The sequence below is a fragment of the Ostrea edulis genome, chromosome 6 (assembly GCF_947568905.1).
Source record: "Ostrea edulis chromosome 6, xbOstEdul1.1, whole genome shotgun sequence".
NCBI classification, from domain to species: Eukaryota; Metazoa; Mollusca; class Bivalvia; order Ostreida; family Ostreidae; genus Ostrea; species Ostrea edulis.
This window is the reverse complement of record NC_079169.1, coordinates 57,263,700-57,316,027: the sequence shown is the minus strand read 5'-3', so window position 1 is coordinate 57,316,027 and position 52,328 is coordinate 57,263,700. Positions and strand designations below refer to the sequence as shown.

The 52,328-nt window shown below is 34.7% G+C and overlaps 2 protein-coding genes, 2 long non-coding RNA genes and 1 pseudogene across 6 annotated transcripts in view; 1 reads left to right on the top strand and 4 right to left on the bottom strand.

Moving 5' to 3' along the window:
- The window catches only part of LOC130046868 (uncharacterized), a 10,012-nt gene extending 18 nt beyond the window's left edge, over positions 1–9,994 (bottom strand). The window contains exons 1-4 of the long non-coding RNA XR_008795905.1: positions 9,937–9,994; positions 3,644–3,756; positions 2,103–2,328; positions 1–980 (exon numbers count right to left, since the gene is read on the bottom strand). The exon at positions 1–980 is cut by the window's left edge and continues 18 nt beyond it. This is a non-coding gene — a long non-coding RNA (uncharacterized LOC130046868). The remainder of the gene's footprint in view (positions 981–2,102; positions 2,329–3,643; positions 3,757–9,936) is intronic.
- A 16,663-nt stretch (positions 9,995–26,657) lies between these two features.
- LOC125662222 (coiled-coil domain-containing glutamate-rich protein 1-like) lies at positions 26,658–27,970 on the bottom strand. The gene is made up of 2 exons (XM_056140191.1): positions 27,740–27,970; positions 26,658–27,431 (listed from the first exon to the last, which is right to left on the bottom strand). Exons 1-2 carry the CDS (start codon positions 27,857–27,859, stop codon positions 27,261–27,263), a joined length of 291 nt encoding a protein of 96 aa, XP_055996166.1. The 5' UTR covers positions 27,860–27,970; the 3' UTR covers positions 26,658–27,260.
- Positions 27,971–28,149: 179 nt separating this feature from the next.
- Positions 28,150–37,136, bottom strand: LOC130046867 (uncharacterized). Of its 3 annotated transcripts, none has more exons than XM_056140189.1 (4): positions 36,976–37,136; positions 28,870–28,962; positions 28,332–28,513; positions 28,150–28,227 (listed from the first exon to the last, which is right to left on the bottom strand). In XM_056140189.1, exons 2-4 carry the CDS (start codon positions 28,960–28,962, stop codon positions 28,179–28,181), a joined length of 324 nt encoding a protein of 107 aa, XP_055996164.1. In that variant the 5' UTR covers positions 36,976–37,136; the 3' UTR covers positions 28,150–28,178. The 3 variants fall into 3 exon arrangements, with proteins under 3 accessions (XP_055996164.1, XP_055996162.1, XP_055996163.1); XM_056140187.1 differs by having other exon boundaries at positions 36,980–37,136; XM_056140188.1 differs by lacking the exon at positions 36,976–37,136 and adding an exon at positions 31,465–31,602.
- LOC125655202 (uncharacterized) lies at positions 31,580–35,000 on the top strand. The gene is made up of 3 exons (XR_008795904.1): positions 31,580–31,675; positions 32,536–33,675; positions 34,550–35,000. It is a non-coding gene; the product is annotated as an uncharacterized LOC125655202 (long non-coding RNA).
- Positions 37,137–44,119: 6,983 nt separating the features above from the next.
- On the bottom strand, positions 44,120–45,306 carry LOC130047290 (uncharacterized; annotated as a pseudogene).
- Between the last annotated feature and the right edge of the window lie 7,022 nt (positions 45,307–52,328).

Genomic DNA, 52,328 nt, shown 5'->3' with positions numbered 1-52,328 from the left:
GAGAACATGTGCGCACAAACGTGCATGTTCTCAAACCACACTACTTGCAATTCTTACACCTAGAACACGTTCTCGTGATGTGTACTCGGCGTTCGGAATCGGCAGGAATTTGACAATGTGTGCACGTTCGAAGAACGGCGGTCTTGAACGTACTCCATGTGTTTGGAAGATCAGGATGTCATAGTCATGCAAACACTTGACCATGCAGGTAATCAACCATAAGTTCAAACATCTAAGAGACTCAGACAAATCTTCCTAAAAATCTTTACCACATTGAAGATTGATTTCCGGATTTTCACTAGTCCGTACGGACTAGTGCTATAGAGAGTTCACTAGTCCGACACGTTTTTTTACTAGTCTCGGACTTACGGACATGAGTTAATTTCGAACCCTGAACTTATTTCAATAAGGAATTTGCCCTAAAAATTGCTTTGTCTATAATATCACATCTTTAATAATGACTTTGACATCCTACTTTTACCTAATAAGTAAATGTAGGCCAAAATAAGAGAGGGGAGTGAGAGGAAATAAATTTGCCAAGGACAATAACTCTATAAAAAAAAAAACAAAAAAAACAAAACAAAACAAAAAACAGAGCAAGCATCCCAATCAATGATGACATCATAACTGTCTATTGTGACGTCATAATTGAGCTAGTTTGTGTAGATGAAATACTGGGAAACAGTGATGAGTGAGTTAATGAATCCTACCGCAAAACGAAGGGAAGGAAGAGGAAACATTTTAACTTTGATTTAAATAACACCTTTTGGAAGAATAGAAAAACAAATCATTCCCTTTCCATCAGCGAAGTCGGAGGTAGTAATCCAATTGTACTCCCCTCACACTCCCTCCATCAGGGAATCAACTTCAATGGAGGGGAAACAAACATTGCTGCCCCAATGCTTCTGCGGCCGGCTGGTCCATCCAGCCAGAGGACATCTGAAGATCCATCGAATTTCCAAGAAAACCACATCATCAATCTGAAAAAAAACGAATATCTGTTTCAAATTTTTTTAGACAATCATGACTTTGGAATTTGTAAAAAAACGAAAATGAAATTAGAAATCTCACAGACATCCAACTTGGGGACATCTGCTTAAACTGTAAATATTAGACTGATATGGCGAGCCTTTATGACAAAGGCAAAAACCATAAATGTCTCATGCACTCTGCTCTGGCACTGCCAATGCTAAAAACGAAAATGGGCCCATCTGATGTTCAGTTCCTCCTGGCTTGTTTAAACGTGAAGCCGCCATTATTGAAAACTTCAAACAGAGTTTTAAGTGAAGCAGCTGACATAGCGAAGGAGGAAAACAAGAAATCGATGCTGAAAATCAAGATTACATAAGAAGAGTTCAGGAGTTCAAAGGCCAAGGCAATAAAGTGGACCTACAAATGGACACTTCCTACAACAACCGGATACAGTCTGGGATGGAAGCTGGAACAATGTCCATTACTCCTGTAGCCGAATGTTGCACAAGCCGCAAACTTGTTGTAGCATTGAACATTTGCAACAAGACATGCACCAGGAGGGGCAAATGTGATCATCAGGGCTGTTCAAAAAATTACGCCACTGATAAATCTATTGCCTCTTCTGAAGGCTATTCGGCCAAAGTCAATCTGAACTCATATCAAAATGAAAATATTTTGTCAATCAGGTCAGTGACCAATGTGGTAAAATCTCACATTTCCACTGCCTGATTCATAAATTAAGAAATTTGCAAAAAAAAATTGCAAACTTAAAATTAAAATCATTCATTGATGGGCTGGACAGTGACACATTTTGCAGACATGTCTCCCGAGCAATAAGGTCACGGCTTTACTTTGAAATTATTCGTTGGAAGAAATCAATTTCAACACCAGGCCGCTTCCTCCAGAAAATAAAGCAAGCAGCTATAAACATTGTACCGTGTTTCACTGGAAATCACCAACTATGCTCAACGGTTTCGGTATTTTGTCGTGTGTCTACATTGCAGAAAGTGTTAAGAAGTCTCCCTCGGCATCAATATCTCGTACTGACACCAAACGATGAGAGAGAAGTTAATATCACAACTTACCCGCTTCGCCGATTTAACTAGCATGAGCAAATTTAAGCAACTTACTAATACCAATAAAGTGGAATCTATTCACCACCGTTGCTTCACAATGGCTCCAAAGAACACTAATTGGCCCAAGAACTTCGAAGGACTATGTCATTCGGCCATTCATTCCGACACAAAATGTACAGGAAGGTCGACCTCCATTCTGGCTAAACGGCTGGGTATCAGGTATGGCTCGAAACACCCTTTACAGTCTCCACATGTCCCGTCTCGACTGCCTTGCCAAGTACTATAAAGAAAGGCAAAGTAGGAAGAAAGTCAAACAGAGACAATTTCATGCCAGAATGCGAAGGACATACCGAAAAGTTTTTGAAAAATCAGTGTTCTCCAATGGTACAGTGGATCACACATACTGGAGGAATCCTTATGCAACATGAAATGAATTTAGTTAATAAAAATGAATAAAAATTGAAACATTTTGGAGCTTTTTCATTTCTTGTTTCTTTTTTGACAGACAGACACACACACACACAGACACAATGCTGTGTAGTGCAAGGAGAAATGATACAAGTTAGTAGTGTAAACAAACAAAACAGAATACTGAATTCAGAAATAATCACAGCAATTGGAAAGTGTAATTTACCATAACTCGAACATGCAACCACCTAAAATCTGCAATTCTCATATCGGAATGACCCAAACATGTGTTGCGTCGAACACAAGATGTCCTAGATAAATTTATAGGAGCAGGTTCTAGAGACAGGTGGTCCACATTGACACACAATTTATTGTGACACAAGCATGTGTGGATTGAGCCTGGGTAACCCTTGCCTAATAAAATAAGACAGCCGGTGTGCGACAAGTTTCCGCCTCTTACCACGCAACACAATTTGTAGATAACCATACCCGTCACGAGACACTGATCCAGTCCATAGATGACACAGATCATCATCAGCATGATGAAAAACTTTTGCAGAAAATTTACTACTGAGAAAAAATTTCTCGCGTTGAGTCAAGACCAATGCTGAAAATATTTCAGACATAGTATACTTACTAAACGATGACCTTCAATTTCAAAATGATCGATAATATTGAGTATTAACTTCATATTTAAAGCATAAACATCATATTTATAGACAAAAAACCCCAATATTCTTTGGAGAAATCCAAGGTTCATGGTGACTTGTGCTTAAGGCCAAACTACCAGAAAATGGAGGAAAATTCGCCTCCATGAGACCATTTTTTTTATTTCATATTTTGTTACCATGGCAACCAATTTTTTCACATAATGTATATGCATCTTGAAAGTACACATATGAAAGATTTTGAAGGTCCATGATGACACCTGCTGCTAGCCTGGTAATGGGTTGAAATACACTCAAGCACCTGTCATCCTGAGAGTAAAATGTCACCAAAAATGACGATAATCGACCCATTTTCAAACCCTCGTGATTCCCCAAAAAAAAATTGCACAGTATATTAACAGGTTTCAACTTTTAGCAAAAATCCTAACATTTCCAACAAGGCCAAATTTGCAATAGGGGTCCTTGATTCCTTTTCGAGATATTTTGCATCAAAGATGTATCATGCTGTTTTCAACTTACCATTTAAAGTGAAAGTAGAAGTACCCATCTTCAAGTCAAACTCTCCTACATCTCACAGTCACAGTTTCGAATCCCATTAAAAGGCACCAGATCAATGTACAATGGTCACCTCCCTATATTAATACAGATGTCAATAACAATGAAACTATTTAAATTCTATAAAATACTCTTTTAACATATTTACATTTTAACCCTGGTCACTTTAGCTTCGTATTGGCAATTCGCCAGGTATATTGAGACTTAATGCTTTAGTAATAGTTCAACTTTACGTTCTTTTAAGCGCAAGTATGACTTAGATTTCCTCAGTGTCTAATCAAACAGTAAAAAGTTATCTGATTGGATAATACCGTTAAATTGCAATTTCAATGCGCACGGACTGGAGATGCCACGGAAAAAAATTCTTAAGCCTGACAAAGGGCAAACTTACATTAATTTTCGCCTTAATGATCAGCCAATACTGGCAGTAGACAATGCAGGAGCAGAAGGAGACGATGACGTGGACAATCACGATGAGAATCCTTACTTTAGGCCAAAATTAAAAATAGCTTTGTTTCCCGCACCCCACCGACTGTGTGAAAACGTTGCGACCGAATTTTTTTTTCCGGTCATTGGACGTTCTTTTTTTTTTTTAAACCGGATCTTGACCGGAATCGTTCTGTATATTATTTTGAGCCTTGGAGTTATTTCCCTTGTACAGAATTCTGTGGATAACCGGAACTACTCGGCTATTTCCAACACACAAAGTATGGACAAAAGCGGAGTTGCTCCGAAAGAGAAATTTTTACGACCAAACAGTCATAATTTGAAAACATGGCGAAGTTCGCCGTGTTTTCTGTCACAATTTTTAGGGACGACCGTGAGATCGTAACCAAAACTATTCGAAAGATAGATCTGAGCAATACATCGGAAAACGTCCTTTCATCGTTTAAATGTTTATACGAAATCCGTTTAACATTATAAATTTATACGCAATCTTTATAGCACTGTAACGTTAACAAATATTTACTACCATAACTAAAAGTTTCTTATCGTATATGCTTACAAACCCTTACAACATCTAAACTTACAACATATAAATTTACAAACATTAATAATTATTATATTAAACTTAATTTTACAGCATTCTAATGAACTTTTGGCATTAAATAACGTATGGACTCCGTGGCCGAGTGGTTAGAGCGTTGAGCTCAAGATCACACGGCCCACCATCTATATGTGCGCGGTTACGAATCCTGCTTACGCCCCCCCAAAAATTCTTTCTTTCTTTCTTTCCCTCCTTTCTCTTTATATGAATACGGATATGTCCATATGTATGGATTACAATTATTATTATATTATGTGTATATATCTGTGCATATGTAAATGTGTGTTTATATGTAAATTATTATGCTGTAATATCACGGGTATACATTAATTTTAAAATCAATTATTATAGCCATTAATATAGTCATTAATTAGTCTATGTCATACTAATTTGTTATATGAACTAACTCATTAACTTTTTTTACTTTATTATTTTATTACAATATACATCTTTAGTTTACATACATAATACATACTATCGAATAAGAGTTAGGGAACCATGTTGTGCTATATTAGCTGGATCTAGCTACAGAAACATGGTACAGGGTATGAGGTGTAGCACCTGATGATGACCTCAAAATTCTTGCCTAATGACGATCTCAAAATTGTTGTATGGCATAATTTATGATTAATAACTAACAACTAGTAGCACTCTATTATCAAAATTTTCTTTGGCGACCCTACCCTAATTCTTTTCTGTATATATTTTAGTTATTTCATATGTATATACATACCTACATCCCTATTTACTATTTCCTGTTACTAATATTACTAATTATTACCTTCTATTAAAATCCAAATAAATATTAAATATTCTGTTATTTATAAAAAAAATATAATATATTAAACATAAATTATTAAATAAATCAAATAAAAATTATTATAATAAATTTTCTTTATCAATTTTATTACTCATTTATAAGTTACTTCTTTATTTAATTATGATTTATGACATATGACCACATGTATGTGTCCGGCCATCAAAAGACAGTACCACAGTCATTAGTCGTGTTGGTACACGATGGTCCTTATTTATTTATATTTATTTATTTTTAAACCATGCGACAACCCATACGTCCCATACGGAACATATGTATGTTACTACAAGACACTTCCAACTTCACTATGTTGATGCATTTGGGAGGTGTTGGAGGGTGAGGCTGGATCTCAATGAGATGGATAGTATTATGGCAGATAATACAGTCACCAATCGGTTAACGATATATAGTTAACCAATCCTACGAATATCAAACAAACTACACTGTCATGAAACCATATGAATGCTTTGGACAGACATTCAATTAGGAAAAAAAAATCTACCGACCGACCGACCCATGTTGAAAATGGCGGGTCGGGTGCGGGAAACGAAGATATTTTTAAGGATGGCCTTAACAAAACGTAAATTTAACACAAATAATAAATCTAAAGTTATCCACAGCATTACAGTCTGTCAGTAGTGTTTAAATTATAATTTACTGGTCTCTCGGGCTTGTCATTTTAAAATGTCTCATAAAAATTTTAATTTGGCGCATTCATTTTTGAAATGTCACATTGACACTAGCTGGTAACGCGCCATTGTCACATTAAGCAATTTGCTTATCCCAATCATTGTACTTCCTCAACCACAATACTGTCCTCACCCCCTCGAACGCCTGGCATGCTAAACACTGGTGGTCTAAATGGAGTTACAAATCCAAAGAGCTGGTCCACCCTGTCAGGCTGAGAGCCCCCCCCCCCCCCCCCCCCCCCCCCAGGACACCCATTCCGCTCATGAGCCTGGGACTCCCCCTCCCCCGACCAAATGACCATTGCTTTTGACTCATACTGGTATTGTTCCTGCCTGACAACTTTGAACAAATGCAAATAAATAATGCTGTACTATGGGCCTAGCACAAGATCAGATCAACAGGAAAATGAATAAATGAAATTACATAAATTTGCGGCATTATCCTGTTATTCGCTCCGCGGAGCGAATAATATTTGACGTTGTTGACGTTATTTCTTAATTTGTTTTCGTACTAAATTTGTGCATTTTTAAAGTTTTATCAAAAGAAATGATCTTTAATTCGTTTTTTTCTTCTAAATCCCAATAACTTTTCCCTGTGATTTACAAAAAAATAAATAAATAAAAAATTCATATCTGCCCAATTTAATCTCCAAATAATGTCACGGAATAAACCGTATAGCGTTTATTCCGTGAATACACCCCCCCCCCCCCTCCAGGAAAGAGAATTAATGCTAACAGGCCAACTAAACTGCTCAATATCTAAAATAATATTACGGAATAAACCTTATCATAATGTATTTCAATTTTTATAATATTTGAAAAGTTTGAGTATAGCGTTTATTCCGTTACTTACAAAAAATTCAGAATACAAAATTAATGATAGCTATCCAAATTAATCTTTAGTAATGTTACGGAATAAATCGTCTAATAATTTGTTTCATTTTTTAAAAATCATTCATTTTGAATGCTTATGTACTTGTCGCTTGCATTAAATTTCGTCTTTGTTTTGTTAATACGGGTTAAAAAAAACTTTCTTAGTTCAATAATATCCTTTTTCTTGTATTACTGTATTGAAATACACATTTATTCCGTTTCTAAGTTTCGACTAACAATGACCTTCCTTTACAAACAATTGCATGAGTAGTGTTCAATTTTTCTCATTGTTTGCATTCAACAATTGCTTTCTATTCAAGTGAGGTACACAGGCGTTTTCAGATTGCGTGAGAAAGGGAAAAACCATGCAAAGTTCAAGTCCCGTATATTGGAAATCTTACTTTCAAGAGCGGTGGATCAAACAGTTTAAAAAATAAAGTCATTAATTTTTTTATTATTTAATTTAAAACCTTTGCAAAATAAGTAGAGATGGCCGAGTAAATGTTTAAATTATTTTCACTTTTCATGATTTTGTTTTAAAACATTTATTATGTAAATAAATATTTTTAAAAATCGTAAAATCTTTCATTGTGTGTGTATTTTTTACCAATAATTGCAGATTGTATGCTACTGTTTCCTTTTCACTTTCATAATAAAAATGTATGTTGTAAGTAAATGTACTGTGTCATTAGTTTACTTGGGAAATGAAACCTCGTCTGTATATATACTACTATTATTCGCACCGGTGCGAATAATCATGGCACTATATTCATTCATTAAATGTCATATTCATTGATATTAACCCCCCAAAAATTCCAAGCCCCATTTTTTATATGGTCTCCCCCAAAGAAACCCCTATCCCGGGAATTTCTTCCCTTTTTAGAGCGTTTTAGCTTGAAATTGGAAACCTCGTCTGTATATACTCCTGTTATTCGCACCGGTGCGAATAATTTTAGCACTATATTCATTCATTAAATGTCATATTCAATGAAATTCACCGGGAATTCTTCCCTTTTTAGAGCGTTTTAGCTTGAAATTGGAAACTTCGTCTGTATATACTCCTGTTATTCGCACCGGTGCGAATAATTTTCGCACTATTCATTCATTAAATGTCATATTCATTGAAATTCACCCCCAAAAATTCCAAGCCCCATTTTTTATATAGTCTCCCCTAAAGAAACCCTTTTCCCGGGAATTCTTCCCTTTTTAGCCGGAAATGGAAACTCGTCTGTATATATATACTCCTGTTATTCGCACCGGTGCGAATAATTTTAGCACTATTCATTCATTAAATGTCATATTCATTGAAATTCACCCCCAAAAATTCCAAGCCCCATTTTTTATATGGTCTCCCCCAAAGAAACCCCTTTCCCGGGAATTTCTTCCCTTTTTAGAGCGTTTTAGCTTGAAATGGAAACTTCGTCTGTATATATATACTCCTGTTATTCGCACCGGTGCGAATAATTTTAGCACTATATTCATTCATTAAATGTCATATTCAATGAAATTCACCGGAGATTCTTTCCTTTTTAGAGTGTTTTAGCTTGAAATTGGAAACTTCGTCTGTATATACTCCTGTTATTCGCACCGGTGCGAATAATTTTCGCACTATTCATTCATTAAATGTCATATTCATTGAAATTCACCCCCAAAAATTCCAAGCCCCTTTTTTATATAGTCTCCCCTAAAGAAACCCTTTTCCCGGGAATTCTTCCCTTTTTAGAGCGTTTTAGCCTGAAATGGAAACTTCGTCTGTATATATATATACTCCTGTTATTCGCACCGGTGCGAATAATTTTAGCACTATTCATTCATTAAATGTCATATTCATTGAAATTCACCCCCAAAAATTCCAAGCCCCATTTTTTATATGGTCTCCCCCCAAAGAAACCCCTTTCCCGGGAATTTCTTCCCTTTTTAGAGCGTTTTAGCTTGAAATGGAAACTTCGTCTGTATATATATACTCCTGTTATTCGCACCGGTGCGAATAATTTTAGCACTATATTCATTCATTAAATGTCATATTCAATGAAATTCACCGGAGATTCTTTCCTTTTTAGAGCGTTTTAGCTTGAAATTGGAAACTTCGTCTGTATATACTCCTGTTATTTGCACCGGTGCGAATAATTTTAGCACTATATTCATTCATTAAATGTCATATTCAATGAAATTCACCGGAGATTCTTTCCTTTATAGAGCGTTTTAGCTTGAAATTGGAAACTTCGTCTGTATATACTCCTGTTATTCGCACCGGTGCGAATAACAGAAGTATATACAATGTATATATAAGGATGATCTTTCAAAATATCATTCATAGATTTCTGAATAAATGTTATCTTTAAAATACACTACGAATACAAACGTTACAAATAAAATAAAACTTCAGATTTTCATGTTTATTACGAAGGTATATTCTCTCTATTTAGTTGCACATTCACCTATTTTTAACACTTGACCTTCTTCTCAAAATGGATGGTACTCAAGGTTTGCTTTTTGTTTCAGTTGCTATTTTTCCTCCATTGGCGGTTTTGGCGTAACGTCAACAACGTCAAATATTATTCGCTCCGCGGAGCGAATAACAGGATAATGCCAAATTTGCTCATACTAAATTCACAACGACTCATTTAATGCTTAAAAGATTAATTAAATCAAAATTGATTACATGTGGCCAAACCGCGCGGTGTCCCCTAGGCACCGCTTCGGTCTCAAAAGACCGCCAGATATCCTACCGGCGACGCCAATAAAGTGATTTCCCCAAACAGTAAAAACAACTAAATCACCTTAGGTAGGAATCATATATAATAGATCACTGATCCAACAATAAACTTACAATATACACAATACTCTGATATGCCGTCCAACTCGTGGGAACACGCGGGAAGAGAGAGAGATAAATGGGCATCCGAGCCCGAGCTTAAATATAAAATATTGGCAGTTGACTGTTGGCTGTCGTATATGGAATTCCATATTATGATTTTTCTTTTTTTATTATTATTATTATTATTGTAATTTAAATACTTCTGTAAGAATTTTTTTATATATATAAAACCAAGTATTTCATAATCTATGGAATTTTTCCTGTATGTTTCACATCGGAGACGGCTTGAGACAAGTTAACTACTATAAAGGTCGATAAAATATCACAACACACACACATACTTATACAAATATTTATTTATTTTATTTTAGAGGAACAATTAATGATTGTTTTCTCATTATCATTGTTTGCAAGCTTACATTGGCGTTTTGATATTTAGGAATGACACACTAATTAAATCATTGTGATCTTCTACCCACAAGAAAAACTGAGCAGGTAATTGTCTCCTCCTCGTTAAAGATAAAGAAAGCAATACCATCTGCTTGGATCAAACTCATTCTATTCTCACAATTAAAAATTAAAGGGGGATTTAATGAGGAGATGAACAATTTATACTTCTCAAAATTTTAAATATACAAGAAAAAGTCCATGAATTTAATATTAAATACTTGGTTTTATATCAAAACTTCTCATACAAATATTTCAATTACAATAATATGAAATGAAAAAATCGGGTATTTCGGTAGGTTAGGGGGTATTTCGGTGTTTTCTGGGGGTATTTCGGTATATCACGGGTATTTTGGTAATTCTAGTTACCCCTGTTTTGTATATTTTTATTCAACCAACCACAAAGGAGCATTATGATACACAAAGTCCAAACCCAGATAGCATGACTACGTTGGCCCAAAGTTGGCTAATGGTTGGACTGTTGGCGATGGTTGGCGTTGGTTAAACAACGTTGGCCCAACATCGGACCAATGTCAACATATCACGTTCATACTCTGATGCCGGGGTTAGTCGGGAATACAACATTGGGCCAACGTTGTAATATTGTGACGGAGTTTGTTGTCAACACAATGCTGGCCCAATATTGGGCCAATGTCATCTTATCACTTTCATACTCTGGTACAAGGGCTAGTTGGGAATACAATATTGGCCCAACATTGGGCCAACGTTGTAAGATCGTGATGAAATTATGACACACGCACACACAAATGCACATGACTCGCATGTTTTGAAGAAGAGGATGCTGAGTTAATTTAAATATTAAGATTAGTGTAGAATGTATAATTGATTTGAAATATTTATAATTTTTTATAAAATATATACACACATAATTGATTTATTTTATTTTTTTAAAAACATTTTTTAAAAAATAATATACATTCATGCAAATATCGTTAATGCAGGGATACAAATATTAACCTTGCATATCAAAAGAATGAACTCAAAAGAGAAAGCTTTAATACATTGCAAAGATTACATAACTGCAATAAAGTGTTGGATTTAGGAAGCAGATTCTAAGAGCACATTTACTGACCAAGCAATTAGGACGGAGTTTTTCACAGCTTGAGACTGGCCAGTTTCTATGGTAATCTTGATATCTGATATGTTGGGATGGTCAACCCTGCATCTATTTTACGCGTCCAGCATTCTTATCTCGGAGTTTTACTGAAGAATAACGTGATACAAGGAAAATTTATTCTGGGGAATCGTTTTTATTGTGGATTAAAGTAATACGACCCTCAAATGGTGAATTTTCTTTCTTTTCTTTTTTTTTTAAAAACAACTCTTCTATTAATATTATAAAGCGTTATGAGGAAGTTTATTTTCATATCTAAATGACCACTCGCTGTTGGCGTGGTCCGCTAAGTACTGTGCATTTATAACAATACTGTATTGACCCAATATTGGCAATTTTGAATTACAGGTAAATAATCTTTATCTTGTAATGGCCCAACGATGGGCCTACCGATACATTGCAATTTGCTATGTTGACCTAATGTTGGCCCAACGATTACATGCATGTGTTACTACGTTGGGCCAACATCGCCCCAACATGTTGGGCCAACATCGCCCCAACATGTTGGGCCAACAAAGGCCGTCTTTTGCACTTAGACATTGCGCCAACATTGTCCTCCCAACGTTGGGCCAACAAAGCCGGTTACATTGGACCAACGTTGTGCCAACATACGTATGCTATCTGGGAAATCACAGAAACATATATCACGAAGGAAAACAAAGACTGCATGATGAACAGAGAATTAACCATCAAAGCTATCATTTATACATTTTAACACGCACCGTAAACATGTTCATGTAGTACAAGCATAGTAACCATGTTGCCAAACAACTTTTAAAATGCATAGTTTTCTAATAGCTCTTAAGATGCTTCCTGTTATGTAGATTGATCCTCGTGTGATGGCATGGGTTTTATGAAAATCTTTATTTAATTAAACTTTTCGCATTGTAGAACAGTGTATATAGAACTAAGTGAAAATACTGGTATTGATACATATCTGTTCTACAATGCGCAAAGTTTATTAATACCAGTATATCGCTTAGTTCTATAGGATAAATAAAACGACACACTGATATAGATATATATTGACGATCAGGCCCATTGTCATCAAATACAAGTAGGAAATGCTCAGGATACAGGATTTTGTACAGTGACCATGCATTTATTCTGGAGCTTCGGGAGGGGGAGGGGAGATAAGCGGCTCCCGACCCCCCCCCCCCGGCCTATTGGGGGTAGTCTTTAAATCAGCTGTTCTTATTTCTTTGCAAATCAGGTCTGGGTATGGCGAAATTAACACAAGCATGTAAAAACTGCATGTAAATTAGTTTGCATCACATTCATTTTATTTATTTATTTTGGGGAAATTGATTTAATAATCTACATATTGAATAATAAATTTAATAATCTACATATTGAGTTTAGATAATCATGTTTCAAAGCCACTGTGTATGTGTATCAAAATTTAATTTCAGTCTCGATGAAGGCTAACAATAGAATCTTCTTGATAATCACTTCATTTCATTCCACAACTGATCTGATGCTAGTGTGTTTCCGTGAGATAGTAGAAAATGTCGGATTTAATTGCTTGCTAAACCAGTACGGATAACGAGGCGCAGATTTTTTTCCCCCGAGTAATTTTAGATTGGTTTTGTGTAGTAGATAACTGCACTTTCATAGAGCCTTACAGGTCGATTATTAAATGAAATTCAATGTGCACTCACTCATTATATGTAGAATATTATATTCTTATACAGGTTCACCCTATACCATTTCTTAAATCTTGAAGTTTTTGTAAAATAAAAAGAAAATAAATTGTTTTCCTAGCATCAATGAAAAAAACTAATCATTTGGGAGGTCAAATTTAAGATTACGGTTTCTTTAATGTGATTAATCTTAGCGTCTGTACGAAAAAAGGGGGTCGGGGTGGTGGTGGTGGTGGTGGTGGGGGGGGGGGGGGGGGGGTCAGCTGAGCCCATGCAAAGGAAATTCCACAATAGACTGTTTAATTGTTACTTTTTAACAAGAAGATTTTGACTAAGTCCTCAAAAGTTCTCAAAAATTCAGATTAAATAACTATTCATACATGTGCATCATATACAGATCATTTTATGTTAAACAAACTCTCCCATTAATCAGAACCTAGTATCTCCAAAGAGCAGATGCGTTTGTACGAAGTGGAAAATCCTGATTCATTAGAAAATATTTGTTAGAATTTATGTGACACATAGACGTGTTGAGCCGAATGTTCAGGTTATCTGACCTATTTTACGTTGGCCAAGTTAACGCACTACACATCTCTCGTGTATTACACAAGTAAACCTTTTCGCCATAGTAATTGTGAGAATTTCCACAAAGCAGTTCACTGGTATTAAAATCGAGGAAATGAAAATATGTAGTCCTTTTCGTCAAAAACAAATCTTATTCTTATGACAAAGATATAAACTGGAATTATTTTTGTTTGCTTTTTCTTTCTCCCCTACCTTTTTAAAAAGAAAATGTTTTATAATTGTGTTACTCTAAAACATGAATCACAATAAACTTATAATATCGATCATGGAAATAAAATATTCTTTGTTACATGTACCTAATAAAGGATTATTTACTTATCTTGGAAATTGTTTTTTTGATAAGAATATTTGGAAAGGTTCACCGGTTCTTTGAATATGCCTGTTGGTCATTCTATGAAACTGGAGAAAATGAAGAAGTCTCCCTTTAATATATATTTTCTTAGTATTAATGATGTAAAAAGATGTAAAATTGAATGTCTTAAAACTTTTAAAAAAGTTGCATAGATTATGCATCGAAATGGGACAAAGATGGGTGCATGTGACATAAATCGGAATAAATTACAGTATTCCATTTGTATCGGAATGCATGTTTTTAATTCTCACCATATGCAGAAATATTAAACTGTAATTTACTATAAAATCATTCATAAAATTCAATGTATTCATGACAAAAATATGAATTAAGATTTCGCCGTTTAAAATTAATTGTCATCAACATATTACTTCTAATCTACGAATTAACATTGAAAATCGAGTTGATTTTTAAAAAAGTCATTACATTTGTCCCATCTTTAATCACCAGTATGAAAGAATGAGCTCTCTACAGAAACTACTGGTGCAAATATAAAATTCCGTTAATTAATTGGTAATAAAACAAGAGGTCCATTAATCACAAGGCTCATCTAAGCCACTATGGCTATGTATGCTGTTTTTCACCAGCAGATTCTTTTTTCTATAATATTAATCCTATGTAAAAATCTGATCAGATATTCTGGCTCCACCCTACCCCGGGAGTCATGATTTGAACAAACTTTATCTTCACTATCTGAGGATGCTTGCATAGTAACAGAGGGCAAATCCCTCTCATGACCCGAAGGGCGAAGAATTGTATTGGTATTAGTATACACGATGAGAGAATTTAGAACGCATTGTGATGTGATGGCCCTATATGGGCAGTGAGAGCGGAACTAGGTTACGAAGGTAACACATATATACATGTTTAGAAGGAAAATATGGGAAACTATGGAAAAAATCAAACATATCTATGGAATTTGACAATTTTGGTCAAATTAGCATCGATTCGAATGCAAGCATGAGGGCATGTATTTCCTCTCTCGTCTACCCAAGATATGTTACATGAATTCCATATAAGCATGCATACTATATTTTCTCTATCATATAGACCTATTAACTTCTAGATTGTACCATGTCTCCTACGTTTATAGATTTGCTAAACACCGACGTTAAATATTACATCAATTGCGTTATAAATACTCTCATCATTGGTACTGATACCAATACCTTTTGCTTCACCCTCAAACACGATCACGTCGTTAGACATATGACTATTAAATCATGCATGTGCTGTTCTTGAGAAGATTATCTTTTTTTTATTTCGTGAAACTTTAATCTTCTATTTTTGCCCAATACCATTCCTTGGGGGTGGGGGTGGGTTGGGGTGTCACGATTCAAGGAAACTTGAATCTACATTTCCTGATGATGCTTCCACATGTATAGGAGTTATGAGCTTGATCATGCACTGTTCGTTATCTTCATCTTTCATCCATCTGACTAATCATGTCTTTGCTCTTCTTCAGACAATTACTAGTATATAGAGATTTTCTTATATACATGCAATCTATGCAAAATTTTGATCACATTGTGGACTAACTCCGCCCGAGGGGTCATGATTGGAACAAACTTGAATCTACACTACATCAGGGTGTTTACATATTAATATGACTAAACATTCCAACCTGTTATTGGTAAGAGAATTTTTTCTTTATATTCTTATGCAAAACACCTATTGCTTATTGTGGCCCACTCAACCCCAGGATTTAGATTTGAACAAATATGAATTTACACAATGTAAAGAAGCTTACACATAAGGCTCAACCTTGCAGACAAGATAGTGAAGAAAAACAAGGCTTAGAGAGTGTGATTCCAGCTTGAATTTCTTAAACGTAAAGTGCAACAATAAATATTTGTATAAGATTCAACTGATCTATGAATTAAGGGACAAAGTAGAGCATAGTTCATTAATATCAATCGTTGGCCAACCAAACTTTCAATTTCCTGATTAATTTTATTTTAAGGATAGAAATATTATGTACACGCAAAGTGGAAGTCAAGACGATGGGAACTCAATTTTTGACATCCTGAAACTGTATCTGAAGGGAACTGTTTGTTGACTTCATTGCTCTTTTTCACGGTACAGAAAACAGCTGTTATTCATAGAAATGGATGAATGCGTAATGTCAATCTCATTTCTTGACCAATGTGAGTAGTTGGATTTTGGCACAATTAATAGAATGGCATTCAACACTGAATTTTGTCATTCTGGAATTATTCATTCTGGAATTATTCTCGAAGACTGCCTGCTGCATATAAGACCTAAGGAAGTATGATTCGATCAGCATAGAGATAGAGTTCGCAAATGTAAGGTGCAATCAACAACTGTCTGTATGAGATTCAACCGACCTATGAATAAGAGGACAAAATGGAGCCTATTGCACCTCAATACGAATAGCAAATTGGCCAACGAGCAGCCTCCATTTTTCATTAGAATTATTTTCAGGATAGAAATATCCCGTACACACCATGTCAATACAATGAGAATTGTAATATTTTGATATCTTGAAACTGTGTGTTCTCTGGAAGGGTAATGCCTCTTAACTTTCTTGTTTTTCCCTGTGTTGAAAATGCCTCATAAGCATACGAATCCATGGCTGAATGTATAATGCCATTCTCATGTTCTGACCAATGTACATACATTGATGTAAGTAGTTAGATTTTGGCAGAATTGATAGACTGTCATTATATACTTTCTACATTCTTAAGTTCTGGACTGATATTTTCTCCAAAACTGCCTGCTTCACATGGGTGCAAAGACTGTGAAGGCAAATAAGGCCTAGGGAAGTTTGATTTTAGCATGGATTTCTCCAATGCAATTTATCAATATTAGTAGGGAATTTCACTGAAATTTTGATGAGAGCACAGATAGGAGAATATCATATCAATTCTAATGCTAAAGTGGTCAACCAACATCTTTCATTTCCCATCATTCGCACAGATGGCTGAATGTGTAGTGCCATTCTCATGGTTTGACCATTGCTCATTGATGTGAGAAGTTAGATTTTTGCAAAATTGATAGAATTTCATTCAACAATCTCAGTATTTGTTGAATTTTTTGTTTAAACTTGCCTGCTTCACAGAAGTGCAAAATTGTGAAGTGTGCATGATTCCAGCAGAGACTTCTCCCGTTTAAAGTGCAATCAACAATTATATGTACGGGATTCCACTGAAATAGGAACATTTATCATCACTTTTAATGCTATATGGTCAACCAACAGAAGAATCTTCACAACTGCCATCTTTAGATTCATTGATGTTGACGATACTTTTGATCAATAATTTTATTGTAAAATCGAAAGAAAAAGACTTTTGATTATAATATTTACACAAAACAAGATTTTCATTCGAATATAAAATTCATCTAAATTTCTCTGTTTAAGTTTTGTCATAGTGTTGATTTTGTTGTTCTTTTACCGTAGGTCAAGGAGGAGGTACCTTCATTGAGGTGATGGAGTACAAACTGTGAATTATTAGTAAGAAGGAAATGACAATAAATCGATTTTTTTCTCTCGATATTACCGTAAGAGAAAGTATTTCGCTTGTTTACAAAGGAACAGTTAATTGTTTTGAAATTCACACTTGACCCCCAAACCCCAGGCATAATGCAACCAATAGCTGGTCCCATGTGCTTAGTAATTTGTACCTCACATGTATGTTATCAATCTACCAAGAACTGATGGGCAAAATGACCCGGCTTGAAAGGCTGTGAAACACAGCTATTACACAAATTTTATATGATAATTGTTATAATAAATAAATGCAATATGTACAATATATATATTTAGGGGTATAATAGCATGATTAGGCGTTAGTCTGCATGACCATCTATTAGCTCACTTCTGTATGACTGACTTTATTTGTCTCATGGGATCTTCTAATGAAGTGAGCTCCAGATCATCAAGTTCTTGAAGGAAAGTTTGTGTTACATTCCTAACTTCAGAGACAACACAGGTGGCATGCATAATGCCATTACAGCACAAGTGTTCCAATAAACTTTTATCTGCTAAACCTGGGAAACAGGAAATAGGAGTGACTCAATTATAGAAGTCATGAAAGGTTAATAGAGTTTTGGGAGTAAAAAAGCTAATGCTGAATAAGATATCAATTTCAGTTAATGCATGAGTTGCAGGTATATTGTGATACAGAGATATATTATACGGCTTTGTTTCACCATACAGTGTTACACAGTGTTACAGTAACATACATGTCTATGTCATGTCTATTGTAAGAAAAGCTACTGTAAGTGTTTAGCAAGACCTTAACAGTAGGTTTTCACTGAAACTAAAACATTTGATTAAATATGAATTGATGCATTTGTGCATCCTGTGAAGTAATATGTGAACACATCAAATTAACAAAAAATAAATCTCAGATCTCCTTTTAATTAGAAAAAGCCATCACATAAAGTTTAGCAATATCAAATGCTGATATCACTTTGTAATGCTATTAATAAAGAAATGTTAATTCTCAAATAATATAATATAATTTACAAAATTATTAAATGCGAAATGAAATTTGACAAACTACCTGTTGCGACTAATGCGAATAAAGACTAATTTAATGTTTTCGGTCTCAATTCTACACAAATAAAATGTAAAGTGCTCGTCATTTCTGAATTGGAGAAAATGCAGTTCGTTCATGGGCTCTCATACTGTTGGAAAAGGAGACAAAATGTAAATTCTTAGAGAATTTGTATCAATTCAATGTACTGATTCTAAATCTGAATGAACATTCTTCCTGTGTATGTGCATACAAGCTGTGCTCTCCTGTAAACAAGAACTTAATTGAGCTGAAAATGGCAGTCCCAATAAGAACACTAATTTGGATTTTTCTTAGAGGATGTGCAGTTTTTGTGGGTGATTAAGGCGGAAATTGTCTCAATATATCTAAATAAACTAATATCTGAGGGGAAAAAAAAATTATCTTCGACAAAAATTAAGGCGATTATGTCTCTACATCATGTCGAAAACCCTTAATCGTCTTTATTTCAGTCGCAATCTGATTTTTCAACAAACTACCTGTTGTGACTGATGCGAATAAAGACTAATTTAATGTTTTCGGTCTCAGTTCTACACAAATAAAAAGTAAAGTGTTCGTCATTTCTGAATTGGAGAAAATGCAGTTCGTTCATGGGCTGCCATACTGTTACGAAAGGAGACAAAATGTAAATTCTTAGATAATTTGTATTAATTCAATGTACTGATTCTAAATCTGAATGAACATTCTTCCTGTGTATGTGCATACAAGCTGTGCTCTCCTGTAAACAAGAACTTGAGCTGAAAATGGCAGTCCCAATAAGAACACTAATTTGGATTTTTTTTAGAGGAAGTGCAGTTCTTGTGGGTGATATAAGGTGGAAATTGTCTCAATATATCTAAATACACTAATATCTGAGGGGGAGAAATTTTTTGATACACCTTCGACAAAAATTAAGACAATTATGTCTCTGCATCATGTCGAAAACCCTTATTCGGCTTTATTTCAGTCGCAATCTGATTTTTCAACAAACTACCTGTTGTGACTGATGCGAATAAAGACTAATTTAATGTTTTCGGTCTCAATTCTACACAAATAAAAAGTAAAGTGCTCGTCATTTCTGAATTGGAGAAAATGCAGTTCATTCATGGGCTGCCATACTGTTATGAAAGGAGACCAAATGTAAATTCTTAGAGAATTTGTATTAATTCAATGTACTGATTCTAAATCTGAATGAACATTCTTCCTGTGTATGTGCATACAAGCTGTGCTCTCCTGTAAACAAGAACTTGAGCTGAAAATGGCAGTCCCAATAAGAACACTAATTTGGATTTTTCTTAGAGGATGTGCAGTTTTTGTGGGTGATTAAGGTGGGAATTGTCTCAATATATCTAAATAATCTAATATCTGAGGGGAAAAAAAATTATGATACACCTTCGACAAAAATTAAGGCGATTATGTCTCTGCATCATGTCGAAAACACTTAATCGACTATATTTCATTCGCAATATGATTTTTCAACAAACTACCTGTTGTGACTGATGCGAATAAAGACTAATTTAATGTTTTCGGTCTCAATTCTACACAAATAAAAAGTAAAGTGTTCGTCATTTCTGAATTGGAGAAAATGCAGTTCGTTCATGGGCTCCCATACTGTTACGAAAGGAGACCAAATGTAAATTCTTAGATAATTTGTATTAATTCAATGTACTGATTCTAAATCTGAATGAACATTCTTCCTGTGTATGTGCATACAAGCTGTGCTCTCCTGTAAACAAGAACTTGAGCTGAAAATGGCAGTCCCAATAAGAACACTAATTTGGATTTTTTTTTTAGAGGAAGTGCAGTTCTTGTGGGTGATTAAGGTGGAAATTGTCTCAATATATCTAAATACACTAATATCTGAGGGGGAGAAATTTTTTGATACACCTTCAACAAAAATTAAGACAATTATGTCTCTGCATCATGTCGAAAACCCTTATTCGGCTTTATTTCAGTCGCAATCTGATTTTTCAACAAACTACCTGTTGTGACTGATGCGAATAAAGACTAATTTAATGTTTTCGGTCTCAATTCTACACAAATAAAAAGTAAAGTGCTTGTCATTTCTGAATTGGAGAAAATGCAGTTCATTCATGGGCTGCCATACTGTTATGAAAGGAGACCAAATGTAAATTCTTAGAGAATTTGTATTAATTCAATGTACTGATTCTAAATCTGAATGAACATTCTTCCTGTGTATGTGCATACAAGCTGTGCTCTCCTGTAAACAAGAACTTGAGCTGAAAATGGCAGTCCCAATAAGAACACTAATTTGGATTTTTCTTAGAGGATGTGCAGTTTTTGTGGGTGATTAAGGTGGGAATTGTCTCAATATATCTAAATAATCTAATATCTGAGGGGAAAAAAAATTATGATACACCTTCGACAAAAATTAAGGCGATTATGTCTCTGCATCATGTCGAAAACACTTAATCGACTATATTTCATTCGCAATATGATTTTTCAACAAACTACCTGTTGTGACTGATGCGAATAAAGACTAATTTAATGTTTTCGGTCTCAGTTCTACACAAATAAAATGTAAAGTGCTCGTCATTTCTGAATTGGAGAAAATGCAGTTCGTTCATGGGCTGCCATACTGTTACGAAAGGAGACCAAATGTAAATTCTTAGAGAATTTGTATTAATTCAATGTACTGATTCTAAATCTGAATGAACATTCTTCCTGTGTATGTGCATACAAGCTGTGCTCTCCTGTAAACAAGAACTTGAGCTGAAAATGGCAGTCCCAATAAGAACACTAATTTGGATTTTTCTTAGAGGATGTGCAGTTTTTGTGGGTGATTAAGGTGGGAATTGTCTCAATATATCTAAATAATCTAATATCTGAGGGGGAAAAAAATTATGATACACCTTCGACAAAAATTAAGGCGATTATGTCTCTGCATCATGTCGAAAACACTTAATCGACTATATTTCATTCGCAATATGATTTTTCAACAAACTACCTGTTGTGACTGATGCGAATAAAGACTAATTTAATGTTTTCGGTCTCAGTTCTACACAAATAAAAAGTAAAGTGTTCGTCATTTCTGAATTGGAGAAAATGCAGTTCGTTCATGGGCTGCCATACTGTTACGAAAGGAGACAAAATGTAAATTCTTAGATAATTTGTATTAATTCAATGTACTGATTCTAAATCTGAATGAACATTCTTCCTGTGTATGTGCATACAAGCTGTGCTCTCCTGTAAACAAGAACTTGAGCTGAAAATGGCAGTCCCAGTAAGAACACTAATTTGGATTTTTTTTTAGAGGAAGTGCAGTTCTTGTGGGTGATTAAGGTGGAAATTGTCTCAATATATCTAAATACACTAATATCTGAGGGGGAGAAATTTTTTGATACACCTTCGACAAAAATTAAGACAATTATGTCTCTGCATCATGTCGAAAACCCTTATTCGGCTTTATTTCAGTCGCAATCTGATTTTTCAACAAACTACCTGTTGTGACTGATGCGAATAAAGACTAATTTAATGTTTTCGGTCTCAATTCTACACAAATAAAAAGTAAAGTGCTCGTCATTTCTGAATTGGAGAAAATGCAGTTCATTCATGGGCTGCCATACTGTTATGAAAGGAGACCAAATGTAAATTCTTAGAGAATTTGTATTAATTCAATGTACTGATTCTAAATCTGAATGAACATTCTTCCTGTGTATGTGCATACAAGCTGTGCTCTCCTGTAAACAAGAACTTGAGCTGAAAATGGCAGTCCCAATAAGAACACTAATTTGGATTTTTCTTAAAGGATGTGCAGTTTTTGTGGGTGATTAAGGTGGAAATTGTCTCAATATATCTAAATAAACTAACATCTGAGGGGGAAAAAAATTATGATACACCTTCGACAAAAATTAAGGCGATTATGTCTCTGCATCATGTCGAAAACCCTTAATCGGCTTAATTTCAGTCGCAATCTGATTTTTCAACAAACTACCTGTTGTGACTGATGTGAATAAAGATTAATTTAATGTTTTTGGTCTCAATTCTACACAAATAAAAAGTAAAGTGCTCGTCATTTCTGAATTGGAGAAAATGCAGTTCGTTCATGGGCTGCCATACTGTTACGAAAGGAGACAAAATGTAAATTCTTAGATAATTTGTATTAATTCAATGTACTGATTCTAAATCTGAATGAACATTCTTCCTGTGTATGTGCATACAAGCTGTGCTCTCCTGTAAACAAGAACTTGAGCTGAAAATGGCAGTCCCAATAAGAACACTAATTTGGATTTTTCTTAGAGGATGTGCAGTTTTTGTGTGTGATTAAGGTGGATATTGTCTCAATATATCTAAATAAACTAATATCTGATGGGGAAAAAATTATGATACACCTTTGACAAAAATTAAGGCGATTATGCCTGTGCATCATGTGAAAATCCATTAATCGTCTTTATTTCAGTCACAACTTATTTTTTTGACAAACTATTACGTGGGAACAATGCGAATAAAGGCTTATTTGGTAACCTTATTTGGTTACCTAATATCTATAAATTGTCATGTTGTAAGAAATCGAAACATATTTATGATATATTGAACAATAACACTCTGAACCAATCTGTAAAACAAAATGGAACACTCTATTTGGAGTTGAAGAAAGTGAATGGAGAACTATTTATAAGTAACCATTTAAGTTAACAAAAAATTCAAAATTTCAATGATTCTAATAAAGACTTATTAATATAATTTTGGCTACAAACACTTTAATGCATAAAATTAAGAGGAAGGATATAAAAAGCTGTACATTTTGTAAATTGGAAGAAGAAACATTGGAACACCTCTTCTGGGAATGTGTAAATGTTCAATCCTTTTTAGATACTTTGGAAACATATGTTGAAGAAAATACAAATCTTCAGTTATCTATTACAAAAAGAATTTTTTTTACTAGGATTTCTTGATTCAAACAATTATATTCAAAACACATTTGTTGTTAAAGTAGTACATATATACAATGAGGTATACAGAAAAGACATTAAACATATATAGTAGTTAGCGATATCTCATTTGAAAAAGAATTATGAGACCTTGAAATACATCTTCTCTAAAAATGGTGAAAAAAACCCCCAAAATTTGATACAGCCTGGAATGGATGGAACTTTTCATTCAATTTAAACATCCTTTTGATATAGCTACTCTCTCTCTCTCTCTCTCTCTCTCTCTCTCTCTCATTGTTGCATATGTCACTTGTGTTCATATTGCAGAATAGAAAAATTACAACCCCATTTAACACATTGAAAAAGCCAAGCCTTGCGGGTTTTTGTTGTTGTTGGTATACATGTGTTCTTTTAAGTATTTTGAATGGTATTATCAGGTTTCCGGAAGAATTTACTCGTAAATCAATCCTTGACATTAGAAATGAGAAAAGTCCCCAAAAGTGTTATGTCTAACCCCGGGGTTAGAACGTTTTGCAAATATAGATTTTTTTTGCAGGGAATGCAGTTCTTGTGTGTGTTTAAGGTGAATATTGACTCAGTATAGCAAGATAAACTGATTCTTTTGCGATACACTTTCGACAAAAATTAGAGCGATTATGTTTCCGCAGCATTTAAAATCGCCTCTCATCCAGTCGCAATTTGTTTTTTCGACAAAGTAGACCGCTTCGTAAATTTATGAGAGCGAAAAAGGGAGCGTAAAATAACGATTTTTCCTAATCTGTTTTAAGCATTTTTCTTTTTCATTTTTTTTTTTTACTAACCATTGCGAACAATGAATTATTCTTTATTTGCATTTGCCCAAGATGGTAGTGCAAGCAGTCGCGATTTCTTTTTTCGACAAACTACCTGTTGCAACAAATGCGCATGCATAAAGAATAATTCACTGTTCGCAATGGTTACCCGTGGAAAATATGAGAAAAAATACTCATAACAGAGATTTAGGATGAATTGTCATTTAAGGCTCCCTTTTTCGCTCTCATATTTTTGAAGAGAGTTGCAATGAAACTTTTTTGAAAATATATCTTTAATAAAGGTACTGATCACAAATTTAAAAGAAATTAGGTCTTGTCTCCTTACAAGAGAGCATAGACTAGAACATGTATGTAGGTACCTGTATGTAGGTACCTATATATCTGGGTACCTGTATGTGAGTACCTGAATATAGTTACCTATATCTGGGTACCAGTATGTGAGTACCTGTATGTGGGTACCTGTATACACCTGCCTATATCTGGATACCTGTATGTGGCTACCTGTATCTGGGTACTTGTTTGTATAAAACTTTATCTGGATACCTATATGTGGGTACTTGTTTATGGGTACCTGTATGTAGGTACTTGTATATAGCTACCTATATCTGGGTACCTGTATGTGGGTACTTCTATGTGGGTACCTGTTTGTAGGTACCTCTATGTGGGTACCTGTGTGTAGATGCCTGTATGTGAGTACTTGTATATAGCTACCTATATGTGGGTACCTCTATGTGGGTACCTGTTTGTAGGAACTTCTATGTGGGTACCTATATGTGGGTATCGCTACTCTAAATGCTAACCCTAGGGTTAGACCATTTTGACTATGTGTAAAATTTTACAATTAAATTTTTTTTTTACATTCTTTTAGTCATAGTTATCTTTTTCAACAAAGTATCTGTTGCGACTAATGCGAATAAAGACTACTTTAATGTTTTCAGTCTCAATTCTGCTTAAATAAAAAAGTAAAGTGCTCATCATTTCTGAATTGGAGAAAATGCAGTTCGTTCATGGGCTGCCATACTGTTACGAAAGGAGAGGAAATGTAAACTCATACCCTGCAACATTAACTTCTCTGTCAGTAGCCTGCTTCTAACTTGTTTGTCAGTAGCCTGCTTCGACTTAAAATCTGGTCATATCTTGCAAATGGAATCTATATGTTGATGGATTTGTTATTATTTTTTTTACGAAACACAGTTTGCCGCAACTTTGTGGCACATTTCCGGCACTGTCTGCTCGAAATTAAGGGATCCTACATAAACTGTAGTTACAAAAACACAATAACAATTCAATTAATTTAATTTAAAAAACAATGACATAGCAAGTAATTTTTACCATATTCAAAAATACAAATTTAAAAAGTTGATTCAAGAACAGAAATGACCGGGTAGCTTTAAAATATGTTCAACAGCAGTAGAAAACATACTGGAAAATTACATATTAAATGTAGAATTTCTAAAAAATAAAAAATAACCAAAAAAAAAAAAAAAAACAGTAGCATTTTTAAAATGTCACATGTATATCGTCAATATTTTATAACATCAATAATGTACAGGGTCTGAACAATGTAAGTAAAAGCTGTGAGAGGAGTTGGTTACAAATAGTAAGTACCATGCTTAAGAAATGATGAAGTTCAACTACATCATGCACATGCAAATATTTCAAAGAATGTCTTATCACTTCCAAAAAGACACATGTACATCTACAATGCTTTCATAACAGCTGTAAAAGGTATGAAGGATGTCAAATAAATGTTGTAAGAGGAGTTGATTACAAAAATAGGTATCGTCTATTCAAGACATGCTTCAAAATGTAAAATAGGTACTCGTACTCTCTCTCTCTCTCTCTCTCTCTCTCTCCATAAAACCCGGAGCGGATCGTTCCTTATGGTGCCCGGAGCCAAATCCCCCGGGAATCCTCTAGCCACCTCTCCCGGATTTCCTGCAGGTTGGTCAGAGCCAGGAATGACGTAGGGTCGTTCAGAACCTGTGCAGCCTTGTGCACCTGCTGGCAATGCTGCCTTGCATCCTTCTCTGGCCTGTTCTTCTCAAAGGAACTCTGCCAGTCATAAAAGGCCTTCATGGGTTCACCTTAATATAAAAAACTACAGGTGAAGTAATCTGCAGTAGGATGTACAAAACCAGATTTGCAGATTTGATGTAATTGGAAATCTTACTGATCATCCAAGAAGGACCCTTTTCCTTTCTTGGAGTAGCGAACTGTGGCACTGAAATATGGATTATTACGTTGTTAAAATCAACCACTTTGAATAGTGCAGACATCAAACAGTGTATGCATTGCAAAGATCATGTACATAAGTACTTGTATGTGGGTACCTGTATGTAAGTACATGTATGTTGGTACATGCATGTGTGTACCTATTTGTGGGTATGTGAGTAGCTGTATTTGTTTACATCCCACCTCTGGTGTGTCCAGGGGTCCGTGTTTACCCAACTATCTATTTTGTATTGCTTGTAGGAGTTATGAGATTGATCACTGTTCGTTATCTTCACCTTACATGTACGTGGGTACTTGTATGTGGGTACCTGTATGTGGACATTTGTATGTGGGTACAAGTATATGGGTGCATGTATGTGGGGCCCTGTAAGTGAGTACCTTTTGTGTGGGTACGTCTCAGTGAGTACCTGTATGTGTGTTTATGGAAAGTAGAATTAAGTATCTAATGTCTTCTTAGGGCGTTTTGCCACGTTCATCAACTGAAACATGCCCATTCGAATTCGAATTAGGTGATAAATTCAATTTTTATGAGTAATGTTTAGCCTTAATAGCCACTACACTTTCGGGTTATGATATAGGTATATACCTGATCGTCCTCCTCCTCTCTATCTTCTTCCGCCTCCTCACCGTCATCCTCGAAAGAAGTGCCAGGTTTAGTTTTCGAAATCTGAAATAGGCCCTAATATTCTGTCTGGGTAGGATTTAGGTTATTTGTTCATATGTACATATTTACTGGTTCCTTCTCCTTTTCTTCCTCCTCTACCTCCTCCTTATTATCTTCCACGTAATCTGGATCATAATCCCACTCGGCCTCCTCTATGGCTATGGCCCATTCTTCCGGGATTTCTTCCTCCCCTTCCTTATTCTCCACCTCCTGATCTTCAATCTGAAATAACCTACTATGTTTTAGAATATATGGTAAGGGTTAGGAGGCCTCCAGCCACACACCAGAGTCCCAACGTTGTCACCATTTTTTTTTTAAAATTATTGACTTGATTTTCATACAACCGCTGCCACCATTCTGTAACACTCACAGTTGCTCAACTAGCGTGATCAGGAGAGACAGTCTACCACAGCACCAGAAAAGCTATTTAGGCAGTATACGTATCCTCTTACATTACTACACATATATGAGATATTCATCAAAGTGTTTCAGAGAGCATTTAAGGAGAACATGGTATCCTTAATATTTACCGTTGTTTCCTCCCCCTCCTGCTCCAAAGGCTCCTTTATCCTCCCGGAATGCTCTTCCTCATCCTCCCGCTCCTTCTCTACTCTCATCTCCCCCTCTTCTGCTTGATCGTCCTGCAGCATATGAAATAATTTTAATGGTTATTGAAGACGGGTATCTGTATGTAGGTACTAATAGTTCGGTACCTGTATGTGGGTACCTGTTTTAGGTACCTATATGTAAGTACCTCCATGTGGGTACCTATATGTCGGTACCTGTTTATAGGCAACTGTTTGAATGTAGGGGTATACCTGTACCATCTCCTGATCATCTTGCAAAACTGTCTCCTCCTGATCCTCCTTTACTCTATGTATCATTTTTCATTAGAGAAGATAAATTTGTAAAGTGTTAAGTCTTTGTAATAGATATTTACCTCATCATCGCACCGTCTGAGCTTAATTCTCAAAGGTTTGAGTCCACTAAACTGTTTTTCAATGGGGATTCCCCTTCTCTGAAAAAAAATAAGTTGATAAACAGACGTCAATCTCAAAACTCCTATAAGAAATTCAAATTAAAGAATTGAGCATGTGAAGGATAAAATGTTATCTTCCCTACCTTGACCCTTCTAATTCCCTTCGGCAATTGGGATGTGCCAATGCGATATGCTCCTCCCTGTCCTCCTGCCTGTCCTCCTCCTTGTACTCCTGCCTGTCCTCCCTGTCTTCCTGCCTGTACCCCTTCATGTCCTCCCTGTACTCCTCCCTGTCCTCCTGCCTCTTTTCCTCTCTAATGTTATCCTGCAACATGTGAAATAATTTCAATGGTTACTAAAGGTGGGTATCTGTATGTGGGCACCAGCATTTGGTGTGTGTAAGTATCTGTATGTGGGTACATGTATGCAGATACTAGTATGTGGGTACCTGTATGTGCGTGTCTGTTTTTAGGAACCTCTATGAAGGTAGCTGTATGTGGGTACCTGAGTGTGGGTACCTGTATGTAGGTACCTGTATGTGGGTATCTGTATCTGGGTACCTTGATGTGGGTACCAAATTGTAGGTACCTTTATATGTTCTTGCATGTCGGTGCATATATGAATATTCATCAAAGTATGTCAGAGATCATTTAAGGAGAACACCATATCCTTGATATTTACCTCTTCTCTAAACGCTGGCCAGAGTTCGGCCGTCCCACCTCCCTGAAGTCCTCTAACTGACTTTGAAACAGGTGTGTCTTGTTGGTCCGACATCTTTGAAATATAAAACTATGATTAAATACTGATGTATATCTATCCATATGGATATCTATATACATATCTACACATCCAATATTACATACCTAGCATTATATATGGGACACCAGTATCTTAGTACCTGCATGAAGGTACCTTTAAGTGGGTTACTTGTGGATACCTATCGTTGGATATCTGTATGTGGCTACCTGTGTATAGGTACTTTTTGTTGGTACCTGTTAGTGGGTACCAGTATTTAGGCACCTGTGTGTAAGTACCTATAAATAAATGGGCACCTTAATGTAGGTACCTGTACATGGGAACCTGTATGTAGATACCTGTATTTAAGTACCCGTTTGTGGGTATCTGTACTGCACGTTAAGATGTGATACTTTTCATGAATACAACAAACAAGTCTCAATGCTTTTCTTGGTTTCTTTATTTCGATTTCTAAAAGTGTCTCTTTGCCGTTCTTACTGGATATGTTGGTGTGTAATTGTCAAAATCATTTCCTTAATTCTCCTGGAGACTCCTTTAATTGATAGATTCTGGTTTATATAAAGTAAGTTTCATGAGTGTTAAGTTTAATTTTCTAATTTATCTTTTAAAATGTAAAACGTAACGTATTCTATATATGGTATTTTATCCTGTAATTCTAATTATTGCTCCCTTTTCCAAGTTAACAGTGGAAACAAAACAGTTTAATATGATGCTTAAATTGATTGAGATTAAGGGGGGGGGGGGTTGCTACACCAGAGAAATTGGTGATATGGATGAAATGTGCAGGATATGTGCAACAATAATTTGAAATTGAAACTTTAAAATTTGCTTTATTTATTCAAAAAACACAGGTTTAGTTCAAAGCAATCTGCGAAAAATTTAAAACCCCTGCTGGAATTCAACACATGATCTACAGTACAGTAGTTGACGTGCTAACCTACTCACTGAAATACTCATATTATTTTAGAAATGAATAGACAAATATTGCTGATATCTATATTTTCATTCATGTTTTAAAATGAAGTCAGTCATAATGACGATGTAGAGTACCTCCTTCATTCCAAAATTAAATGGTTTTAAATTTCATTTCACACAATTCCACTATTCTGCAAGATCATGAGATAATATTCCCCAGTTTTCTTATCAATGTCATTTGCATGAAAATTTCTGATAATTACTTCTTAATGTCACTTCCTTTTAACTTGCATCCCCTTAGATAACATAAAACTTATTTCTTTAAGTCACAATAAACATGGTTTAACATGCAGATTAGGTCTATAAACAATTGTTAATGATTTAAGAAATTATAGCTATCAATTTAAAATGATGTGATGCATGTGATAATTGCTTGAAAGGAGTTTTAAATTAATTTTACAAATGCCACTGATTCTAATAAGGTACATTGATCTCCAAGATAGACCAACTTACATGTACATATCCCCAGTATCGGACTAATTATAAATCTCTTTTGTTTACCGAGGTACTGAGTATAGACTGATAGCTGAATTTTTAATGCTTATCAATATATCTATTTCATCATGAATATATTTACAGGTTGCAGTAATTTTATCCGTGATAAAAACAATTATAATCAGTGCTCTCTTTAATACTTTTTGATAATGCCTAACAAAGACTTGTAAACTCTGCAAATTCACCGACCAGAATACAGTAAAATTTGGACAAAATGACAAAGTAATAAAAACAACATAGAGACTTGACTAAGTCTACATGGAGGTTTCAAGTTATAGTTCCTGCAATCATGTTACCAGTTGTGCTTTACATCGCATGGCTATTCTTGCATGTTTTCCCAGAACTTGACATCACAACATTCAAACGTCTTATATATTTCCATTTACAAAACACTGCAAGATGTGTCTTGTTTCTTTTGAAGATATTTTTTTCTGACTCTGCCATCTTTACCCCTACAAGCTAGGTGACACAAAATATTGTAACTATTTCTTTTCTTTACGGATTTAGAGTACTATGAAATATGAATGAAGTAGGTGATTACAATTTTAAAATTGATTACACAATGAAAGCTAACTTTGAAATCATAGTAGTAACCTTGTGACAATTCTTTTTAATGTAAGAGATGAGGAAATATCTTATATATAACTCATGCAGTGAGTATGAATTTCCTAGTAAAGGAGTTTACTTAAATAAAAACCGTATTTCAGGTGGATTACAAATTTTTTTCAATTACAAATTTCAATCTATTTTCATATCAACTGTTGAAAATAAACTACATTCAGTCTCAACAGCTGGTTAAAGTTCTTGTTAAGTAATCTAAACCAGGATTTGAACCTAGATATACCATAAAAGATTATGGTTGCTTTACCTTAAGCTACCTGGCTTTGAAACTGAGAAGAACCTTCACCACTACCATGTTTAGACTTTAATAGTCAAGCAAAACAAATTCCATTGATGTTGTCAATACTTTAAGTAGATTTTGTCTATCGTAAAACCGAAAAAAGATTATTTCGATTATAATGAGCATTAGAATATGACATTTATACGAACGATTTCCTTCAGTAGAATACAAAATTTGTCAAAGTGTTAATTTTGCTATTGTTTTTTCCCGTAGGTCAAAGAGGAGGTAGCTTCACCAAGGTCACGGAGTACAAGCTGTGGAATGTAAACAAAGAGAAAAGAGGGAACGAAGCAAAAGACAATAAATCGAATTTTCAAAAAAGATTCGATATTACTTTAAGACATGGTATTGCAAATCAGTGTAAGAGATGACGAAATATCTAACATATAACTCATGCGGTGTCATATTCTTGCTATAGTACATGATTGGGATGAAAATAATTTGAAAATTATCTATTAATTAAATACTTGTTTAAGATAAACGGACGATGATTAAACAACAAAGAAGCAATATTTTAATTCACAACTAGAACATTGCAATATCTACGTTTTTAATGATATTTCAAGAAGGTCAATAAATAATGCGTGTCTAAAAATAAGTTGTTTCTTTAAAATGTTAAGTGTATACATAATCATAATTATTTAAGATGTATATTGACCACAAATATTGCTGGAAACACATAAAACGAATGAAACATGAAACTGTAACAGACTTCACAGCAATGACAGCTAGGCAAATTTTTGAAACCATCATGTGCCGATCATCTTATCAGTAAAGTTATCAGGATTGCATGGAGGCTAACATCCACTAATTACAGTTAGACTTAGACAGATATGATGTGCAATATGATTGCTAAAAGAAAGATAAAGTTTATTAATTCTAAAAGACGATTAGCTAAAAAGAATTTCCATTGTTTTTGTATGGATGTCAAACTATTTCAATAGCATAAACGTTGGAATATCCATAGATATCATTTTGATAACAAATTAATAATTGATACTTACACGTATTCAAAAAGACTAAAGGATAGTTTAATAAGGAATATCTAAATATTACATTGATGTTGTCAATACTTTATGTAGATTATGTCTATCGTAAAACAGAAAAAAAGATTATTTTGATTATGATGAGCATTAGAATATGACATTCATACGAACGATTTCCTTCATTAGAATACAAAATTTGTCAAGTATTAATTTTGCTATTGGTTTTTCCCGTAGGCCAAAGAGGAGGTAACTTCACCAAGGTCACGGAGTACAAGCTGTGGAATGTAAACAAAGAGAAAAGAGTGAACGAAGCAAAAGACAATAAACCGAATTTTCAAAAAAGATTCGATATTACTTTAAGACATGGTATTGCAAATCAATGTAAGAGATGACGAAATATCTAATAAATAACTCATGCGGTGTCATATTCTTGCTATAGTACATGATTGGGATGAAAATAATTTGAAAATTATCTATTAATTAAATGCTTGTTTAAGATAAACGGACGATGATTAAACAACAAAGAAGCAATATTTTAATTCACATCTAGAACATTGCAATATCTACGTTTTTAATGATATTTCAAGAAGGTCAATAAATATAATGCGTGTCTAAAAACAAGTTGTTTCTTTAAAATGTTAAGTGTATGCATAATCATAATTATTTAAGATGTATATTGATCACAAAAATTGCTGGAAACACATAAAACGAATGAAACATGAAGCTGTAACAGACTTCACAGCAATGACAGCTAGGCAAATTTTTGAAACCATCAAGTGCCGATCATCTTATCAGTAAAGTTATCAGGATTGCATGGAGGCTAACATCCACTAATTACAGTTAGACTTAGACAGATATAATGTGCAATATGATTGCTAAGAGAAAGATAAAGTTTATTAATTCTAAAAGACGATTAGCTAAAAAGAATTTCCATTGTTTTTGTATGGATGTCAAACTATTTCAACAGCATAAACGTTGGAATATCCATAGATATCATTTTGATAACAAATTAATAATTGATACTTACACGTATTCAAAAAGACTAAAGGATAGTTTAATAAGGAATATCTAAATATTACATTGATGTTGTCAATACTTTATGTAGATTATGTCTATCGTAAAACAGAAAAAAGATTATTTTGATTATGATGAGCATTAGAATATGACATTCATACGAACGATTTCCTTCATTAGAATACAAAATTTGTCAAGTGTTAATTTTGCTATTGTTTTTTCCCGTAGGCCAAAGAGGAGGTAGCTTCACCAAGGTCACGGAGTACAAGCTGTGGAATGTAAACAAAGAGAAAAGAATGAACGAAGCAAAAGACAATAAACCGAATTTTCAAAAAAGATTCGATATTACTTTAAGACAAGGTATTGTAAATCAATGTAAGAGATGACGAAATATCTAATATATAACTCATGTGGTGTCATATTCTTGCTATAGTACATGATTGGGATGAAAATAATTTGAAAATTATCTATTAATTAAAAGCTTGTTTAAGATAAACGGACGATGATTAAACAACAAAGAAGCAATATTTTAATTCACACCTAGAACATTGCAATATCTACGATTTTAATGATATTTCAAGAAGGTCAATAAATAATTTGGTGTCTAAAAACAAGTTGTTTCTTTAAAATGTTAAGTGTATGCATAATCATAATTATTTAAGATGTATATTGATCACAGATATTGCTGGAAACACATAAAACGAATGAAACATAAAACTGTAACAGACTTCACAGCAATGACAGCCAGGCAAATTTTTGAAACCATCATGTGCCGATCATCTTATCAGTAAAGTTATCAGGATTGCATGGAGGCTAACATCCACTAATTACAGTTAGACTTAGACAGATATGATGTGCAATATGATTGCTAAAAGAATGATAAAGTTTATTAATTCTAAAAGACACTTAGCTAAAAAGAATTCCCATTTTTTTGTATGGATGTCAAACTATTTCAACAGCATAAAAGTTGGAATATCCATAGATATCATTTTGATAACAAATTAATAATTGATACTTACACGTATTCAAAAAGACTAAAGGATAGTTTAATAACGAATATCTAAATATTACAATGATGTTGTCAATACTTTATGTAGATTATGTCTATCGTAAAACAGAAAAAAGATTATTTTGATTATGATGAGCATTAGAATATGACATTCATACGAACGATTTCCTTCATTAAAATACAAAATTTGTCAAGTATTAATTTTGCTATTGGTTTTTCCCGTAGGCCAAAGAGGAGGTAACTTCACCAAGGTCACGGAGTACAAGCTGTGGAATGTAAACAAAGAGAAAAGAGTGAACGAAGCAAAAGACAATAAACCGAATTTTCAAAAAAGATTCGATATTACTTTAAGACATGGTATTGCAAATCAATGTAAGAGATGACGAAATATCTAATATATAACTCATGCGGTGTCATATTCTTGCTATAGTACATGATTGGGATGAAAATAATTTGAAAATTATCTATTAATTAAATGATTGTTTAAGATAAACGGACGATGATTAAACAACAAAGAAGCAATATTTTAATTCACACCTAGAACATTGCAATATCTACGATTTTAATGATATTTCAAGAAGGTCAATAAATAATGTGTGTCTAAAAACAAGTTGTTTCTTTAAAATGTTAAGTGTATGCATAATCATAATTATTTAAGATGTATATTGACCACAAATATTGCTGGAAACACATAAAACGGATGAAACATAAAGCTGTAACAGACTTCACAGCAATGACAGCTAGGCAAATTTTTGAAACCATCAAGTGCCGATCATCTTATCAGTAAAGTTATCAGGATTGCATGGAGGCTAACATCCACTAATTACAGTTAGACTTAGACAGACATGATGTGCAATATGATTGCTAAGAGAAAGACAAAGCTTATTAATTCTAAAAGACACTTAGTTAAAAAGAATTCCCATTTTTTGTATGGATGTCAAACTATATATTTCAACAGCATAAACTTTAGTTCGCTTTTTCTTAACCGCTGAAATTAAATTGGAATTTCCATAGATATCATTTTGAAAACAAATTAATAATTGATATAAATTACACGTATTCAAAAAGACTAAAGGATAGTTTGATAACGAATATCTAAAAATTTTATCTTAATGTACAATGTATTTCCAAGTAAAAATGTTTGCTTAGATAAAAACCGTATTTCAGGTGGATGACAAAATTATTTCAATTATAAATTCCAATCTATTACAAATTTCAATCTATTTTGATATCAATTGTTGAAAATAAATTGCACTCAGTCTCAACAGCTGGTTAAAGTTCTTGTTAAGTAATCCAGACCAGGATTTGAACCTAGATATACCATAAAAGATTATGGTTGCTTTACCTTAAGCTACCTGGATTTGAAACTGAGAAGAACCTTCACCACTGCCATGTTTTGATTTTAACAGTCAATCAAAATAGATTTCATTGATGTTGTCAATACTTTAAGGAAATTATGTCTATCGTAAAACCGACAAAAGATCAGTTTGATTATAATGAGCATTAGAATATGACATTTACACGAGATCATTCGTTCATTTGACTACAAAATCAATCTAAATTACACTGTTTACGTTTTGTCATTGAACTGAAAAAATGCGGTAGGTCAAAGAGGAGGTAACTTCACCGAGGTCACGGAGTACAAGCTGTGGAATGTAAACAAAGAGAAAAGAGTGAACAAGCAAAAGACAATAAATCGAATTTTAAAAAAACATTTCGATATTACTTTAAGACAAGGTATTGTAAGTTAATGTAAGAGATGAGGAAATATCTAATATATAACTCATGCAGTGTCATAATATTGCTATAGTACATAATAAGGATACAAATCATTCGTTGAAAATTATCTATTTAATGCTTGTTTAAGATAGACGGGCGATGATTAAGCACTGAAGAAGCAATATTTTGATTCACACGTAGAACATTATGTGTGTGTATTTTATGTATATATTTTATATTATCTATTTTTCTATTCTCTCATTTATCTGTCTGTGAATATGTTTTATACAGGACCACAATGTAAATTAGCCATTTGTACTAATTGTGCTATCCTGTCTAAATAAAAGAATTTATTATTATTATAACATTGCAATATACAGGGAGGTCAATCAGTAATACATACATGTGCTTCTATGCATCCCTGATAACTTTACTGATAAGATCGGCACATGATGGTTTGAAAAATGTGCCTAGATGTCATTGCTGTGAAGTATGTTACAGCTTCAAGTTTCATTCGTTTTATCTGTTTCCAGCAATATTTGTGGTCAATGTACATCTTAAACAATTAGGAATAGAAGTTGTTGGGAATTCATGTAAAATCTCATTCATTTGACTGTCCAATTAATTTTCAACAGTTACGGAAAGCAGATTACAGTTGAACATTACCGTAAAACATGTTGACATTCATACAAAAATGGTTTTCTAATTAGCTAAATGTATTTTAGAATTAATAAAACCCTATCTTCAGAAAAATTGAAACATTTCCTTTTTATATCATTTGTTTAGCTGTAACATTTTGGGAAACATAAAGGTATATTGGATGTTTGTATCTTTTAAAACACTCTCGGCTTGAATTTCTGTAAATATCATTAATGTAAATTATAGCATGATTCTACAAAGTTCCGTCCATAGAAATCATAATGTATACATACTCACATGCTGTCGTTCTGTAATCTGACACATCTAGAACTGTGGAATATAAATCCGTCGATCGAAATCATATCTCATAGATCACAAGTTCTTATATACATCTTTCAAACATGTCCTGTTAAATTCGAAATTGCTAAAAACCAGACCAAGGCTAACTTTTCAGTCGCCATTACTTTCCCTCTCTGAATATTTAGTGGGTCAGGCATGCGTCGTAGTCTCGAATTATATATATAAACAAAACGGCTAAAATTGAGCATTCATTTTTCGAAAATCGGTGATATCTTTTTTAAAGTACATATATATCGAGGAAAAAATAAGAATGATGGAAGCAATATTACCTAATCAGTATCTTCTTAACCTTTTTGTCGGCATATATATTTCATTTAAGAAAGAATACCCCAAAAAACCGACGTTTGCCACTAACTGTCGTTGCAGACGAAAATCATCGAGCGATCATATATATGTGAAAATAGGGTGCCCTCAAAAACCAGTCTGTTTCTAAATCATACTTCATCAAAATAAAACTTTAAAATTTGAATTTAACTCTGAAAAGGAAGCTTTTTATCATGATATATAACAATCTTAACTAAATGAACGATTCACAGCGTTATAGCGATTTAAAAACCAGGTGTGGACATAATGGCAATCGATTTTATGCCACTATGTTTTGTTTGCCACTAAGTGACATTTCAGACGGTATTATTTGCCATCATGTGATACGATTCGTCTATATATATATATATATATATGTATATATATATATGTATATATATATATATATATATATATATATATAGTAAGGATAATAGTCAGGAATACAATAGAATTACTAAAAAAGCAATCACGATAGTCTTAAAGAAACATCTCTATAGCGTAGAATGGCTTTTATTACACTCAAACAGACAAAGTATATCATATTAGATTGGATCGGGTATTTTAAGTGTTGTATTTGAAATCGACATCTTGAAGCATCAAAAGACTGGCTTTTGGTAATTACATGACCGATTAATTACTTGATTGTCTGCAAAGGTATTATACGGAAGGATTTGAAGCAACAACAATTTCTTTTTACCTATTATGTAGCAACAGAGTCAAGTCTTTAAAAACCTGCAATCAAATATGGGCGAGATAGAAAAATATATATACCGGTATACAAATGTATAACTGTTAAGATGTTGTTCTAATTTATGCCGCTGAATATTTGTCATACATTTATGTGTGTCTTATGGTGTAAGAAGTACATGTAATGGTTTTAGGGAAAGGACACATACATCAAATACATGCATAGTATTCAGCAGAGGTTCATTTCTTTCCATATTTTTCATGTTTTTCTCAACATCTGATACAAGAAACCGCAAGATTGTTTAGAGATTATAGGATATCAAATACTTCTAAAAACGAGCCGATTCGTCTTTACGATTCACTGTTGGTGTTTGTGCTTTCTGTTTGTAGAGAACGATCTGTATGAAGACTGCCAGGATTAATGTGTACAATAACATCTATTTCTTCATTATATAAATATGTACTGTTACTGGCCTTTGGTTGTTTGGTTTACGTCTCGTCGAGAATTTTTCACTTATATTGACACGTCACCAGCTGTAGGCGAAGTATCACTTGGATTGGGTTCATCTGGCAGAGAAGCAGAATAAATAAAAATGAATAAATGCATGTACTAGTGGGTTATTGAATGCGTACAGAAATGATTCCTTTCACTTCAGGCATTCGTTACATTGTCAATGAAAAGAAATCACCATTTATAAAAACATGTTGTGTACAAGTAGATTTCATAAGGGAAAATATACAAAGTAGACTTACCTGCAAATGGGTGTTTCTTGCAACATCTGCTCTCCTCTGGCACGACCCGTCATAAATACTTGTACTTGAATCACTTTCAAAATCTTAAATTTATTTTTCAGATGACAGATCAACAAAACTCCATACCGTATTGTGACTTTTTCTCTTAGCATTTTTCATATATTTTATGATTGTATTGATGATTCCTAAGCAGCATTTAATCAACATATAGGCCAGTAATTTGACTTTATATTTATTGATTACTTCTTATCAGATTAATGTTAAATACACGCAGCATATTTCTATAGCGTCTTGCGTCAATTTCGCAGGTTTTTCAATAAACGTGTTCGCTATAGTTGAGATTTTTTAGTTTAAATGTTTACAGGTTCTTCAATAAAAATTCAAAAAGGAAATATTCATATTTTGTGATCAGACATTCAAAAATTACTTTGTTAAACACCACTCTGGATCTAAGCATAAGTCCGCTGAAGTTGATATTCAAAAAAGATGCTGGGGTTCCTTATTGACAACATTTTCGTAGTTTTTGATGATCAGGTCTTCCGACAGTCTGTTGGAATTCCCATGGGCACAAATTGTACTCCTTCATTAGTTGATCTGTTTTTATATCCTTTCGAGGCATAATTTATTCAAAATCTTCTACATCAGAAGAAAAAAATCTTGCTGTGGCGTCCCGTGGGGATCTGGGTTCGAATGGGTCCTCCGTACCCCATGCGACTAAATGGGGCGGTCCTTCGGATGAGACCGCAAATACCGGTGTGGCACAAAATAGATCCCTTCCTGCTCAGAGGTCGTAAGTGCCGAATATAGGCCAAAATTTTGCAGCCCTTCATCGGCTATGGTAACGTCTCAATATAAGTGAAAAATTCTCGAGAGGGACGTTAAACAATATAAAATCAATCAATCAATCTTGCTATGGGCTTTAACTCGACATTTAAATATATGGACGACGTTTATCTGTTGATAATAACCATTTTCATTCATATGCCGATTCGATATATCCTAGTGAACTCGATATAAAAGATACCACAGAGTCTTCCACATCTGCTTCATACTTGGATATTTTATTGAACATAGATGTTAACGGCAAACTAACAACTTAACTTTATGACAAACGGGAAGACTTCATCTTTTTCGTCTTCCCATATTTACATGTATGTAGCAATATTCCATTATCACCTGTATGAAAAGTGAAGATAACGAACAGTGATCAATCTCGTAACTCCAACAAGGAATATGAAATAGAGAGTTGGGCAAACACGGACCCTGGGTATACCAGAGATGCATAGGGAAAGTGGGCATCCGGTCAAATCCGCCGTGAGCCCGATAAGATAAGTCGTACATTTAATTAAATTTACTAAATTAGATTTGAATGAATCACTGTATAGGAATACAAAAATTACGTGCAGGAATCCTGAACAATACAATGATATGATTGAAAACTCAAAGCCGAAAGGAAATTAAATGAGTTGTGCTTGAATTGCAGTTTTAAGGAAGTTACCTCTGAGTTTTTGAGCACAATTGCGCAGGATGCTAAAATTAAGCATTTACTTGTTCAATGCTGATCCCATTGTTGCAAAAATAATACACATCTATTACTGAAGCCTATCGAGTTGAATATTTTTGGGTCAATTCAAATTTTGAAAGGGTTTGACAGGGACTGTATTTTGTGGCGGAGGGATTGATTAATCAAGAAGTTCTAAATCTGCATTTCATCCAATATATCCTCTATTTTTATACTCCTATAATTTGTGATACAAGTAGTTGAGACTTGGAACTAGTTCAAATGTTGTAATTTATTAATTAGGTTGATATATTTTTCCAAACAGAACACCAATTCTTAAAAAAAGTTTAAATTGATTTACTCGAAATTTTGTGCAAAAATTTAGTGTTTTCGCCAATAATTTGATCTCCAACACCCACTTTTCAAAGTTCCATTTTAAGTTTTAAGACAAGACCTTGAAAAGTTTGTGAAATTGTTTTGAAATTCACACTCCTAATATGTCCTTTTAAACTTTCAAATTTGATATCATGAATTGTTTTTAGTATATCAAGTGGAAAAGGGGCATTGTTTATTTCCATTACTAGCATTAGAATTTTTTATCTGTATTGTTAGAGGACATGAGTATGTATCCCTTTTATGTAATGATTGACTTGTGCTGTTTATGTTGTGTTGACACCAACAGATAAATCAAATTTTATGGGGATTTTCGAGTTCTTCCATGTCCGTGTTTATTCTGCATTTAGTCACTATTACGTCACTTTTTCAAGGCATAGTCATTTCCGGTTTATCGTTGTTAATGTATATACACAAGTGTATAGGCTATTAAAATGGATGTTGATTAAATGCAAGTTTCGAATTGAAGAAATTTTCGTTATAAATGAGTGTTTCTTGTTCCTTTTGCAGTAAAAGTAACCTACAAAGTTTATGTAAGCTTGCGATTGGTATGAATTTGGAAATCCTTTCTGAAAATGTTGGTGTAGTCTATACATGCAAAATGTTTGATCTCAAGCTCTTGAAAGTCAATCACCGATCGGTTAAGAAACAATATTGAATTGTTGGAAATCATCAATAAAAATGTGGTAAAAAAAATCAAGACAACCAGCTATTGAAAGTTATTACGTCATTATTTATCTTTACAATCATTGATGCACCATTGGAATGAGCGGCGACTTAGGCATTACAAATCCGAATGGAAATATCAGTACTTCAGAGGCATGCACGTAGAATCCGGGAGGGGGAGGGAATGGTACTCCTTTTAACAAGCATCATATTCTATTATTTATGTATACATAATTGCACGTTGAAACACCGTTTTGTAAGACATATTTGCGTGAAAGAATCTGCATATGGTGTTTATGCCCCTCAACTGATTCGATACGCAGGTGCAAGAGCTTGTTCTGCGTATGGTCAGTTTTTAGATCGAGGCAGGCTATTCCAATACAACCTGTCATTCGGTAAATGCTGTCTGCCATGTTTCTTACGGCAGGTGTGACCGGTCGATAGGGGATACTTACTGCTCCTAGGCACCTGACCCGACCTCTGTATGTTCAGGTGTCCATGTTTGCCCTACTCTTAATTTTGTATTCTTTATAGGAGTTATGACATTGTTCACTGTTCGTTATCTTCACCTTTTCAAAACAGTAAGAATAAATAGATACTTTGTTAAACACCACTCTGATTCCACGCACAAGTACTCTGAAGTTGAAATAAAAAATATGCTAGAGTTCCTCATTGACAATATCTTCGTGGTCTTTGGTGATCAGGTCTTCCAACAGTCTGTTGGAATTCCCATGGGCACGAATTGTGCTCCTTTGTTAGCTGACCTGTTTTTATATTCATATGAAGCAGAATTTATTCAAAAACTTCTACGTGAGAAGAAAAAATCTCTCGCTGTGACCTTCAATTCGACTTTTAGATATATCGATGACGTTTTGTCTATTAACAATGATAGCTTTCATTCATATGTCGATTTGATATATCCCTGTGAGCTCGAAATAAAGGACACCACAGAGTCGTCCACTTCTGCTTCATACTTAGATATTTTATTGAAAGTAGACATTAACGGCAAACTAACAACTCAACTGTATGACAAACGGGATGATTTCAGCTTCTCCATCGTCAACTTCCCACATTTATGTAGCAATATTCCATTATCGCCTGCATATGGTGTTTATATATCTCAACTGATTCGATATGCAAGAGCTTGTTCTGGGTATAGTCAGTTTTTAAATCGAGGTAAGCTACTGACAAACAAGTTGATGGTACAGGGATTTCAACAGTCTCGATTGAAGTCAGCATTTCGCAAATTCTATGGTCGTTATAACGATCTAGTTCGTCAATACAACCTCGCATTGGGTCAAATGCTGTCTGACGTGTTTCATACCGATTGTTAAGCCGTTCTTGGCACACTGATTTTGACTGCGGATAACTCCGTTTACCTGATCAAGATATGGGGCTCACGGCGGGTGTGACCGGTCAACAGGGGATGCTTACTCCTCCTAGGCACCTGATCCCACCTCTGGTGTGTCCAGGGGTCCGTGTTTGCCCAACTATCTATTTTGTACTGCTTGTAGGAGTTATGAGATTGATCACTGTTCGTTATCTTCACCTTGCATGCGTTAACTTACATTGATAGTACTTCAACCTACAACAATGAAAACACTCACAACTTGCAGAATATCCACAGCGGCCTCAAAAGCGTTTTCAGCATCGGCTTCAACAGCAACAGATAATTAGCTGGCCGTCACCATCTTTTTTAATGAATTACCTTGTATTCGATCCTTTGAGACATCAGAAATACCACTAGTTAGTATTCTAAATGTATTAGAAAAGAATAAGATGTTTACTTGGGTGGGGGACATACTGTATACAGGTTAATATCGCGGTCGAAAAAAAAATCGCGATTTTTTCATTAAGCAACAAATCGCGATCGGTTTAATTCGCGGAAAAACAAATATTAATATGAAAGATTAATTCACTGAATGTTAAATTCGAGGAAATTTTGTTTCAGCGAATATAGCGAAAATTGTTAATGAAATGTCATTTCAATAAACGTACATGGCAATGCTGTCAATATATTTTAAATGTACTCTTTCTTTTGTTTAGCACACATCTTTTAGGTTTATCGACTTTGTGATCTGATTGTATTGATTATACATGTAGGAGTTTATCTCTACGATCCCTGGGATCATGTGGCTGGATTAGTATTGACACTTTTCCATAATTTCGACGTTTTTCATAGTTGAAGTATGAGGTGTTAATCCTCCATAGAACGAAAAATTATGTTTTGAGTGTTAGATGTAAATATCCTGATGCCTTCTGTCAGTACAGGGATACATGTGCCTGACAGACTGGGATAACGTGGCTTCTGTCAGTACAGGGATACATGTGCCTGACAGACTGGGATAACGTCGCTTCTGTCAGTACAGGGATACATGTGCCTGACAGACTGGGATAACGTGGATAGTTGGTATCAAATTCAGTGCAGTAATCGACTTCATTTTAGCGATAGAATTACGTAACTACCGGTATCAATTATTCTTTTGTTATGAGATGAAAGCAGTTTTGCAATGTCATTCTCAATGAATGTTTTCAAACATTTCTCCCGTAATAAGACCTGGTAAAACGTGTACCACAAGTACATGTACACTATGTAAGCAATGCCTCATAAGCAAATGCAAAGCATATTTAGAGACAACATCTACAGGTATTGCATATAAAATGTCGATGAAGGACACTACAAATAAATGCTAAATTAGTCCCGGAAAAACATGTACAAAGTTACTACAAACATGACCTTCTCAATGAAAGCAATATGTCAATGGGTTTAACTAGTCATTCCATGAATGGTCTAATGTCTTCTTTGGATCCACAAACTTAGATTTTTGTCCAAGGACAAGTTGTTGAGGTGGAGGTGTAGGTATTGATGCCAAGACCTTGGAAATACTTCTTGGATCGTCTAGTGATAAAACCACATTTTGAGACATTCCAAGATAATCTTCTAATCGTTTTCTGATGATCCTGTGAATCAAAGCTGGAATGTACGGATAACCTTTTTCAGCCTTCAGTTCATGTGCAGACCCCACTCCACCTTTTTTGTTGAAGACTCTTTGATACCTATGACAGATAATATCATTATTTAATGTAAACTTGTGAGGCTCATTTGAAGAACATCAAATAAAAATATTTTTTATCACACATTTACGGCACACAACATACATGAATCAACAAACTTAACACGTGTGTAGTGAATTAACATCTGAGTTAATTTTGTAAATTGACAGGAAATTTATCATCATGATATACCTAATACTACCATCCTTGTTTTTCTTAGTTTCTCCCTCACAATGACCATTATGGTCAGGTAATTTATTGCTCAGTATGTTGATAGACTGTAGGAATACCCTTTGGAGGCATACAACAAATCAAATTATGGCACTTCTCCAACCCAGCTGTACTTCTAAAAAAGTGAACATTTAATAGTACATGCAAATACAAAGCTATACAAATGGCCACCTTTAACACATAATTCGAAAGTTGTGGATGCAATTACGAAGATTTAAAATTTAAACAAATCTTTTATCTAAACATGATCTTTAGTAATGGTAACACAATAATTAGATTGATATGTAATTTTAGCTTTAATATGACATGTTTTAACTTCTATCACAGTATTAATATCGTATCCTTATAATGTTTTTATAGATTCATTTCAAAGAGAAAAGAAATTGTGTTAAACGTAGTCCTATCTCTCAGGAAGAATATTGACAACTTCGGGGTTTGGGTACTGGGTCAGAGAGTGGTCCTCAGGGTTTGGGTACTGGGTCGGAGAGTGGTCCTCAGGGTTTGGGTAATGGGTCGGAGAGTGGTCCTCAGGGTTTGGGTAATGGGTCGGAGAGTGGTCCTCAGGGTTTGGGTAATGGGTCGGAGAGTGGTCCTCAGGGTTTGGGTAATGGGTCGGAGAGTGGTCCTCAGGGTTTGGGTACTGGGTCGGAGAGTGGTCCTCAGTTCTGCCCATCGGTTGTACTGATCGCCGAAATGTATATTCGTAGCATTCGCATCTTCTGGCAGAATCAGCCAATTTTCGCTTCGGGTCAGGCTTTGATCTTTTTCTTTGAATTGCAAGATACGTGTGCGCTTATTTTTTCCGAACGAGTTTACAAATGAGGTTATGTGCATATCATTTGCATCTGTCTGGGAATCAGAAGTTCCCGATATTCGATAAAAACGTATTTTCGGTAGTGAAATTCACTTTGGTACCATGGTAGGACATATCATTTGCGTTTTAAAAACATATTTACACGTTAAAATTTTTGATGAACAACAGAATTCTAAAATGCATTTATTATACCTTTAAATGGTACGTAAACGAGAGTGTTTACAAACCTGTGATTCCACAAGGCATATTTCAAACATAGTTTTGGTGCTTTTTGTCACCTGTAGGAGTTCTACTTTCGTTTTTACGTTTACGGATAATAGCCAGCAATAAGCTGACTATCTCTGATATTGGGGACCAACATTCTATTCTGATTTCTTACGACAACTGTTAACCATTTAGTTGGCCAATATATATCTGTAGAAACGATCAGACCCATTACAGAGAGCGGACTCAAAGAAAACCCTGTGTCCGCATAAACGTGCATGATCTAGTGTCAATTTCTCCTTTTTATCAAGTTTGTGATTGATTGCACATGGAGAACTGCTAGTAAAATGTTAGCATTACACCTCGTTAATATTGCCAAAGTAAAACCATAGTTCATGTGTAGTAAATGCCAGAATACGATACATTATATTACATTTATTTCAAAGTTATCCCAGGAATAATATGTATGCATTACCACAAAAGGTTCTTGATAGACTACATAGTCGCCAGAAAAGTAGTAAACAGACACAGTGACTATTCTAGTGAGTTGCCTATTACATCATTAACAGATGGACAAGTCCTGTGGGGATCCGGGTTAGAATAGGTCCTCAGTACCCCTTGCTTGTCGTAAGGGGCGACTAAATGGGGTGGTACTTCGGATGAGACCGCAAAAACCGAGGTCCCGTGTCACAGCAGGTGTGGCACGATAAAGATCCCTTCCTGCCCAATGGCCATTAGCGCCGAGCATAGGCCTAAATTTTGCAGCCCTTCACCGGCTATGGTGACGTCTCCATATGAGTGAATTATTCTCGAGAGGGACGTTAAACAATATTCATTCATTCATTCATTCAGATGTACAAGAGATTTCTGATTCAATGGTGAGAACGATGTGAACTTTTAGTGAAAGTATGTCTACAATGGCAATGTACAAAACGGGAGTGTAAGTTGAAGCATTGTGATGACAACTGGAAAATGATGGACTTCTATCGGAAAGAAGCTAAAGTATTCATAACAATATATAATCACATACAATGTTTCAATAGATGCACTCATTACACATGGACCAAGGAAGACAGATGATCTGTTTCCAAACAATACCAGGTATAAATGAGTAGGACATTTTTACATAATTGACTTTGTGAAATAGAAAATTGCAATCTCATACATGACTGCATGTCCACATTACCATGTACTAAAAGACGGTCATCATACCGGAACTTGTTTGCCTGAATTTTTATGAGATGTGAATCAGGACCTCAAAATTGTCCCGAGGAAGAAATGCAATATTCATAATAATCTTCTACCTCTGGGAATTAAAAATGATACATTGATGAATGAAAGCAACTGAGATAGCAATTAATTGTGTTTCTTTTTTAACAAAAAGGTTAATTATTGCTCCTTTGAAGAGCGTGGAAAAAAGAGGGATTTGGATCTATTATTGATAATCTCGGAATACGTTTCTGGGTCAACCAGTATACGGTGTTAAAGTTTTGTAAGCCCTCCCCCAAGTATTTTGTAAGAAATTCCTCATGATAGAAATAGCAAAGAAGTATGAACAAAGATCATTTACAGAATAATAAAGATGAAATTGTGAAATCTGTAAATCTTGATATAACATAAATATGTAGTGTACCATTGCACCTCTTTAGCAATCAATATATACTATTAATTTCAATTTTTTATTTGAAAGTCAAGGTACATGTATTTTTTGCCAATAGAAAAAACTGCCAAAAATTGACAACTTTTCGAACATCTTCTTCTCTACAACCATCTGTAATAAAAACCAAATACATAGTCATATAGAGAAGGAAGTCCTATACCAAAATTGTAAAAGAAGGGGTTTTTATAAAACCGCCTTTGATCTTTCGTAAATTAGCATCTAGTGTGGCGGTGATATTCAGCAACTTCTTTTATCACATTTTATAACAAACGATGCTTGCATAACCAACATACACATGTAATAACACATGATTAGGGAGCATCTGAGGGGTCTGTCTAAAACCACTCCAGAGGGCTTTGGCGATTAAATGAATCTCGTTCATCATTCTATAAATGTTGCCGAACATAAATTTGAAATGAAATGGTAAAAGATGTAGAATAAAATAAAAGTAGTGTAAAAACGTTTTGATATTTCAAAGGTATTTAAAAAATACTCTTGAAATGAAAACCAAAGGCATTCCATGAAACGCTGTTATACCGTCTTGTAAAATCTATACTAGTATGCTATTTATATTGATATAAATATGACATCCTCTTGCAGTATACATACGTAAATACCATATTTTACGTCGGTGGCCGAGTGGTTAGGCTGTCAGACTCTCGACCGAAAGGTCGTGGGTTCGAATCCTGGCCGCGGCAGGACTGACGTTGTGTCGTTGGGAAAGGCACTTTACATGAATTTCCTCACTCCACCCAAGTGTAAAAGGGGTACCTGGCTATAGACAGTGAAAGATATTGTTAGAATGTTAGTGCTCTAGCGCTTGTAATGGCAGCTTGCACTGTATGCTTACTAGGAGGCTGAGAAAGTTCTAGATTGATATAAGGTCTGCCGGGGTAATAATGTACATTGGGTATTGTAAAGCGCTTTGAGCAGCATACGCTGGAAAAGGCGCTATATAAAACCAATCATTATTATTATTATCATATTTAATGTTTATACATTTATTGCATGATAGTGAGGGAGATATGAAAAATGATTTTTCTTGGGTGAATAAATCTTCATATCTACCGAACATTCATGCCATAAATTGTTTATTATACCGAAACAAAGCAAGACTACAAAAAAAAAATGCATTTGAAATTCGAGTCCACTCATCTATACATGTATGTAGCTGAGATTCGCCCAAACGGTAACACCGCGCCGTCAACGTATTAACAGGTACAAACAACGAAATACAATGAAATGGCAATCAGTTTTTGTATTTTCATTCTCCTTGAATGCTGATTTACTTGCTTGTTTTTGTATCAACCAAAAACCAGACGATTAAACTGTGCAACTATGAAAGTGTACAATGACACAGATTTATCGTGACGGCACAATACACTTCGTCTACCTTGACGTTAAATTCATGAAAAATGCACAAGGCTGCCCAAGGGATGAAATATGATGGGGGAGATATGATGTTTGAGAGGGAGAATTCCTGGCACGTGACTGTCTAGACCAATCAGATTACACTTTGCATAGAATTCTCATACTGAGGTATAAGAATATAGTATATCGTTAGAATATATGATTAATATTCTCTCAAGCCAATATGTACTATTCCGCATAACAAGAGACCGACCAAAAGATTATGATTAAGTGCCCTGTTATTGGCTCACTAAAAAGGAATGGTTATGAAATTCCAGATAAAGAATATAGACGAATGTATATGATTCATTAATATAATTTAGATACATGTTTTAAAAAACAATGTTTATGTAGACGGACAATGCTTTCAAACTCACAGTGCATATATAGAGGAAATTTTGACCCTTGTATGAAAATTTTAGTAGATGTATGTTGAAATATGATACATAAAAACGATTTAATTAGACACAATTTTTATTCCATCTGAATCCCAGTCTGTATTCACAACATCGAGAATATATTAATGGTACTCAGTCGTAGCGTGAAGTTTTCTTGACACCCAATACACCAGATCTCAGACGCAACATGCGCACAACAACCAACAGGTTTTGCCCTGGCAATGTCAGTAATTGGAGATTGACAAGGATATCCACTAAAATATATTTTGACGACACATGACGTGAGTAAATCCTTGCCCTTAACAAACCAGAATTATCTTTGTGTATTGAGATGGTGTATGATCTACCAATGGACAAATGTTTTGGGGTATTAGGCGTTGCTCGACTTATTCGGTACACACCTAATGTAACGTTCCCAAATCCACTTCAGTAAATGTGGAAAGTTGTTGACACCATCTTGGGACATTTCATTCCACTACTCTTTTAGTGGCTAATTTCTCGCCTTTAACACGCTTTTGATGTACGTGAAAAGACTTTCGTTGCGTTTGGAAAAGCAATATCATTGTCTCCATTGCGTACTAGATATGGTCGAAAATAGCACACAGAAATCTAACAAAATCCCCTATGCATTTATTTTCACAATTTGGGAATACCTTTTCTAAAACTTTCCATTTCTTTAGTTTACCATTTGCCGACTCAACTTCCCACCTCACTTTTGTTACACATCGGGAAGGTTTTCCTCTTTAGTCGTGTGTTGTTTGGATCTGCGAGAAAAGTCATTGGGCATTTCACTATTCCAAAAGACCCTGTCAACAACTAAAAGGTCATCTTTCTCTAACCAGGTCTGAATCTACATTTTGTTTTAAAATACTCTTCAAATTTGCAGCATTGTTTTTTAGGGTTTTATCGCCGGCTAGAAAAGACCTCAATACAATGTACCCACCGGTTCTCCAGATCATCATTGGTTCAACCAAAGATCTATGTGCCCACTAAATGTTTGCCTTTGAAAGGAGTAATTGCCAGTGTTTGGATATAAACACACGTTCCGACCAATACACGAAGGGCAACAGATTTTCCATATGCTAAACGATGCTGTGGAAAGGGTCTGGCATTCTCTGAAATTAAGTCTTATTGTGTTACATGTTCAAATTCTAAATATCGAGGAACAAAATTATTCTTCAAGACATTCCTTGCACTACTGATACATGTAGGTTTTAAAATTACACTTTTATCTGTTTTATTTCAAACATGCTGCCCCAAATGCTTAGAAAATTTCCAGTTTTCAATTTTGTCAGAAGTAAAGCTAAATATGTTCTTGTTGACCTGTTGTTAGAATCTCTGAGGAGTTTAAGATAAGAGACAAGTGCATCAAATTGACCCTTTGTAAGCCAGTCAAATTGTAGTTATCTCCATCAGATAGAGCTGATGGATAGTCGAAGTTGTGATGATAGTTGTGCACAATTCTTTATATCAAAATTGATTTCGGTACGTGTTGTGTCTTCTAAAAACTTTGGTGAAGTGCAAAAACCAACAGTATTATACAAAAAGCAACTGATGACTACCGGTATCCTTCCATTCGTTTTAGTAAAAGAAACACATCATCATTGACCTATGACCCTATCACGAACCATGTTGAAAATGTGAGCTACACTTCCATGAAAGTACGACTTTGTGTGACAGTGTGAAACAATTAACTTTTTGTAAATATTTGCATTTTATATAACATTGATTTTTTTTTTTTATCGAATTTACCATAACTCCTATAATCGGAATATCAACAGACCCGATAATATTTAGATACGTGTGGCATTGAGTACCACAATGATGTCATAGTATAATGTTTCTGTGTATATAAGTAATCAAATATCAAAGTATGGTTTTGGTGCTGAATACAACACGCGGTGAAATGGGTCAAACAACACAACCGTCCATTGTCTTCCCGTATACTCAATGTTAAATTGTTTGAGGGTTTCATACTTCCGTCTTGTATTGCACAGTTACAAAATGCTGCAAATGCCGAAATAATGAAAATAAGTTGAAAATTATTTTCACTTCATCTTTATTTTTTGCACACAACCCCCCCCCCCCCCCCCCCCCCATGGGCTAAATGTATTTTTATCGATACTACTTCTCGCTTGATCCACGGGGTTAGAGGTTCTGATTCCAAGGCAGAGTCAAACTGGTATATTGTGTTTAAGTGTGAAACATTTAAATAACATCCTCTCTAATGCTTTTGATACTAAATTGAGACAAAATGGATAATGAAAGGTGAAGATAACGAACAGTGATCGATCTCAAAGCTCCTATAAGCAATAACAAAATAGATAGTTGGACAAACATGGACCCCTGGACACACCAGAGGTGGGATCAGGTGCCTAAGAGGAGTAAGCATCTCCTGTCGACCGGTCACACCTGCCGTGAGCGGATATTAAGAAGGAGCAGGTACATATAGCCCTTTACGAAATTGTACCATATTCCCAGGGGTAGAGTTTTTGTTCCAGGGTCAGGGCCATTATTATGATAGTGATTATCATATCTAGTATCATTTGGAAGACTTCTTTAATTTTGCTGATACTGTAGGATGGGCCCAAAAATGGACATAGTGATTAAATGAGAGAGTTGATAATTAAACACTTTTAATTTCTTGATAGCTATCATTCCGATTTTTTTTCAAATTTGGTATAGAGCATCTTGGGGCAAGGGGGGGGGGCATAAAATTCATATTTCATGACTCCTGCACCCGTGAGGCCCAAACTATACAATCATGTAGAGCAGATAGACCTATATCAAAATTATAAATTTCATGATACCCGCGATAATGGTTGGTTCTGACTCCAGAGCAGGGCCAAACTTAGCATGTGTGCGTAAAACATTTAATTGACATCTTCTTTAATGCTATTGATACCAAATTGAAGCTTATCAGATATTTAAGAGGAGCGGGAAGTCCGGATCCTTTGCTAAAATTGTAACTTTCGTGACCCCAGGCGTAGGGGTTTGGTTCCAGGGTAGGGCCATCATTATGATAGTGATTATTATATTTATCTTTTGGAAGACTTCCTTAAGTTTGCTAGTACTGATACTGGGCTCGGGCGGGTGTGACCGTTTGACAGGGGGTGCTTACTCCTTCCAGGCACCTGATCCCACCTCTGGTATGTCCAGGGGTCCGTGTTTACCAAACTCTTTATTTTGTATTCCTTGTGGGAGTTATG

Bases quoted from the DNA above. Each gene is read 5' to 3' on its own strand.
- LOC130046867 (XM_056140187.1), bottom strand. From the start codon at position 37,006: ATGTGTCAGATTACAGAACGACAGCAT. The intron at 28,963-36,979 runs GTGAGTATGTAT...TATATTTCAAAG, and splicing joins AGATTACAGAACGACAGCAT to ATGTCGGACCAACAAGACAC. The intron at 28,514-28,869 runs GTAAATATCAAG...CACATGTTGCAG, and splicing joins GGCCAGCGTTTAGAGAAGAG to GATAACATTAGAGAGGAAAA.
- LOC125662222 (XM_056140191.1), bottom strand. From the start codon at position 27,859: ATGCTGCAGGACGATCAAGCAGAAGAGGGGGAGATGAGAGTAGAGAAG. The intron at 27,432-27,739 runs GTAAATATTAAG...AGGTTATTTCAG, and splicing joins AGGAGGGGGAGGAAACAACG to ATTGAAGATCAGGAGGTGGA.